Source organism: Wolffia australiana, chromosome 16 (assembly GCF_029677425.1).
Source record: "Wolffia australiana isolate 7733 chromosome 16, ASM2967742v1".
In the NCBI taxonomy this organism is placed as follows: Eukaryota; Viridiplantae; Streptophyta; class Magnoliopsida; order Alismatales; family Araceae; genus Wolffia; species Wolffia australiana.
This window is the reverse complement of record NC_135850.1, coordinates 5,324,053-5,389,677: the sequence shown is the minus strand read 5'-3', so window position 1 is coordinate 5,389,677 and position 65,625 is coordinate 5,324,053. Positions and strand designations below refer to the sequence as shown.

The 65,625-nt window shown below is 44.8% G+C and overlaps 2 protein-coding genes, 3 non-coding genes and 1 pseudogene across 5 annotated transcripts; 2 read left to right on the top strand and 4 right to left on the bottom strand.

Moving 5' to 3' along the window:
- Positions 1–18,220: 18,220 nt before the first annotated feature.
- Positions 18,221–18,329, bottom strand: LOC144714081 (small nucleolar RNA R71). Its single transcript, XR_013584237.1, has one exon. It is a non-coding gene; the product is annotated as a small nucleolar RNA R71 (small nucleolar RNA).
- Positions 18,330–31,711: 13,382 nt separating this feature from the next.
- Positions 31,712–31,785, bottom strand: TRNAW-CCA (transfer RNA tryptophan (anticodon CCA)). The gene has a single exon. It is a non-coding gene; the product is annotated as a tRNA-Trp (tRNA).
- A 171-nt stretch (positions 31,786–31,956) lies between these two features.
- Positions 31,957–32,030, bottom strand: TRNAP-UGG (transfer RNA proline (anticodon UGG)). Its single transcript has one exon. It is a non-coding gene; the product is annotated as a tRNA-Pro (tRNA).
- Positions 32,031–40,236: 8,206 nt separating this feature from the next.
- LOC144713978 (uncharacterized) lies at positions 40,237–41,532 on the bottom strand. Its single transcript, XM_078588715.1, has 3 exons — positions 41,416–41,532; positions 41,029–41,358; positions 40,237–40,980 (listed from the first exon to the last, which is right to left on the bottom strand). The coding sequence occupies exons 1-3, from the start codon at positions 41,530–41,532 to the stop codon at positions 40,237–40,239; spliced, it is 1,191 nt and encodes a 396-aa protein (XP_078444841.1).
- A 41-nt stretch (positions 41,533–41,573) lies between these two features.
- On the top strand, positions 41,574–42,675 carry LOC144713975 (putative RNA-dependent RNA polymerase 1 pseudogene; annotated as a pseudogene).
- Positions 42,676–42,751: 76 nt separating this feature from the next.
- On the top strand, positions 42,752–44,010 carry LOC144713974 (putative RNA-dependent RNA polymerase 1). The gene is made up of 3 exons (XM_078588713.1): positions 42,752–42,888; positions 43,385–43,535; positions 43,735–44,010. The coding sequence occupies exons 1-3, from the start codon at positions 42,752–42,754 to the stop codon at positions 44,008–44,010; spliced, it is 564 nt and encodes a 187-aa protein (XP_078444839.1).
- The last annotated feature ends 21,615 nt before the right edge of the window (positions 44,011–65,625 follow it).

The following is a 65,625-nucleotide window of genomic DNA, read 5'->3' as shown; positions in this document are numbered from 1 at the left end:
TAACCATAGAGAGAGTTTAAATAGCCTTAGAGAAGTTGGAAACTTGGGATTGGAACGTGGAAGACGTGGATCACATTCTTGATTTAGAATCGTCCTCGAACTCTTTGCCCTCCCTTGTTGATGATTGATGTTTAGAATTACTCGGCACGGATCACTGTCCAGAATCAGGGTTGATCGGGTTCAAGATCGTCCCATCTTGTTCATCTATTGTGCATCTCACCTGGGAGCCGACACAGGAAGAATCAAGGTTTCTTTTCTGTTCTTGGAAGGCCTCTACACGTTCAAGAAACAGATTCTTGAATCTGATGAAGAAATGCGAGAGGGTCACCCCTCCCTTAGAAGATCCACCCGTCGATCCATCCAACCAGGGACCAATCTACGCTCACGCGCGCACCCGCGGACTCACGCATCACGACGGCACGTGACCGCACCAGTACACCCTTCCGGACTGCTCTCAGCCAATTCCACGCACCCCTACGAGCACTTGCCTTCGCTTGCGTGCGTCAGGGCCTGTGCGCCCTCCACGTTCAACCTGAGGCGCATCCACCCTAACCCGTTGACGCTCGTCCATAGCCTGCACGAGACCGCGCCTCCAAGCTCCTCTCTCTCTCTCTCAGCCATCTCACGCGCGCCCACGAGCGCTAGCCTATTGCACATACTAATATTAATTTTACTTCATGAATAGGATTCTCGCTAAATACTTGATCTCATTCTAATATGGTGAATATTATGTTTATGCTCTAATCCAGCCTATTTTCCAGAATTATGAGGATGTTGCTAGAGCGGACATTGGGTCACCAGAAAACTTATTAAAAATTCCAAAAACCAATTTATATGAAATTGTATATTGTGCTTGTAACATAATTGAATATAGTTTAGTAGGAAACAGAAATAATTTCCCGCATGGGATGTCCAACTCGAAGATGTAATATGCAGTGACCCATATTCAAGAAATGGAATCCTCCAAAAATGTTGCATTCAATTTTTTATGATAATATTATTGTTTATGATAAAATTATATTATTATCTTCGCCGTTCACTTCCATTTATAATACCCGGATTACTCAAATCCCATGACAGGTGATATGATATAAGACTTGTTCCTGCTACCAAAACTGACCACTACCCATTCCTGATTAATTCATTATTTGTTTCAAAAATAATTGCCTTCACTAATTTTTTACAATTCATTTGTGTTAATGACATTTCTAATATATAACATTATTAGTTCGTAACATTCTTTAAGATAGTTTTTATAAATATGATTAACTTCCACATACATTTACCCAGCAAATATGCCTCTTGGAGAATCCACATTTATGTATAAGTAGTAAGGATCCTTAATTAATTTCCTGAGTTGTGCTCTGATGAGTCCAATTTTAAGGGTTTTATGTGATTGTTTTGATTTAGACTTAACCAACATTTTTATGAAAAGTTTACAATTAAGTACTCTATTAATATAGGGCAAGTAATGGGTTGATCCATAGAGAGGCAGAAATTTAAATTCAGAATTTTTCTCATGCTTGGAATGAAGGAAGTGAGTTTAAAGTGAGGTATATAATTTCTAAGATTTTTATGGATATTTACTCAATTTATATAAATTCCAATGATCAAAATTAAATGAGAATTTCAATAAAAATTACTAAAAAAAATTTACACTAACTTTTAAAAATTTAATAAACACTAGAAGTAGGAAATAAATATTTTTTTGAATTTTCTTGAATTTAATTAACACCAAAAATACTAGAAATATTAGAAACAAGAGTCAAATATTTTTTTGAATTTTTGTAGATGTTAAAAATACAGAATATTGATTATATTAATTTTAGGTATTCTCTGATTTTTTTTATTTTTTAAATATATAAAATAAGAATAATACCTTTTCCGGCTACCACGGACCGCCGCAGTAGCGGCGGCGGAGCAGTGGTGGTGGCTGTAGCGGCGGACCGGATGAGCCCACTATGTGGATAGAGGGCAGTGGAGCCAGTGGTCCTTGTGTGGTTGGTATAGGGCTGCCTTAGTGCATTAGCCCATTAAGGTCCAGCCCAATTCCGCTAAGTCAAGACTTAGCCAAATGGGCTAAGCCCTAGTTGGCTTGACCCAATAGGGTTAGGACTTAGTCAATTTGACTAAGTCCTCTACTCTCCACTTTTTGCCATAAATGATGGAATTCAAACATGATTTTCTTAGAAATTTGAAAGGAAGAGTGAAGGATGATCAAGAGAGAGACTTAGAGTGATAAATAAATGGTTTTAGAGAGAGAAAATTATTGAAATGAAGAGATAGAGAGAGAGAATGAAGAGAGAGTGTAGAAGAAGTTTGAGATGTAACTTGAAGGTGAAAATGAAGGATACTTTTGATGAAATTTCGTGAGGATGAACTAGAGATATGTATTAAGATCTATGGAGAGAATGAAATAATTATCAAGAGAGAAAGTAGTGAAAATGAAATGTTTAGAGTGAGAAAATGATGTATTTTACGGGCAAATGGATAAATGATGATTTGAAAATGGAAACCAAAGTTCCTAAAAACATCAATGCAAGCTTGGTGAGCCCTCAATGCTTCCTCTCAAGTGTGGATCCTTATATTTTGTCACGATCACGTATTTTTTACTGCAAAAAAGAGATGGGATTGAATGAAAACTTCAACAAACTTACATTAATCAGGTCGAACAACCATGAACCTGAAATATGTCTTGTCCTGATGGGCAGCCAATTGCTATAGCACGTCCAAAAGGAGGAGAAATGAGGGAGAAAAGAGTATTTATAAGTAGGAATAATTACTAAAATACCCCTTTGGGTATTTTTCTATTTTCTTTTCTTGCCATTTTGCCTCTTTTTCTCCATGGGTTGAGAGTTTCCCCTTGTAGTCTTCAACTTATTTCTTTGGAAGGCTTTTGAGAGCCCAATGGACAGGTCAGGTAGTGGCCCATCTTCCTCTGATTTCTCATATGAAGGCCCCAAACACCCTTTTTCTCCTTTTAAGGCCCCTTTTGACAATCGCTAAACTCTAAAAAATTCTCCAACTCTTGAGGAATTGTGTCTTCTCATTCCTGTGAATTTCTGCACATGTGAAACTATAGAATAGTCATCAGTGTTAAAACTGTTGACTTCAAGGAGTTTAGTAAAAAATAACCATAATGTGCAAAAATTAGAATTTATAACTCATGCATAAATATTTAATTGATTCAAATAATAACATGATAACTTCTGAATTAATAATACCACAATCATTTAAAAAATATATAAATATCCACTAATTTATCATGTTATCATACTCAAATTATTAAATGACTACTGATTGAAAATCAATAATATACTAATTCGAGATTCTCTAGAGATTGAGCATGCACTAAATTTACGAGATAGTAAGTTGCAAAAATGGAATTGGGAATTCTATTCTTAGATATATGTGAATCTTGATCCTTGTTAAGATTATCAATCTCTGTCATTGTAGAGGCCCATATTCAAAAGAATATATGTTAAATGTGAAATCATCATGGATGGGACAATAAGATGGCATGGGATGGATCTCACTTGCACCCTTATTCAGATACATTTTGCCTTTTTTAGATATTGTCCTCTTCTAGTATCCTCGTAGATGACGCATTAAGGAACTTTTAGATCACAAGTTCATCATCCATATCCCAGTGGACAGTATGTTAATATCAAACTGCTTAATTTTTGTGCAAGAGGGGTAGGATTTTATGGTAGAGGGCTATGTTCTAGTCTATAGTTCAAAAAATTAGAGCAACTACTTCAGTGAGCCCTTCAGTTTATTCAGACATCTTTAATATTAGTCTTTGGATGCCAATCACTTAAAATATAAGTGTAATTTATTGATGGATATTATGTAGCCATGAAGCCAAATAACACCACCATGTATGTTCAAGTTTAGTGAATAAAGTATTACATTCATTATTATTCTATTGTGATTTTTACAATGAAGTCCATGAATAAGTGCAATGACATAGTGACTTATAATCAGATCATAATATAGAGATTTTGATGACGCGCAACAGCACGCCAAGGCAGAGACATCTTCGAAGACGCTGTCATTGTCATTAGTGCCTCTGTCGGTTCGTGTTTAACCCAACCAGCACACCAAGGCGACCGTGAAGGCACACGACTTCAAATACCCCGGGTGAAAAGCAGGCTCGTATTTGTTCGAGTTTTTTTCAGTATAATTCCATTTTCTTGTATTCATCCTTCATTTCCTCCATTGTTATGTGTGTCTTTAAATTCACTTTGTAAGGGGTCCTCAGTCATCCGGACCCTTTTTTCCCCTACCCCTTTTCTTTGCGTTTTCTTTCCTATTTGGTTGTAATAGCCCCCACCCCCTTATATAAGGGTTTCTTAATGGACCCAATTCCCTCCCCCTTAATGTACCACATCAGGGCCCATCTCTATCTCCCTATTTACGGGAAGGGGTAGCGCCCTAATGAGTAAGACCTGTTTTTTTCTTCGTATTGTGATTTTTGTTGAGAAGTTCAGGTCTCACCCCTTGAAAAAAGGAGGAGAGTACGGGAGAGGGAGAAAGCGCGTAGTGGAAGGGCGTTCAGATACCTGCGTCAGGTAGAGGTAAGGAGCCGCTATTCTGCATTTTTCCCTTCATGTCAACGTCACCTCAAGCCATGCCTGAACGTGCGCACGGCGGTGCAACCGCCATTTACCGGTACGACCTCCGACCGCCACAGTCAATGGATTACTCACCAGGGAGACGATACAAGCATCCCCAGGGAGAGAAATAGGAACCGTCTTCTCCCTCTCCCCCCACCCTTTGTGGCTACCTCATCGTTCGCAGAATTCTTTCTGGTTGAGAAGGGTGTTTGATTACTTCACTACGAGATCCATCTCTGCAATTGCCCGTGTGCATCTGTTGGCCCAAGGGAGACCGCGAGTCCCGCGCCTATTGACCCAATCTGTCCCTATTGGTGACTAACCGTGAGAACCTCCAAGCACTCATTAGAAGCCCGTCGAGAACCTTGCCTTGGATAGGGTGGTGATTTCCTACAATCTGGCAATTAAATGTCATGCCAAATGGTGGAGTTCTCTACCCTTCCCATTATTATTGGCAATGTCTGAGACGTTGAGCGGCGCCGATCGTGCGCTACCGGCAGTCAACCTAGTGCCAGGATGGGATCAACGTCATTGCACTCGTACCACTGGTGGGGAACCATCACGACAACGCCAACACGGGGTGCGTTCATCCACACTGAGCTGCTTGTGCTGATGCTCGCAATCCCAGTTTCAGATATTCGGCTTAAGTTTGCTTGTATGTGTTACATGTTATTTCTTTCTATTTAATTTTGTCAAACGATCAGATTCGGCCATTATGTTTTGGGATTTGTGCATTATTTATTTCATCTTTGTAGTGTTCATCAAGGGGGGACATCATCTTGAGATGATTTCTTCCCCATTGTCCACCACTTCGCAGCCCTCCTTCCTATATAAGGGGATGGCATGCCCAAGTGAAGGCAAGATGTTGCTTTGAAAATTGAAAGTTACTTTTTTTAGAGTGTTGTTCTATCTAGAGAGATAAGAATAGTTCTGCTATTGTTTGAGATCGTGGTTTGCCTTCATCGCCTGCCCAGTCGTTCCACATCGAGACCACTCCGTGCACGATGCGCCATCGCCGACGTCCCTCTCCATACCAGGTTCTTGAATTCCGTCAAAGAATCCATATTTGAAAAAAAAAAGATCGCCCGTGCAAGAAGCGATTCTTAGAAACATCAGGTTCCAAGAACTTCTCCTTTTGAACGTCGCCATCAATCTCTCGATCGCCACCACATTGTATCCCCGGAAGTGCATCACCTTGGTCTGACAACCGTGGAGCGTGGCATCTATCTAACCCTTCCATCCGACTAGTGCCGCACCACACATACGACTTCTTGTACCTGCACCACTGTGCCGCTCCCCAAAGTTCTTGCTCCAACAACGTCGTGTCGCTCGCTTGAGTTCTTGCTTCAAAAGCCTCGTGCGGCACGTCTGGTTTTTGGCACCCTCACATCACGCCACACACCTTTTCTTGCACCATTATTGACCGCACATCAAAGCCGGAGGACCTCTCACCCTCTTCTCAGTGCTGAATGTGCCCACGACAAATCCCTTCAGCGTGTCTACTGTGCGTGCTCCGGTGCTGCACAAACCTGTCGAGTTCTTGGTCACACGCCTCTAAAAAATTGGTCTTCATCCAGACGTGATCAAGAGCTGCCTGCTCTGAGCCTTTTTTCCTCTACTAACATCAGGCCCCTAATTGATCAAACGGGATCAATCCGTCGAATAATGTTAGCACGTGCCTAGGAGCTGCCCACCATGCTTCGTCTCCAGCCATTGCCCGAGTTCTGCTCGGCTAAATCAGGTTCGTACTCGTCACCCCTACGTTACCAGTATTATTAGCTTCTTTAGTGTCGTCACCTACTATTTGTTCCTCTTCCATAATTGGAATATATACGTTGAGGATATTTACTTTGCGGTAGAAGATTAATCATTGGATATTGAATTTGTGGACATCTTTGGGTTGATTAACCCCTTGCGCCATATGTATGTAGTCGATTTAGCAGGTCATTAAGAGTTTGACTATGCTATCAATCCTATCAGAACATAAATGAGTTGTTCACCTGGTTAACCGCTGCCCTATATTTTCCTCAGAGTCACTTCTTAAATTTGCATTCCATACTATTTCAGAATTATTAAACCCCATATTTTTGTGCTGTAGTACGAGCCGTCGACCCTGACAACTTCGTATTACATCAATTGTTGGACGCTCCTATCTAATTGAGCTTGCATCCATCGAACCTAGTTGCTCCGTGGTGTGTCTCTATGTCCCTACTGCTGCTTCACTTCCTTGACTCTGCCCTCTCAAGACTCCATCAATCCCTCCTGCGACGGTGCCAGTCGAGCTACACCGGTGTCCTCTCAGACATGTTCCGCACTAGCTGCATTTGGCGAAGAACTTAACGACGAGTACATGCCAATGAGGTACGCCGTTCTCCCGCTCGCTAGTTACATTATCTTCTATAGTATATTTTTGAATTGCTTCCACCACGCTGGGGCTAGATAAGTGGGAAAGGATTGAGAGAAATCTATGAAACTTGATCTTCTTACCGCGACGGGTCTAACCCGTCCGTAATGTGCGAGCCTGTACGGATTGATTTCGCTTGGCACCCTAGACTCCGTCGTCCCTCCAACGAGGTTTGAGAGGCCACCGTCGCCATCACCTGGTGACCCCTTTGGAGCTCGGAGTTCAGCACACTTCATTGAGTCAAGGCCTGCAAGTACAACCACGTAGGACGCATCAGCTCATCATAGTTACATGCCCCTTTAGGGTTTAACGGTCGGACGACATCGTTGACGACGTCCGATACCACCATCTAGGTGTCTGAGCATTGGCTTGGTACCCACTAAGATGACATCCTAGACGACATCCACCATCAAATTGGTATGAGAGCTCGGTTATGCTCACTCACAAACATCTCCGTACTCGCATCGTCATCATTTGCATTGCATCATTTTGAAATCCATCTAGGTACTCGAGGACTATCTATGGCCAAAGAGACGCGATCAAACAAATGGGCACAACACGGAGGTTCAACCTCCCCGCAAGGATTCAATGCATCGCCCGACGAGAGAGGCAGCCCTACGGCCTCTCAGAACCCCATCCTCCAATGTCCCAAGGTAGGCCATCACCGCCTCCTTCACAGTTCGAACGGACCTCATCTGCCGATGAGGGTGCCTCCACATAGTCCACTTCACGTGGCCATACTCACGCCCACCGTGAACACCCGCGATCCCCTCATAGTTCTCCGCGGTCACTAGGCGTCTCATCACCTAGTGACAACAAGCAGCGAGCAACAACAATTCGTCGCGCACGCGGGATAGATCCCTTGGAAGAGACCACACCCCGAGCCGCCACACATGGGTGAGGAACAGGACGTAGCCGAGGAAGATCGCATCAACAGTATTGACACCCTAAGGACTCGTCTGAAGAGTAAGGAGTGTACCTCTGCTCCTTGATTTTCATTGCTGCACGTGTGGAGCAATTGCTCGCACGCCACGTGGTACCTCTAGTACCCACGATCGTACCAGCGCATGTGGCTCTAGAGCAAGCCCACCACCTGCCTTGGGTCGCGTGACACACATATTGTCCGAGGAGCCCATATGACCATGATGAGTATGTGGAGCACAACCGAAGGCAAGACAAGGAGCTTCCAGATCTCAACGCCCCACCAACACCCTACACGCGACCCACAGGACATCCATGCTTATGGATAGACAATACCCACGAGACAACTACGGCCGTGAGTACTAGTATGATTTACCGGTCCACCAAGACGAACACATCTGGCATCACGACTAAGGATACAAGGCCCACCTACCAGCCTGTCGTGACGAGCACCTACGACACCCCGACCAAGGATACATGATGGCGCGGCACTGTCCGACACCGCAGGGTCGTCACGCGAAGAGGCAGCACCATCATCGAGCCCGCCACCGACACATGTCCAGCCAACACGATGAGCCGCAGCACCGACGCACAACCCTGGGTTCAGATATACGGCGTGATGACACGCCACCTTTGGATCCTTTTACTTGTTTCTTTTTTTCTCATCATCGCTTTCCATCTTTATCGTTTTGTCATTGTATCGAGGGGAAGAACCCATATGAGGATATCTTCCCCTCCCACCTACCTTAGTGGGCCTTACAAGCCCCTTTATTTTCTTCCCTTTTCTTTTATTTTTCCCTTTGTTGTTTAAGGGCGGCCCATTTCACACTTCCTATATAATGGAGGGGTGGGCGCCCCCCCAAAGACACTCTTGATTTCATTGAAAAACTATAACGTATTTTGGAATTCCAAGAGTCACGTTTGTGGAGGAGAGGAAGAAGAAGTAGAGGAAGAAGAGAAAGAAGAAGAAGAAGAAGGAAGGAAAGGAGGAAGAAGGAGAAGAAGAGAGAAAGGAGAAAGAAGAATAGGAGAACACGCCGCCCCCCGCCAGTTTCGCCGCCACCGTCATCCATTCCCGTCACCTACGACCGGTCTCACCTCCGCCTGCCGGCCCCACCGTCGCTGCCGGCTTTGTCATGCCATCGTTCCGCCCGTCGCCTATCTCGCCTGCCTCACCGACCCTCAGCCTATCCCACCACCACGGGTAGGGCCACCCGCTGCTCACCGCCGCTGCCAAGTTGCAATGTCCCACGCCCGCACTACGGCTGCACCGCGCGCGACCCACGTCGTGATCAGCGCCAGCGTCGCACCCTAGGCTGCTTCTGCGCCAAGCCTGACTGCCACGCCTCATCCCGCCGCCCGCGTCGCCCCATCCCAGTGCCACACCCCACGCCACGCCACTACTCCGTCGCTCTGTGCCGCACCGCCTTGCACCCTCTGTGCTCCACACTGCATCCGCGACCAACCACCCGCTGCACTCGGTCAAGATGCCTCACGACCCTCCGTGCACCGCACGGTGCCCCGCGCCCCGTCACCCTGCGCCGTGCCATCCAACGCACTGAGCTGCACTCGTGCTCTGCGCAGCGCCCCACTCCCGTAGAGCGTAGCGTCCCGCACTTCGCCCGAGCGCCGTGCAGCCACCAGCGACGTCTGCACCGTCACCCCTAGCACGCCGCGCCTGCCTGTGCGCTGCGTCGCGCCTGTACCGGGCTCACCTGCGTGCCGCACCCGCCGCGCCATGCCTGCCCGCACGACGCCCCGCTGCGCACCCCGCCCGCCTGTGCCCGCACCACTCAGCATTGCGCTGAAGCCCTGCTCGGTGCCTTGTGAGTAGCCCTTCCGTCGCCCCGCATCAGTCAGCTGGTGGCGCCCTCATCCTACCAGTTATCTACGGAACTTGTGGACCGAAATATCCGTCACCAGCGAGACGAAGGTCCTCCCTACCCTGCTACCCTTTTGTCTCTTACTTTCTTCAGTGCATCTTCGATTTGCCTCCTTCGCGCTCGGGTTAGATATAGGTGAGAGTGAGACGGGTTGAGAAAACGACGAATTCAATGAGAGTCTTACCTGGCTGGTACTAGTCGGGCGAGCCCGACGATTGTGAGCATACTAGCAGGACATCCCCGTTCGGTGACGTACTCGCCCTCGATCCCCTCGGGCGAGGTCCGGGAGGTCCGTTTGACCTCACCCATAGCGACCCCGTAAATCTCTTGAATGGCAACACCGCATTTTGGCACTCGTGTGTACGACAGTAGGACCTCCTTCGCATTCACGTCATCATTCATACCTGTCATCTGCATTGCTCGGACAACGCTGAACATCGTCGTCCGATCGAGATCCTGACCTCGCACCGAGCCGCTCCCCTCGGTGTCGACTGGACGACGTCTGGCATCAATACAAGGCTGACCAACCAGCCCATGGAGACAAGCACGTCCGGCACTATGATCGCGGGTATGACGCCAACCTACCAACCTGCCGAGATGACCACATTCGCCCCTATGACCATAGGCACAAGGCTGACTTACTGGCCCATTGAGAGGACTACGCTCGGTCCCATCACCATTGGTACGAGGAACCTGATGAGGTTCCTCGATACCCACCACGCAAGATGCCAGACATCCGCGCACTACACGACGATCATCCCCGACACTGGGATGACCACGACTGCTACCCGACTCCACATTGGTGTAACATGACGATCATAATTGACGCGCCGTGTTATGTTTGGCGAGTGGACTCTTAATGTGATGAAATGACATGAAATAATGCATATGAATTAAGAAAATAATATCGAGTAATATGTCAGTTGTCGTATGATATGAGACGTAAATAAGCAGACGACACATGATGGGTTTTGTCACGCCTGAGCTCCCACTAATCCGGGGGTTCAGCTCTAGACTGATGAGGTAGGTAACGTCACCGTCTGTGAACATCCACCGCGTTGACAAGTTTGAGCTGATCAAGTACCGTCAAAGAAAATTAACTAATACAATATCGGTGGCCAACCTAAATTTTGTGACACACTCTCTTGGGCAACGAGCAATCAAAGGTAGATAGTGAAAGAAATAATTAGCACAATAAATTAGCGGGAATAGCAGATACAATCTATGACTTTGCGTCAAAATAGCACGTCCTGATTTGGAAGAGTAGATGTACTAGAGCAATAAGAGGGTGGGGAATTTCATTTCCTGGCAGATCTTATTAATCACCCTTTTTCCGTTGATTGACGGTGGATGTCACCGTTTGGACTGCCCTAAAGAAGCTAGTGGAGACAACGTGGAGCCTCAATATCCTGATCTAGTGTCTGGGTTCGAGATCGCTCGAAGGTCAACGTACCAAGATAAGAGTAACGACAACGCAATTGATCTGGGGCGTGGTCAATTGATGGAGTGATTCACGAGGCAAAGATGCATTTGTCGGAAGCACCGTAAAAGTGACTTATGAGCAGATTGTATCAGGAATCAATGATAATCAGGCAATACTTGTGACCTTCTCAGATTCTTCAGCAACAGAAATCTTCGAGGTTCGCTGTCTTATCTTCATGGCCGAATGCAGCAAATGAATCGCCCCGTGTTGGATGGTTGAGGTTGAAATTCGACGAAGGATGTTTGCGCAAGTTCTGATTCAATCGGCAAAGGAAATCTGGTCGCAAAACAATAAACTCACTACTGGTTGATCTGGGGGTCCATAGGGCTGGACGGTGGCCGTGACGGAAGACCGGGCGACTATGGATACAAAATGGACTTGTTGGACGTGCGGCAACTCATGATGTCACCGTATTAGAATTCCATAAACTTTGGGCATTGAGACGGCGAGGAGAAACAATCAATCAATGGGAATCAAGAGCACATTCAAACTGCATTTTCTTGATCCAGCGCGATAGGTAGCATCATTGATTAATTCCCAAATCAAACTGGGTAATATCAGGTCGCGAGCATTCAAGAATCTCCCAGTAAAGCTGATGCGATTGAGGATTGTGTTCAAGAAGCCCAATTTTGAGAAAGAATACAGGGAGACCACACAATAATCCAACGGATTTTTGCAGGGTCAATGGGTGGAAAGGAACTCAGCTCAAGCAATCTGACAAAGCTAGGCCAGAGAGCTTCAACAAGATATATAGAAACACTCTAGATCGATAGGAAGAAAACACAATTCTTCTTCTTCTTCTTCTTCTTCTTATTCTTCTTCTTCTTCCTTCGGGTAACAAGCACGATGTAGAAAAAAATAACTGCCAATAATCAAGAACGAGATCTGGAATTTTAAACAAGACAAGCCTTGGCCTCCACGTCCACTCCTCCCTCTTCTTTATAGAGGGGAAGTGGCAGTTATGGAGGCCCAATTGGGCCCCCTTTTTAAGGGGAAGGCCTATTGGAATATCCCCTTAAAAGGGATCTTTAGGGGGAGAAGAAATCCAACATGGATTTCCTCCCCCTAAAGATGACAATCAAATATAATTGAAATAAAAGCACGTACAAGGGGAGACTGGTCCTCACGCAAGAGGGTCCTCCGGATAATCCAAAGACGACGAGAGAAAGAAAGAACGTAAAGATACATGACAGAAAGCGATATGACGATGTCGCTTCTCAACCTTGGTAGTGGAACTGTAGATTCTTCACATCGGCTCGGGCCTCACGACGTGGGTGGCGACGGATCAGGGGCATGATCGACTGGATGGTCCTCCATCATACATCGACGACATGTCAGCCCCCGTCATGGAGACTACAAGGTGCCCGAACGACACCCCGATGACGACGAGCGCCGACACAAGGAGCATCCCGCCCAGATCGAAAAGAGAGTGGGGGCCGACATCAGTGTCTTCAAGGGGTCGAGGAAGCTGAAGGAGTTCATCGATTGGGAGTCAAACATGAACTCCTATTTCCCTTGGTACTGCATAGATGACAAATTGTGTGTCGAATATGCAGAGACAAGACTTGGCGGACAAGCCAAGATCTTATGGGAGAACGAGCAAGTCATCGTAGAGTGAAGAGAATGGCCCATCACATCAAGGATCAAAATGGCGCACAAGTTGAGGAGCAAGTACGTGCCTCGACAATACCAGATGTCACTATTTCTCACATGGCTTGACCTTAGGCGAGGTTGACTTTCCGTGACAGAATACATTGAGGCATTCGAAGAGTGTGGAATGTGATGTCACTTCGTGGAGGACTGCTAATCATCATTGGTCTATTTTCCCATGGGCTATGACCGACTTTGCGTAGCGAGGTGCTTAAGTGCAATCCTGCAGAGGTCGACAAAGCCTATCACGTAGTAGAGCATATGGAGCATCCGAGTGACCATACCACTCACACCGCGCCTTGAGTCACGCCCGCTCAAACTGCACAGCCCGCAACTGCTTGGGCTTCCCAGAACACCGGGGGGCAAGGAAATGCCCTTGCCACCTCAATGGGCTCTGTCCCAGCCCCTCGGGCCATCACAAATGACACATTGGCTCGTAGCACAACCGTAAATCAAGCACACGTTATGTGCTTCAAGTGCTAGGGGAAAGGGCACCAAGCTAGCCAGTGCCCATCATCAGCACTATTGATCGACGCAGGAGACGTTGATTCGGGCCAGTGGGATGATATGGAGCAGCCACACGATGACCCCTACCGTGTGGACGAGGAGATTGCGCAAAAGTATGAGAAGCCCAACGGACAAGTTGGGTACATACAGATTATAGAGTCCCGTGCGACTCTAGTACTTGCCACACGGTGTGCCAGTCGACTGTTGGCCAACATAGCCGTGACCAACCCGACACTAGTGGAACGCAGCCACCTCCTCATGCTGCCCCACCACCTCAGCCTGCACCTCTAGTGTAGAGACCCGAGCCAATGGCTGATGCATCCCTCCGCACCTCGATCTTCTACACCCATGTCAAAATCAACGACAATGTATCCAAGTTGATCATGGACAGTGGGAGTTGCATTTATGCAATCTCTGATACGATGGTCACCTGACTAGGGTTGTCGTCCATGCCACACCTGACTCCCTACGGTGTGTCGTGGATCAATGCCTCCTTTCTACCGGTGAAGCGTCAATGCCCTGTCATATTATAAGTGATATGTGACGTACTTCATATGAAAGTAAGAGGCATCATCCTAGGCTGTCCCGTGCTATATGATCACGACGTTACTCTAGTCGGAAGGACGAACACGTGTTCGTTCTTGTACCAAAGACGGAGGGTCACATGGTACCCATACACCAGAAACCGGCAAACAAGCCATCCCCGACCAACCTCGTAGGGTTAGTAGTTGTATGAGGCCCCTTTTTTGCCTGAGATTTGCACCATGAGAGAGACGACACACTGATGTGCCTCACCGTCACCCTCCACTTTCCTGTGGACACACTTGTAGCCCATCGACCACTTGAGGTTGAAGCCCTCGTATCGGCATTAGGCGATGTCTTCCTAGATGAGTTGCTCGGCGAACTACCACTAATGCATAACATCCAGCACGCGATTGATCTCGTGCCCAGCGCAACGTTAGCAAAGAGGCCCATTATCGATGGAGCCACAAAACTATGACAAAATTCTACAACAGGTCCAAGAGCTCCTCGCGAAGGGCCTCAGCCCATTTGCGGTCCCTACACCTTGGCTCTTAAGAAAGATGGCACGTCGTGTATGTGCTGCAATAGCCATGCCATCAACAAGATAACGGTCAAGTACCATATTCCCATTCCCCATACACAAGACCTCTTTGACATGATGACATGATTCACTATCTTTTCAAGGATAGACCTTCATATTGGGTACCATCAGGTTTGGATTCATCCCGGGAACAAATGGAAGATGGCCTTTAAGATAAATGTTGGGTTTTATGAGTGCAGAGTTTTCCCTTTCGGCCTCTCCAATGCGTTGAGTATCTTTCAGCGGCTCATGAATGAGGTACTCCGCTCGTTTATAAGGAAGTTCATTGTCGTTTATTTTCACGACATTCTCATATATAGCTGCACAAGAGATGAGCATCTCTACCATCTCTAACAGGTTTGCACTGTCCTTAGGCGTGAGCAGTTATACGCTCATCCAACAAAGTGTAGCTTCCTTACCCCAAAAATTGCTTTCCTCAGTTTCATCGTATCTGCCCACGGCATTGCGACGGACCCAAAAAAGGTCAAAGTCATTACGTCGTGGCCCCTGCCGGCTAACGTCCATGACGTACGGAGCTTTATCGAACTCGCCACATTCTATCGGCATTTTATACAGAACTTTAGTTCTGCCACGGCTCCTATCACTGACTGCCTCAAGGTGGAGCCGTTCTTGTGGACCCAAGCAGCAGGCCGAGCTTTCTAGTGCGTCAAGCTCATGATGACCTAGGCGCCCGTCCTCCACCTACCCAATTTTGGGAAGGTCTTCAAAATTACCTGCGACCCTTCGGATGTCGGAATCAGGGGTGTACTTAGCTAGGATGGACACCCTACCCATTTCTTCAGCAAAAAGCTAAACGACACTCGACTCTGTTGCTCAACTTATGATAAGGAGTTCTATGCAGTCATCCACACGCTAAAGTAGGGGCAACACTATCTCCTCTCGAAGGAGTTCATGTCCTTCTCGAACCATGAAGCGCTCAAGTACCTCCATCCCGAGCAGAATTGAGCAATGGACACTAAAGATGGGTCGAGTATCTACAAGACTTCACTTTCATCATGAAGCATAAGAAGGGGAAGGATAACCTCGTCATTGACGCACTTAGGTGGTGACCATACTTTCTTAATGTAATGAGGGTCAAGATCCTCGGGTTTGAGGCCATTCATGAAGGATACGCCACGTGCCCCAATTTGGGGCCCATCATCACAAAGATCCACCGAGGATAGTCCTATGAGCTATGGGATTATGTCATCACCGACAGTTTCTTGTTCTATTAAAGAAGGCTATGTGTGCCCTACATTTCACTCCGCGACTTTCATACACAGGAATGTCACACCGGAGGTCTCAGCAGTCACATCGGCCGTGACAAGACCACCGTCGCCGTAGAATATCAATTCTACTGGCCTAGTCTTAAGCGAGATGTTGGCAACATTATCGCCCAATGTCGCGTATGCGCCTTGGCCAACCAGGTGAAGAAGAGAGCGGGTTTATACACCCAGTTACCGGTGCCCAAGCATCCATGGGACGATGTCTGCATGGACTTCATCCTAGGGTTACCCCGTACCACACCATTACATGAATCCATTATGGTCGTTGTTGATAGGTTTTCAAAGATAGTGTACTTAGTACCTTGCGCGAAGGCATCGCACCCCCCGCATGTTGCACAATTATTCTTCTGAGATATTGTGCGCCTACTCAGCTTGCCTACTTCGATCGTCTCCAATCGAGATGTCTACTTCATGAGTTATATCTGGAAGACCTTATGGAGTTTCCTTGGGACAAAACTTAGGTTCTGGACGGCTTACCACCCTCAAACCAATGGTTATAGGGAGGTGGTTGATGACTCTCAAAAATGTCATCAAATAATTAAACTTTTTAGCTTTCATTCATCAAAATTATAATGTTAATTCATGCTAATATCATGCATATGCATCATTTTATGAAATTACTAACCCCACTTGATCCTTTGAATCAAGTGGAATATATTTAACATTTTATGGTTAGTAAACAGTCAGAGACAGGTTAAGAAGATCAAGGAAAGAGATGAGGATCACGAGGAGCGGGCGAAAATTCAAAGACGCAAAAATTACGAAAATGCCCTTGGGCATGACTTAAGAGAAACCTATAAATACCCTCTTGAGAGTTGATTTTAGGTTGTCCATAATTTCTCTCAAGGAAGCTAGGGCTTGGAGAGAAAGGATTTCTGCAGACCCTCCAAGGCTGATGAGCATTGGAGCTGGAAGAGAAGCAAGCTGAGGAGTAGCTGGAGCACGACGATCGTCGCTTGCCCTAAGGAGTGACACGAGGAGGCGTGAGCGTTTCAGTTTTAGTACAATCTTCTTCTCCCTTCTAAGACAATCAGAGTTGGGTTGAAGATCACAAGTTGTGTCTTCAGCATTTCCAATTTCTGTTGTTCCTTTGGTTACGCTTTATTTCGAATTTCATAGTTGATTGAATCGTTTCCCATTCTGTTCTAGCAAAACTTCCATTGTTCTCGCATCAGATCGTGAAATCCATCCCTACAGAACTTCCAAATTGCTAGCAACCCAGGCAACAGCCTAGGTTGCCAGCAATCCAAGCCACGGAACAACGCCACACGCAGTTGCGCAGCAAGCCGCGCGCAAAGCAGCGCCACGCAGCCAATAGTAGGCTCGCCACGCTGCAGCGCCGAGCAGAGTCGCCATGAGCAGCGCCAGGTGAGCAAGCTCGCCACGCGCCATACAGGCACAAACACCCGCTGGTGTTTGTGAAATTGCCCCAGTAAGGGCAAAATCCTCGAAGGAAAGCCTTACTGAAGATTTGCTGCACCGAGACTTTTAAACAAAGCTCTGTCGTTTGTACTGAAGATCGTTTACCAGAGTTTATAGTTGAGTATTGAGATCTAAAAGAACTGATTTGATAGAAAGAATTCTTCTGCTATTTTTTGTCGTCTCCCTGTGGATCGACCCTCACTCACCCTAAGCTGTGAGGTTATAAATTTCGTTGTATAAGCTCAATCCTCACACGTATTAACTGCTAAATAACCAGTAAAAAACACCCCAAAAATTGAGTTTATCAACTGGCGTCGTTGCCGGGGAGCACGGTATTACAGTAGGAAGTTTTTTTTTTAATTGTTAAGTAATCTTTTCTTGATTCTCCTTAAGCTGCAGGACTTAAAAATCCTCAGCTCATTGTTCTGCTAACATTTGTGCTGACAATATATGGTAGTTACACGCTCAGGAGCTGGTGAGAAGTGTGCAGAAAAAATTAGTAGAGACGCCACCCCGGATTCTATAGTCATAGAACCAGAAATTCAGCAGAGAAATATGGCTGAAGAGATACATCAGCAGAATGAAAGGAGAAGAACTATGTTGGATAGGTCTACACCGTCCGGAAGCTTACGACAAACCGATGTAAATCTGAACATCGGTGAAGGTATCTTGTTTCGATACGATAATGCATTGATCAATTCTCTACCTGAATTTAACGGATTACCTGCACAGAATCCCTTAGAATTCCTTGAGGATTTTCATATTAGATGCTCCTCTCAAAATGTTCCGGGAATATCTACAGAGATGTTAAAAATGAAATATTTTCCTCTAACTCTTAAAGATAAAGTGTTTGCATGGTATCGTAATCTAGGAATCACTTTTAATTCTTGGGAAGAGATGCAAGGAAAATTTCTGCAGAAATTTTACCCTCTCTCCAAAACGAATTTTTATAGAAGAGAAATTCACAATTTCCATCCTCATGACGGAGAAGCCTTTAGTGAGTCATGGGAGAGATTCAATGATTTGTTGAGGAAATGTCCTCACCATGGCATTGAGCAATGTCAACTAGCCCAAATATTTTATGAATCTCTCTCTGATTTTATGAAAACCAAAGTAAATTTCGCTACGGGTGGAACGTTTTATACCGCATATGAGGATGAAGTTTTCGATATTTTGGAGAGAGTTGCAGAAACTGACTTGCAGGAGATTGGGGCCAATCAGAATGGGAGAAACCTGCAGCCAAAAAGAGCAAGAGTTCTGCAGGTTAACGCCAAGGAGGGAGAGCTACAAGCGGGCCTAAGGGAGACTAACCAGAAATTGGAGGAGCTCACCTCCACCTTCAAGAATGTCTTTTAAGGTAACTCTCCTATCATTAAAGCTAAGATCTACTCTCTCTGCTTCAGCAGGGAACATGAAGATGGAGCCTGCCAAGCCATGGAAGAAGAGGTGAAGGCCTTCAACCAGCCGCAACAACCGTGGGCAGGGCAAAAGAGGCCAAATTTCCAAAACGGAGAGACCTTCCACCAAGGGAACAAGCGGGCAGCTCAACCTCCGTTCCAGCAGAGACAACCATTCCAGCACAGGCCTCCACAGTATTATCAGGTTCCATCTCAGAACCAACCTTATTTTTCTTCACTTACCCCCGTCATTTCAGATATGATAGAGAAGCAAAACCAAAAGTTGCGGGCGGAGATGGAGATGAAGATGCAAATGATGATGGAATTTCAAACAAAGCAAATGCTGGAGTCTCAAGAGCAGATGAGGAAGATGCTAGAAAGCTTCAGGCCTGCACAATCCGAACATCAAGGTATATCTCTAGACCTACCTTGCACATCTTATAAATTTTCCACGAAACCATTAATAAATCCATGCAACTTGCATCATGTGCAGCACTCCATTCCTGATGAGACGAATGGAGACGATCCTGAAGTTCTAGCAATCTCAAAATTGAGAAATGGAAAAGAACTTCAGGATCCCTATCAGAACTCTAGAGAGAATTCTAAGAAGGGGAATGAACCACGAGAGGAAGAAGGAAAGGATTCTCCCTACGTGGAGGAACCTCTACCTTCTACGAGTGGGCAACATGTTCCTTACCCTTCCGCTTTAAATAGAAAAAAACCGATCCTTGATTATGAAAACCGATTCCTGGAGAATTTTAAAAAAGCCACCATGACTGTAACTGTAGAAGATATGCTTAGGTGCGCACCCTCCCTAAAAAAGTACCTTAAGGACTCTTGCACCATTAGGAAGCCTAGGGAAGTAGTTAAATTATCTGAGAACGCCTCTAGCATCCTTAATGCCATCCCTATCAAAATGAGAGACCCCGGAGCCCCTTTCATCACATGTGAAATTGGAGGAAACACATTTTCTAAAGTTTTATTAGATACGGGAGCAAGCATAAGCATCATCCCAACGGCATTATATGAGGAGTGTGGGTTTGGAGAATTGGAGGAAATACACATGGATTTACTCCTAGCCGATGGAACCGTGAGGCAACCCGAAGGAAGGTTAACCGACGTCACGATCACTGTAGAGAATTGTGAAATACCTGTAAATTTTATAGTGACTGATGTGAAGATATCGGGAAACATTAGCTTAGCTCCTATTATCTTAGGAAGACCATTTCTAGTTACGAAAAACGATAATGGATTGGGAAAAGGGACGTGGAGTTTAAAATTGGAAAGGAGAGAGTTCAACTGGATATATCAAAAATGATGAAGTGTCCCTTAGGAAGCAATGAGGAGTTAAAATTGTGTGCAGAGGGTGACGGAGAGGATGTGATTAAGGAATACTTGTCACAAGTAGAGGGCAGAGAGCTAGAGGAAGAAGTCATAGACGCCCCTTCGGTAGAGGTAGGACCAGAATTGAAACCCTTACCCTCATCCCTCAAATATGCATATCTAGATAAGAAGGAAATCTTACCGGTAATCATTTCCTCATCACTCACTCCTGAACAAGAAAGTGACTTGCTCGATGTACTTAGGGAGCATAAAAATGCTATAGGTTGGACATTTGATGATATTAGGGGAATTCCATCTTCGATTTGTGAACACAGGATATTTTTAGAAGAGGAAGCAAGACCTTGTAGAGAGCATCAAAGGAGACTCAACCCTTACATGAGAGAATTTCTTGAGAAAGAAATTATAAACTGGTTGAATGCAGGAATTATTTATGCCATATCCGACAGTAGATGGGTGAGTCCCGTACACATGGTACCAAAGAAATCTGGAATTACAGTAGAAGTGAATGAAAAAGGGGAAGAGGTGCAGAAGAGATTGACCACTGGATGGAGGGTGTGCATTGATTATAGGAAATTAAACAAGGCGACAAAGAAATATCACTACCCACTGCCCTTTATAGATCAAATACTAGAAAAACTGTCAGGGCAGCAATATTTTTGTTTTCTTGATGGTTATTCAGGATACAACCAAGTAAACATCCATCCTGATGATCAAGAGAAGACAACATTTACGAGTCCCGTAGGGACATATGCCTTTAGGCAGATGCCTTTCGGGCTATGCAATGCCCCCGCCACATTTCAGCGATGTATGAATGCCCTCTTTTCTAATTTAGTAGGAGAATGTCTAGAAATCTTTATGCATGATTTTTCAGTTTTTGGATCTACCTTTGAAAACTGCTTACTAAGCCTCACCAAAGTATTAAAGAGGTGCATTGAGTCCAACCTTGTCCTAAGCTGGAAAAAATCCCATTTCATGGTGCAGGAGGGAGTAGTGCTGGGACACACGGTCAGCAACCGTGGATTGGAAGTGGACAAGGCCAAAATTGAGATCATCCAGGGCCTTCCACCTCCAACCAACCTAAAAACCCTTAGGGGTTTCCTCAGCCACGCGGGTTTCTATAGACGTTTTATCCTTGATTTTGCTAAAATTTCTAAACCTCTTACAAATCTTTTATCGTCTAAAAATAATGATTTTGAACTAACATTAGAGGCTAAGAACGCATTTGATAAATTGAAAGAAGCTTTAGTTAACGCACCTATCTTTCAAGGGCCCGATTGGACCCTTCCTTTTGAACTAATGTGTGATGCTTATGATTTTGCAGTAGGTGCAGTGTTAGGTCAGCGAATTGACAAGAAACCCGTGGTCATTTACTACGCCAGCAGAACTTTAGTGGATGCGCAGCTGAATTTCACTACTACCGAAAAAGAGCTGTTGGCAATTATTTTTGCTTTAGAAAAGTTTAGGTCTTATTTACTAGGTAGTAAAATAACTGTTTTTTCGGATCATGCAGCTATTAGATACTTGTTAACGAAGAAGGAGGCTAAACCGAGGTTGATTAGATGGGTACTTTTATTACAGGAATTTGATTTAGAGATTGAAGATAAGAAAGGGTGTGAAAATGTAGTAGCCGACCACCTCTCCCGAATCATAGGCGCCCCAACTGAATAAATTAATGATGCATTTCCTAATGAATTTGTCCTAACTGCACAAGGAACATTGGTTCCTTGTTACGCGCACATTGTCAATTTTTTGGTTTCAGGAAAAATTCCCACAGGATGGACGTCTCATGAGAGGAAGAAGCTGCTTAGGGATGCACGATTTTACTTTTGGGAAGATCCGGAGCTATTCCATCAAGGCCAAGATCAAATTTTGAGGCGATGTGTCCCCGAGAGGGAGCAAAGAAGCATTTTGGAATTCTCTCATTCCAAACCCGGAGGGGGACACTACTCGGCCAAGGTAACAGCTCATAAAGTTGTTGAATCAGGGTTCTTTTGGCCTACATTATTTCATGACGCCAAGAAATTTTATAATACTTGTTTAGCATGCCAAGCATCCATCAACATAAATAGGAAAGATAGAATGCCCTTACAACCCATACTAGAAGTATAAATATTTGATTTATGGGGAATCGATTTTATGGGACCCTTCCCTAGTTCTAATGGTTATGAATATATTTTGATGGCTGTCGATTATGTCTCCAAATGGGTAGAAGCCATTCCCTCCACAACCAATGACAGTAAGGTAGTGACTAATTTTATTGAGAAAAACATCTTTTATAGATATGGATGCCCACGAGCTATCATTAGTGATGGAGGTTCCCACTTTACAAACTACAACTTTAGGAACCTCCTCAAGAAGTTTGGTGTCCATCATCGAGTCACTACTCCTTATCACCCTCAAGCCAATGGCCAAGTGGAATTGTGCAATCGGGAGGTTAAGAAAATTTTGAGGAAAATAGTGCGTCCGGATGGGAAAGATTGGTCTAGGAAGCTAGACGAGGCATTATGGGCCTATAGGACCGCTTACAAAACTCCTCTCGGCATGTCTCCCTTTCGACTTATCTTTGGGAAGGCTTGTCACCTACCACTTGAGTTAGAACACAAGGCCCTTTGGGCTATTAGGAAACTCAACCTAGATTTGGATAGAGTTGGCAAGCATAGACTTCTTCAATTGAATGAGCTGGAAGAGTTAAGAAATGAGGCTTATGAGAATTCGAAGATTTATAAAGCCAAGATGAAGATGTTTCATGATAAGAACTTGAGGAGAAGAATTTTTGTAGAGAATCAAAAAGTATGGCTTTACAACTCTAGATTAAAACTCTTTCCAGGAAAATTGAAAACGCGATGTGATGGCCCCTTCCTTGTTCAGCAGGTTTTTGAGAATGGAGCGGTTACCATTTTTGATCCTACATCTCAAAGACAATTCACTGTGAATGGGCAACGGCTCAAACCCTACTTAGAAGAAGAGGATCTTAATAGCCCCATGAATATTATTTTAGAAAAGCCACCGCACGAGCGCGCATGATCTGATTAGTTTTTGCTTCCATTTTCTATTTTCTCTGTTTTGTTATTTTGTCCTGTTTTGTTTTTGTTTTCTTTGTTTTTGTTTCTGTCTTCGTGTGCAGCAACTCCTATCCAAGCTAGGTACACCGTCACTAGACAACACGAATACTGATCGCAGCCTTTCCTTCCATGGTTTGATCTCTCTTTCTCCTTTCTCTTAATTATGATTTGTCATGTAGGAACATGCCTTTTTATTGGGGGGGAGGGGAGTACAGTTGCTTGCATCATCCATTAAAATTTTTTCGTTTTGCATTCACAAACCATGGATATTTGATGATCCTAGGAGCTACTTGTCCAATGATATGCATGATAATTCGATTCTTTTCAAAAGGGTAGAAGAGCAAGAGTGGCCAGCTAGGAAATCCTAGGTGAAGTAAGCCTAGCTAGGTGCACTACGATCCATACTATTACAGCCATATATCTGACCATTATACGTATCTCACCTCACCAGCCACCTCGGGTTGAGTTAGCACTTACATGCACGAAAATTTTTAGCTGTAGTGGAGAGTAGGGTTAGTGTTAGCTCATCGGCAATATTATTATGACGTGAGTGAAGCTCCCTGAACCAAGAAGGATACAAAACTTCTTCGGGGGAATAAGCTGCCAGTCTACTAAGGACGGCACATGTGTAGTGGATAAGCGCCACCAAACTATAAAGTAAAAGCTGCACTGCGCATAAACGAGCAAAAGCTTGCATCATAGTACTAAAGTTGATTGTCATCAAAAATGACCAACAAGCAGCAAATGCCAAAGAAAATAAAGGTGGAAAAGTTGTCTCCCATGTGTTTGAGCCGATGCTACTATAGCCATAGTATTGAGCTAGCCTTAGCACCACTCTCTACGCCTCGTTCAGTAGTGCGCTTGGGGTGTTAACTCGATCTTACTCCATATACTATGTACTTACTATATGTACGCCGTAGATCAAGTGCACTTAGTTGAGGTAGAAGGCTGAGATAGATCCTAAATTTCTCCTGTGCTGGTCAAGTTCAATTGCTGAAAATACTCCTTGAAAAGAGCATGAATCAAAGCTATCGAAAGTCGAAAGTCAACTTGAGATCATCTTTTATTCTCACCTGCATTTCATTACTAAGGGACTAGTAATGATCTAAGTTGGGGGGTGTTTGATGACTCTCAAATATGTCATCAAATAATTAAACTTTTTAGCTTTCATTCATCAAAATTATAATGTTAATTCATGCTAATATCATGCATATGCATCATTTTATGAAATTACTAACCCCACTTGATCCTTTGAATCAAGGGGAATCAAGTGGAATTCAAAGACGCAAAAATTACAAAAATGCCCTTGGGCATGACTTAAGAGAAACCTATAAATACCCTCTTGAGAGTTGATTTTAGGTTGTCCATAATTTCTCTCAAGGAAGCTGGGCTTGGAGAGAAAGGATTTCTGCAGACCCTCCAAGGCTGATGAGCATTGGAGCTGGAAGAGAAGCAAGCTGAGGAGTAGCTGGAGCACGACGATCGTCGCCTTGCCCGGAAGGAGTGACACGAGGAGGCGTGAGCGTTTCAGTTTTAGTACAATCTTCTTCTCCCTTCTAAGACAATCAGAGTTGGGTTGAAGATCACAAGCTGTGTCTTCAGCATTTCCAATTTCTGTTATTCCTTTGGTTACGCTTGATTTCGAATTTCATAGTTGATTGAATCGTTTCCCATTCTGTTCTAGCAAAAATTCCATTGTTCTCGCATCAGATCGTGAAATCCATCCCTGCAGAACTTCCAAACTGCTAGTAACCCAGGCAACAGCCTAGGTTGCCAGCAATCCAAGCCGCGGGGAACAACGCCAAGACGCACGCAGCAGCGCCATGCAGGTAAGCGCGAAAGCAGGCTCGCCTGCGCAGGTTACAGCAGCGTGCACAAACACCCGCTGGGTGTTTGTGAAAGTGCTCCAAAGGGCAAAGGCAAATCCTCAGTAAGGAAAGCCTTACTGAAGATTTGCTGCACCGAGACTTTTAAACAAAGCTCTGTCGTTTGTATTGAAGATCGTTTACCAGAGTTTATAGTTGAGTATTGAGATCTAAAAGAACTGATTTGATAGAAAGAGTTCTTCTGCTGTTTTTTGCCGTCTCCCTGTGGATCGACCCTCACTCACCCTAAGCTGTGAGGTTATAAATTTCGTTGTATAAGCTCAATCCTCACACGTATTAACTGCTAAATAACCAGTAAAAAACACCCCAAAAATTGAGTTTATCAGTGGTCAATCAAAGCTTAGGTAACCTACTTTGGTCTCTAGTCGGCGAACACCTTGCAACATGGGATTTGATAATCCCCCATGCCAAGTTTGCTTATAGCTCCTCGGTGAACCAAACCAAGGGATTGAAACCCTTTGAGATCACCTAGGGCCAAGCTCCTTGTTGACCGCTCAACATAGCACCCATAGATCCTCATGTTAGAGTATGTGAGGACAGTGTTGCATTCGCCTAGCATGTATGCTCATTGCATAAAGCATATTCATGATAGAATCGCTAGCCAAAATGTACTGTACAAGCAGGTTGCCGACTTGCATCACCAATCCCGAGTGTTCGATGTGGGAGACCAGGTGATGGTGAGACTCAGGCCGGAGAGATATTCTCCTAGGACGGCTACCAAGCTGCACGCTCATAGTGTCGGCCCGTTCTTGATCCTTCAAAGAGTGGGTGATAACGCCTATGTTGTCTAAATCCCTCCTAAATGGGGGATCAGCTCAATGTTTAACGTGGCAAACCTGGCTTGTATTGAGCTCCTTCCCCCACTGTCCCGGCCTTTCTAGACCCCTTTAGTGGGAGTGAATTTTCCATTACAACTCCCCCAATTGTTTCGCCTAGTTGGCAGTTTAATGTATACTACAGGAGATAATTAATAATGCAGAGGATAAGGTATCGCCGAGGTTCATGGTGTAGTGGCAAGGACGGACAAGTGAGGACGACACATGGATTACAACGACAGAGTTATGACGCCTCAAGCCGGTACTTCTTAAGCCTTTGCCATTTACATCCCCAACCTCGTCTGAGCTGAGGTCTTCAGACTCGGGTAGGATTGATGGCATGCAGCAGCCAAAGTCCCCACAAACGTCTTTGGAGATGCCATTATCATCATCAGTGCCTCCACTGGTTCACGTTCATCCCAACCGGCACGCCAAGGCAACCGTGAAGGCTCCCGGGTTCAAATACCCTCGGTGAAAAGCACACTCGTATTTGTTCGTATTTTTTGGTATCATTCTATTTTATTGTCTTCGTTAGTCATATTGTCCATCGTTGCGTGTGTCTTTAAATTTGCTTTGTAAGGGGTCCTCAGTCATTTGTACCCTTTTTTCCCCTACCCCTTTTCTTTGTGTTTTCTTTCCTATTTGGTTGTAATAGGCCCCCTCTTGTATAAGGGCCCTTAATGAACCCAATTCCCTCTCCCCTAATGTACCACATTAGGGCCCATCTGTATCTCCCTATTTATGGGAAGGGGTAGCACCCTAATGAGCAAGACCTGTTTTTTTCTTCGTATTGTGATTTTTGTTGAGAAGTCCAGGTCTTACGCCTTATAAATAAGGAGAAGGAGAGTATGGGAGAGGGACAAAGCAGGGAGTGGAAGGGCATTCAGATACCTGCGTCGGGTAGAGGTCAGGAGTCGCTACTCTGCCCTTTTCTCTTTACGTCAACATCGCCTCAATCCAAGCCTGAACGTGCGCTCGATGGTTGCACCGCCGTTTACCTGCACGACCTCCGGCTGCCGAAATCAACGAATTACTCACCAGGGAGACGATACGAGCAACCCCTAGGAGGGAAACAAGAGCCGTCTTCTCCCTCACCCCGTCCCTTGTGGTTGCCTCATCGTTTGCATTGTTCTTGGTAGTTGAGAAGGGCATTTGATTGCTTTGATGTGAGATTTGTCTCTGCAATTACTAGTGTCCATCCGTTGGCCCAATGGAGACTGACAATCCCGCTCCAGCTGACCCGATCTGTCCCAATTTGTGACTAACCGTGAGGATCTCCAAGCGATCGTTAGAAGCTCATTGAGAACCTTGCCTTGGAGAGGGTGGTGGTTCCCTATGACCTGACAATTGAACGCCATGTCGAATGGTGGAGTTCTCCCTCCTTCCCGTTACTATTGGCAGCGCTTGAGACATTGACCAGCGTTGGTGGTGTGCCACTATGTGTGATGTAGGACAACTAGGGAGAAGGGTGACTGAGGAGATGGTTGACGGGTGGAGGGTGTTAGACGGGTTTGGGATGGAAGGATAAAACAGAATTCAGAATTTAAAACCAATGAAATACTGGTGGTGCAGTCCCGTTCCTCGTCGAGGGTGGGAGTACTGTCTTCAACCACAATAACAATGTTAAAGCACCAAATCCAATACATGAATTCACGTCACGAGGAAATCTCTCGATTGAGAGAAATTTAGGGAATTCCAAATCAGATCAAATCTGTCGGCAGTGGAGGATTCTCGCGGAATACTGGACAAAGAACACGTCGACACCAAAGAGTTCAGGCGTACCTTGGCACCGGAGTGCGTGAAGAGGTTTCGGGGAAGTCTGGTCATGACCAGACTGGGCAATCCGGGCATTGTATGGCCCACTGGACAAAAATATCTGGGCATTCCAGGCGTTCAACGGCCTTGGTATGGAGTAGTGACGTTGTCGGAGATTCAGGCGTACGTGAATACCCGCGCGAGCGAAGCGCACGTAGGGTGTGCGGAGCGCACGGAGCGCATGGAGCAGCGGGCATGGGCGCTTAGCGTGCGAAGAGCATGGAGGGCGTGCAGCGCACTCAGAGCGTGTGGAGCGCACGTGCCTCGAAGCATTGGACGGCGTCGACGATGAAACATTGGACGGCGTCAACGACGACACAAGCGTGGCGTGCGTGGGCGACCGTGTGCGCGGTGAGCAGTGGGGGCCGGCGCGTAGTGTACTCAGGCGGCCACAAGCACGGCGAGCGCTGGGGGCTGGTGCGCGACGTGGCCCGGTGGCCGCGAGCTCGGCGGGCTTTGGGGCCGGCGTGCGGCGTGTGTGGGTGGCTGTGAGCACGGCGGGCGCTGGGTTTGCACGCGGTGTGCGCGTGCCACCACGTACGCGGGGCGTCTAGCGGCCGGCGCATTCCGTGTGCGGCGGCGACATGTGCGGCGAGGGCTATCGGCAGGCGGGCGGCCGCGTGCGCCTCAAGGGCTGGCGGGAGAGAGAGAGTGGAAGAAAGAGAGAAGGAATAGGAGAGAGAAAGGAGGGTGGGCGGTAATCGACGGCGGTGATGAGGGCAGCAACGGCCGCGACAATCGGAGGAGAAGGGGAGGCTAGGGTTGGGGAAGTACTCCAAGAAGAGCAAGATAACTCAATTCTTCAAATAAACTTGCCTAATTGTTTCTTGAAACAATGGCCTATACATATAGGCCTTCGAGGAAAGAGAAAATACAACTTAACGACGAGAAATTAAAGCCGATAAATTAAAGACGAGAAACATGCTTCGTGTCACGTCAAGGCGCAGTTGTTGATCCGCCGTTAGCAATGTGTTATGATGCATGAAGGGGTGTGCGTGCGTGGAGACGTGCGTGATGCCGGTGGGTTGACTTCGTCCGATGATGGTGGCAGCGTATCCGTGGCAGTATTGACTTCGGTTGACAATGGTGACGCGTCCAATGTCGATGCGTTGGCCTCCTCACCATCAACGTGTCAGCCTGGTGCCGCTCTGATCCATTTGAGCCCGCATCTGCCAAGCCTGGTTGCTCCGTGTTGCATCTCTACATCGCTGCTGCTGCTTCACTCCCTCAACTCCGCCGTGTCAGGACTCTGTCAATCGCTCTTATGGCACAGCTGATAATCTCAGTTTTGGGGTGTTTTTACGGGGTATTTATCGGTCTAATCGTGTGAGGACTGAGCTTATCTAACACAATTTATAACCTCACAGCCTTAGGGCAAGTGGGGTGTCGATTCACAGGGAGCAGGTAAATTCAGAGTATTTTCTTTTTTTTTAATTCGAAGTATATTAAAACTCAGACTGCTAAGTTCAGTTCTATAATTCAGTTAAATCGTTATTAGTTAGTTTCTACAAGTAAACTTTATAGAATTTAACTGAGTAGGTCAGTCAGCAGAGAATTTATTTGCTGAAAGTGTATTTTTGCCCCTTGGGCCAAATAAGAAAGCACCCTGCGTGCAGGTAGGCCTGAACGCAGGCTCTTACTTGCGCGCAGGCTTGGACGTTGCCACCCAGCGCAAGCGAGCGCTGCTCCCGGCGTCTCAGCGCGCTGGTGAGCCTAGTGCAGCGCTGCTGCACGCGGGCGAGCTCTGCTCGCTGCGCTACTGCGCGCAGGCGAGCCTGCTCGCAGCGCTACTGCGTGCGAGCGAGCTCTGCTAGCTGTGCTGCTGTGCGCAGGCGAGCCTACTGCACGCAGCGCAGCTGCATGCGGCGTTGTTCCCCGCGGCTTGGATTGCTGGCAACCTAGGCTGTTGCCTGGGTTGCTAGCTGCTTGGAAGTTCTGCAGGGATGGATTTCACGATCTGATGTGGAGAACGATGGAATTTTTGCTAGAACAGAATGGAAAACGATTCAATCAACTATGAGATTCGAAATCAAGCATAACTAGAGAAACAACAGAAATTGGAAATGCTGAAGACACAGCTTGTGATCTTCAGCCCAACTCTTATTGTCTTAGAAGGGAGAAGAAGATTGCACTAAAACTGAAACGCTCACGCCTCCTTGTGTCACTCCTTCCGGGCAAGGCGACGATCGTCGTGCTCCAGCTACTCCTCAGCTTGCTTCTCTCCCAGCTCTAATGCTCATCAGCCTTGGAGGGTCTGCAGAAATCCTTTCTCTCCAAGCCCTAGCTTCCTTGAGAGAAATTCTGGACAACCTCAAAATGAACTCTCTAGAGAGTATTTATAGGTTTCTCTTAACTTATGCCCCGGGGGCATTTTCAGAATTTTCTTCTTCTTGAATTTTTGCCAACTCCTCTTGATTCTTGTCATCCTCCTTTCGTTGTCTTAACCTATTTCTGAACTTACTAACCAAAAAATGTCAAATATAATCCACTTGATTCTCTCTTCTGAATTTCGAATAGTACTCAAGATCCTCTGTTTTCGATTATCTAATAAATCATTTAATGAAAGTAGATTCTGTTAACATTAATTTCATAACTTACATTATCTCTTCCCGAACCAAACATGAACCTTTCAATTCATTTGGCTCTCACGCTTCATTTTTTAATTTATGGGACTTCCATATATTTAAATGTAATGAGCCTACCCTCTTTTTTATTTATGTTCGGATTGAAAGATATCAAAAATTCTCTTATCCAAGACCAGACTCTTTTTGGAGGACTCTTCTGACTAGACAAGAAATCTTTAATAGTCAGCAAAGTTGTTTTTTTATTCTATTGATTTTTTTTATTCTATTGAGATTATTTTGAATAATTATTAAATTAATTATAATGAGGTTTAGTTTTTTACTTTTATTGATTCAATCAATATCGCTGTCACTATTCAATCCAAAAATAAGTAGTCTATACATAGGTTGTCGATTCAGCATAGCATTAATTAGATAAAAAGGAGGTGACTTTTTATCTAAATGGTTCAATAAATTTTTTTTTATCGATATGAGTGTTCTATATCGGATAAATTATCAACTATGTATTTTTTTGAAACCATCTTAGTAATAACATAGTGGTAGAAAGAATACCATGTTTAGTATGCTTGGACTTCAAGCAGTTTAGCTTTAACCATGTTAATCGTCTCACATTATTGGTTGATAGAGAATCAAAGTCAATTTACCAATGAATCACGAAATGCTATGGTTCTTACATATGATTTCTGAATTTATTCAGAAGTAATTCGTCGAGATCATGCACAATCACATGGATATAGTAAGTCTCGCTTGGGCTGCTTTAATGGTAGTCTTTACATTTTCTCTTTCACTAGTAGTCTAGGGTAGGAGTGGACTTTAGAGGTACTTTTTATTGAGTCATAAAATTGTATCAGCTGTTTAATGTTTTACGACCTGTTTGTTTGAAATCAAGATGTCTATGCTTTCAAATTCTGCTACATAGACTCATAAAACATTTATCTAAGCTTCTATTTTTTTTTCCAAGATACAATAAAAAAAATTTACTTATATAGATAAGGTAAATGTTTTTTTTTTGGGTGTTTCATGCTTACTATAACTAGTTATTTCGGTTTTCTGTTGGCTGCTTCAACTATAACCTCAGCGCTTTTCATTGGTTTGAACAAAATACGTCTTATTTGAAGTTAACTGAGTCAAGAATAAAAAACAACGAATATTTCTATGAGATTTCAAGTATTCTAAGGTTCTTCTCCATGTCAATTGCTAAAAAGGGTAATTGAGATTCACGTATGATTCAGATTAATATTTAGGAATAACTTGTACCTCTCCTTTTTCCTTTACTTAAACAAAAAATAAATCGAAATGATTGAAGTTCTTCTATTTGGAATTGTGTTAGGTCTAATTCCTATTACTTTGGCAGGATTATTTGTAACGGCGTATTTACAATACAGACGGGGTGATCAACTGGACCTTTGATTGATTAAGTAAGATTTCAATCTTTTTTTTTGATTGACCTCCTCTTTGCAGGAGGTCAAATTGCAGTTGTAATTCAACTTTTGAAGGTAGTTTATTGTTATTCACTACAACAAAGAATATAGTCACGCTCTGTAGGATTTGAACCTACGACATCGGGTTTTGGAGACCCACGTTCTACCGAGCTGAACTAAGAGCGCTTTCTTATGATAGAAAATACAACTGTAGGGAAAAGAATTCCTTTTGTACGCTTAGCGTAAATCAAGAAAATAAATCTTGGATGCATAGAGTAGGATAATAATGAAAGATTATGTCTAATTTTAAGCGATCTCAATTAATCCCCCGTTACTGCCCATAGGAGGAGTAATAGGTAGGGATGACAGGATTTGAACCCGTGACATTTTGTACCCAAAACAAACGCGCTACCAAGCTGCGCTACATCCCTTTTTTCAATTGTTGTACAGTGTCATTGTACAAAAGCCCGGCCTTGTTTTCCACATTATTATTTTATTCTTTATCTATCATATCATAAAATTGTCTTGCCATTTCTTTTTTATTTTTTGTTTCATATACATATAATAAACTATATACATCTGAAATGATGTATAAGCACAAAAAGAATGACAATTTTGTGTTGATCTTGAGGAAGAGGGGATCTGTCTGTCGAATTGATAGGGCAAGCACCGACTACTCGCTCATTGCACATAGACATTTTAGTTAGAAACGTTGCATAACATAAAAATATTTAGCGATCCTTTAGTTACTTTCAGTATCTAATTATATATGTATTACACTAAAGAAGGAGAATTTTCAATGCAAGATCTAAAAACATATCTCTCTGTGGCACCTGTACTGAGTACTCTATGGTTTGCTATTTTAGCAGGCTTATTGATAGAAATTAATCGTTTATTCCCGGATGCTTTGTTATTCCCTTTTTTTTAATTCTAATTCGAATTATTGATATCAAAATCAATCAAGTAAATTATAGATATAAACAGGTCTCTGTGACTTATTTATATCACCGCCCGTTCTTTTGATTTATTTAGGATAGTAACAAAATCTAAAGACTAAAAGGTTACGGCAGCTGATTTGTTGTTTAAGATAGAATTTTCTTAGTAGAATTGAAATAGAAATATGGGTCTAAGAGATAGACAGGTTCCACAAAATAAAATACATAAATGAAGTCCTATTGATTAGACTACAAAAAATCAATATATAGTTAGAAAAAGTTGTATCAGTTAATAATTATATTACGTTATAATAAAAACTTTAGAAATGAAATTTGAGTAATTTCTATTGAATTTTTTCCTTTCTTCTTCTTCGGTTGATAAGAGAAGAGATGAGTCGGGCCTAAATCCAAATCAAAGGAGGTACATGGCCAAAGGTAAAGATGTCAGAGTCAGAGTTATTTTAGAATGTAACAGTTGTGGCAGAAATGAAAACGGTGCCACTAAGGAAGTTCCGGGTGTTTCTAGATATGTTACTCAAAAGAATCGACACAATACACCCGGTCGATTAGAGTTAAAAAAATTTTGTCGCTATTGTAACAAGCATACAATTCATGTGGAAGTCAAGAAATAGATAGATAGAATAGAGCCTGTGATCGAGTTTTTACATTCAATTCAAGTAACAAACAGGAAGACATTAATAAGATATATTATAAATATATATAAATATAGAATAGAACATTAAAATTAATATATAGAGAGAAATAAAGAATATAACATATATAAATATATAACTAAAACCCTATTTCAGTCGTATATAAAAGGTATGTATATGTATGAAGAAATATGATTTGAAAGATAAGGACTAAACTATGGATAAATCCAAGCACCCCTTTCATAAAACCAAGCGCTCTCTTCAGAGGCGTTTCTCCAATTGGATCGGGGATCGAATTGAATATAAAAACATGAGTTTAATTACTCGATTTATTAGTGAACAAGGCAAAATATTATCTAGACGAGTCAATAGATTAACCTTGAAACAACAACGATTAATTACTATTGCTATAAAACAAGCTCGTATTTTATCTTTGTTACCTTTTCTTAATAATGAGAAACAATTTGAGAGAACCGAGTCGATCCCTAGAGCTACTGGTCCTAGAACTCGAAATAAATAGGCATACTATACTCTTCAATTGGCTAAAAAAATTTCAATATTAACTCAACATTGAAGTTTTTGAAAAAGACTATAATTAGAATCCCTATTTAATTATTGTGTTGTAATAAAAAAAATGGAGAAGGAGACGAATAAATCAAATCCTTTTTGTTATTGAAACATGTCTGCTCATTTATACTACTTATCTTAATTTTTTGAGTCTGTGTTCCCGGAGTTTATTCTCCGGGGAATTTTTTTTTTCAACCATTCCTATATATGATTTAAAAATCTATTTTATTTAATGATTTTTTCGGAAATGAATTCCTAGGATTTTGGGCGGAATGGGAATTGCTATTCTTTCTACTTCTCAAGGTATAATGACAGATCGCGAAGCTCGCCTAAAAGGAGTTGGCGGAGAAATTTGGTGTTATATATGGTAAGACTTTTATAAGGTAACCTAATTTATAACTTCACAGTTCTAAAAAGAAAAAGAGAGGAAAAGCAACTTAATTTAATTACTCAATCACTTAAAAAGCGCTATTCTGGTTCAAAGGTTCTATACATCTGCTGTTTCTCAACGCATTTCTTTAGACAAAGACTCTGTTTTTTCCTCTTTCCGGATGGTAAATATTTCTCAGAACATGGAGTGTGAATCAAACCCATGTTTGAATTGAAACTGAGATACTGATGCGAGTTCTTCCCTTCTGAATCAGATAGATTCATATCTGAAAAAGGCTGACAAGAAGTTCTTTCAAAATTGACTATTTGTTCCTCTGAAGGGATTTACTTGTCGATATATTATATATGCTATCCGATCTTTTAGGTCCCTACTCACCTCGATGGTTAGGCCGTGATGTCCCTTGAAGCATATATGCGATGGATAAACTCCTATAACCATGCTATATTCGAATCAAGTGGGGTTAGTAATTTTATAAAATAATGCATATGCATGACAACTCACATGAATTAACTAAATATTCTTGATGCTTTGATACTTAAAAGTCTAAATATTTGATGACTTATTGAGAGTCATCAACAGCTAGTCGAGTTATGATGGGACCCTCTCTGGCACGTCCCTCGCTCTTCCCGGCCCGCGATCCGCACTGGTCGCATTCGATGAAGAACTTAACGACGAGTACATATTGATGAGGTACGTCATTCTCCCACGCACCAGTTACGTTATCTTCTGTAGAATATTTTTGAATTGCTTCCACCACCTTGGGGCTAGATATGTCATAGAGGATTGAGAAATAACTATGAAACTTGAGCGTCTTACTGGTATGGGTTGAGCCCGTCCGTTAGGTGTGAGCCCTTATGGATTGATTTCGTTCGGCACCGTAGACTCCGTCATCTCTCTGACAAGGTTTGAGAGGCCACCGTCGTCGTCACCCAGTGACCCCTTTGGAGCTCTGAGTTTGGCACACTTCATCGAGTCGGGGCCTACAACTACAACCACATAGGACTCATCATCTCATCGTAGTTACATAAACCTTTAGGGTTTATCCGTCAGACAACATCGTTGACGATGTCCGACAACACTATCTAGGTATCCGAGCATCGACTCGGTACCCACTGGGACAACGTCCTGCATTAGATATCTAGTCTCTAAACATTTATTCTAAATATTTATAATCGATGGATATTAGAGATGGACATTGAACTATATGGATAGAATAGCACTAAAAGATCTTACTTATATGGTAAGTATAGTTGATCATGTGGATATTAGTGTGGTGACACAGAGGACAGATAATGGGTGCTCTTTGAGAAAGGGTTCACTGACTTGATCCCACAAATCCCTGAATGATATTATACATATACATAAGTCACAGTTTTATAAATGATCCACTGATCTGAGACACCACGGATATCTCGTGAATGGACTACTACATTTGGACTATGACTTAGAAGCCTCTAAGCATGGATTTCAAAATAGTCATTGCTCGAATGTAGTAAGAGGCTGTCAATGATGATTGAGTAGTCAAGACGCGATCATTGATATAGGTTGACTCAAGGAAGATGATGCAGCAAATCATTGATATAGTTAATTAATGAGGTTCTCCAATAATTGTTATTGGGCCATTAAAGTTATTATATAGAATGATACCAAGGCCGAGAGGGTCAAATGCATAAGACCATAGGGCATTGGTGAATATATTTTACTTTATGGGGTTTTAAAAAAACTTAAGTAAAACATAAATATGGAAGGGGCACTCATTTTCAACACCCATGGCTGCCAGAATTGAGAGTATCTCAAAGAGAGGAGGTCAAGGGTGGAACAAGTTCCCCGTAAGGTACATGTGATGTATGATATTATAGATCAATTGTGAATCGATTACATGCTTCCACATCATGGAAACCATGTTTTCCATGGTTAAACCAAGGCAAAACCCAACATGCATTTCAAACTTTAAACACCATTAATCCTCATCAACCCAACCTCCCAGTACATAATTCTTCATAGTAGATCCCAAGATATAAGTGGAACATGGGCACCCTAGTGTATTTTGAAATAAACTAAAAGGAATATTCTAAAGTTCTACTCATGTTTTTATGATCTATTTAGTTTTTATTTGAGGTAAGTTCACTCCCTTCTCTAGAAAAATTAAGGGAACCATCTAAGTTTGGTTTATTTTTATGACTTCATATTACAAATACTCTCATCTCTTCATTCACTAAAAAACACATTATCTGACACATTAAGTGACTCATTATGGACTTTTACGTTTGATTTTTCATGTTCTCAGCGAATTGCTTTGTAGGTTAGGATTATGAGCCAATAGTTAGTAAAACATCCCTTTCAAACATGTAGACATTGGACTGAAAATATGTCTCATAGATTTGAGGTTGTCTAACAAACTTTATCCTTTCTTATGGTCACCCAATATTTATTTCCCCATTGTTGTACTTGGTGCGAGAAGCATCATTTTCGAATATAATGTGCAAAAGCATGATATCATTTACATAGAATGGAAGAAATGTTATGCAGTTATCATATTTAGATGTTTGAACCCATAAAGAATGAATCTAACAAGGTTTCAAGAACATTGTGTCATTGGAAAATACACAAAGTACACAAAAGCTCATCAAACCATCTATGCAGCTCATACGGCAGCTGTATTTGCAAATTCAAACAGTAATGCCGTTTATTTTTGTAACCAGAAAGTGAGAAGCATGCCATCTTTATGAACTATTGTTTTGACAACCAAAAAATCCAAAAAATGAAAAGCCTGACAGCATACCTTTCCCGATTCGCACGCAATGGGAGGTACTATCACAGGTGGCAAAGCTGCCGGCTAGGGAGGCGAGTCGGTATTCATTCTGATTCCTCTTCTTGAGAGTTGAGAGTTGAGACTGATTTTGCTTGATCGGCAGAGGAAGATGGGATGCAGGACGTTGAACATCTTGGGCTTCCCCTCACCAGCGACCGCGGGCTGGACCGACTATCCTATTCCAAGACCTGCGTCCTGGACCCGGTCGCATGGCTGGTCGGGCATTGCAAGAAGCTGCTCAAGACCCCGCTCTGGCAGATGCCGAGCCGGGCAGCGCTCCCGCCTGGGCTGGTCCACGTCCACGGTGCCCACATTGATGGGAGAGACTCTCTTACGGTGGAAGAAAAGAGAGCGAGGGAGGCATTGAGAGAAAAAAGAACAAAACGAAACTCTAAAGAGAAAATTAACAGCCAACCTCACTAACATAACATGGGACCCATCTTGCCACGTCCTGGACCCGGTCCGCGTGGCTGGTCTTGCCACGTTTTTGTCCGCATCTTACTCCACACCACAAAATAACTAAGCCCACCACTCCTACGACTTCTTCCTTTAGAACCCACGATCTCCATCTGCATCGGGATTATTCCAACAATCTCCCCCATAATCTTGATGCATCTTTGAAATAGAAATAATGCCAGGTCGAAAATGAAGTTCCACAAACTTGATCCTTCCCAAAGACTTCGTAAACAAATCTGCTAACTGATCTTCAGAACTAACATAATACAAGCTAACCCTCTTCTCTTCTAGACATGTTCTGATAAATTGGAACCTTGTTTCAGCGTGCATCAATCGGCCATGAAGTATCAGATTCTTGCTCAAGGCTATGGCAGATTTATTATCTACCATTAACTTCATCGTCTTCTCTTTCTTGTTCTTCAATTCTGCAACTAGACGTGCAAGCCATATTCCTTGGCATGCTGCTCCAGTGATAACAATGTACTCTACTTCACATGAAGATAGGGCTACTACTTTCTGTTTCTTCGAATACCAAGAAATTAAGTTTCCTCCAAGGTAAAATGCCATACCCAAAGTACTATTTCTATCATCCACATCTCTGGCATGATCAGAGTCACCATATCCGATCAGTTCACATTCTTCATCTTTTTTCTTATAGATGAGTCCCAGGTCCAAGGTGCCTTTTTTGTACCTCCGAATTCTCTTGATTCCAGTCATGTGCTCAGATGTAGGTTTCTCCATATGCCTGCTCAAAATCCCAACTAAATACATCAAGTCAGGTTTGGTATGAGTCAAATACCTCAAGTATCCAATTATGCTCCAGAATTCAGTAGAGCTAACTGGTAGAGAAGATGTGTTACAGCTGAACTTCTGTCTTGCTTCAAAAGGGGTTTGTACCGCATTGCTTTCTTTCATGCCGCCCTGCTCCAAAATCTTTAGAGCATAGGCTTTTTGACTAAGCCGTATCTCCCCGTGCTTCTGATATACTTCTATGCCCAGATATGAGCTGAGCAATCCAAGATCACTCATCTCAAATTTCTTCTTCATTTCTTCCTTGAATTTCTTGATATCGTCCTACTTTGATCCAATTACGATCTGATCATCGACATAAATGCTGATTAATAGTACACGGTCAGCAGTGTGCTTCATATAAACGACATGATCTTGTATGCTTCTAGTGAATCCAAGTGAGATGAAACTCGTATCTAGCTTCACATTCCATTCCCTAGACGCTTGTTTGAGCCCATATAACGCCTTCTTCAGCATCAACATGATATACTCTTTTCCTTTCTAACCAAAACCTTCCGGTTGTCTCACATAAACTTCTTCTAACTCGCCATTTAGAAAAGCTGATTTAAGATCCAGATGATGTAATTTCCACCCTTCTTGTGCTGCTAAGTCCACCAACACTCGTATCGTCTCCATTCTTGCAACAGGAGCAAAAACTTCGCTAAAATCAACACCGAGTTTTTGAACATACCCTTTAGCGACCAATCTTGCTTTGTAGCGTAGAATTTCTCCATTCAGACTCTTCTTCACCTTGTAAACCCATTTGAGACGTCTTATTTCTATCAATGGCTTCCATTTCTTCTATCATGGCCGTCTTCCATTCTTCTTCTTTCCATGCTTCAATATGATCTCGTGGCTCCTCTGAGATCAACATACACTCTTGTGGATCAAGATGAATCTGATCTAATTCCTCATAGACTTCATTCAGATCACTATATCTTAATGGAGTTTGGTTTGATGAGGATGAACCTTGATGTCCTGAGTGCTCTTCAGGTGTAGCTTCTTCACTACTTGATCCATGAGCATAAGAATCGGAATGGACTCGTTCCCCTTGGATGTCATCATCACTAAGTTCAGAAAAACAAGGAATTTTAAGCATACCTTCACTCTCTTCATTTTCTGGATCTTCCCACTTCCATTTTTCTTCTTCTTTGAATATCACGCCCCTGCTTACGTGAATCTTCTTCTCTAAAGGATCAAAACATCTGTATGCCTTCGAACCAGTTTCATAGCCAATCTGAATCATAGGCTTTGCTCTATCATCAAGCTTCTTCTGATTTCCACCCATCGTCTTAACATGAGCAATTGAGCAAAATACCCGCATATGACTTACATTTGGGTTCCTTCCCATCCATGCTTCGTAAGGAGTCTTTCCATCGAGGCTCTTCGTCGGTGATCAATTCAACGTGTAGACACACGTGTTGACAGCTTCTCCACAAAACTTTAATGGCATGTCCTTGCTCTTGAGCATGCTTCGGACGATAGACATGATGGTCTGATTCTTCATTTCAACCACACCGTTTTGCTGACGCGTGTAGGGGGTAGTAAGATGTCGCTTGATGCCATGCTGGTTGCAAAACTCCACAAACTCTTTAGAGAGAAATTCTCCTCTATCTCTTCTTAGACAACCCACCTTCAAGTTCTTCTCTGCTTCAACCACGACTTTAAACTTGGTAAAGATACGAAGAGCTTCTGATTTTTGTCTTAGTATCGATACCCAAGTTAGCCACGAAAAATCATCAATCAATAAAATAAAGTACCTTCCTCCTCTGATTGTTGCTAGTGAAATAGGGCCGCATATATCCGCATGCACTAGCTCAAGTGGACGAGTCGATCTGACGAGGAGATGGAAGGAAATGGCTATCTATGTTGCTTTCCAGCTACACACTCTCCACAAAGACTGTCTAGCATCTTCAAAGTTGGAATACCGTCGACTATCTGATTCTTTGAAAGTCCGCTCAATGGCTGGAAGTTTAGATGGCAGAGCCTCCGATGCCACCTCAAAGCTTCATTATGGTCTTCTTGTACTGATAATCACATCTTCTTTGTGCTTAACTTCAGCAGGTACATTCTTCCTTTTGTCTTCTTGACGTTGGCCAACACTCTTCCTTCACGATCATGGATGGTGAGTCCTCCATTCTCCATCACCATTTTACACCCATTCTTGTCTAGCTGACCAAAGGGGAGAATGCTAGTCCGTAATATAGGGACATAGATATCATTACCCAGTATTACGGATCCATTCGTCTTCGTCTCAAGGTGGATACTTCCTTTCCCATGGGTATCCACTCTAGAGTCATCTCCAAATCTGACCGTCCCGTCAGATATTTTTTGAAGATCATGGAATAGAGATTTCTTCCCCGTCATATGGTTGGTAGCACTGTTGTCGAGAAACCGGAGATTTTCGTTTGTCGATTCTTTGCCAACTCCTAGGAGTAATGTCTCCGTTTCTTCAATGAAGGCCATCAGTAACGTCGGTGGCTCCACTTCGGCTTGGGCTACATTGAGTGTCCGCTCTTTCTTTTCATTGCGACATTCTGATGTAAAATGCCCAAACTTCTGGCAGTTGTAGCTCTGAATTTTGGACTTATTGAAGGGTTTTCGCTCACCCTCATTGCTTTGATCACCAGTGCTCTTGCGTCCTCCTCTTCCACGTCCTCTAGCGCAACCTCTGCCTCGTCCTCTTGAGTGCTCGCCTCTTTTATTCTTCAAATATTCACCACAACCTTTGTTCTTCTCAATCGCTTGTGTAAGTAGAGCTTGCTCCTCTTCTTCAACCTGAGGATCTCAGATCTTTGCCTTATGTACTTTATATAACCCAATTGCCTCATCGATAGTCATCATCTCAAAATCACCGAACTGCTCCAATGTTGAAGTAATTGGATCAAATTTTGCTGGTGTAGATCTGAGTAGCTTCCCTATTACTGATGCTTCAGTAATATCCTCTCCAAGGCTTCTTAACTTCACCACTATATTGGAGATTTTACCGGAGAAGTCGTCACTGAACTCGTCCCTGCCCATCTTGAGATTTTCGAGGGCGCTCTTCAACCCTTGAATTCGAGCCTTCTGAACACGGTCAACACCCACATTTCTCTTCTTGAGCGCCTCCCAAATCTCCTTCACAGACTTCTTGACGTTGATTTGCACTTGGATCACCTCAGGAATCGCTCCGAGGAGGATTGAGAGAGCCTAACGATCCTTCTTCCTTGGCACGGTCTCTTCTTCAATCGCTTCCCATAATCCATGCGCTTCAAGCAACACCTCTGTTCCATCAGCCCACAAGGAGTAGTTGGTCTTCGTTAGAACAGGAAATAGCAATGGTGGTGCCATATCTCCTGCCCGCCCTAGGTGCTCCATTTCCTGCTCCGTTGATGGCCACTCCGCAGAAAAGCTTCCTCCAGCTTGAAACACCTCTTCACCTCTTCTTGGCATGGTGTGATCTCAACCGGAGAAAGAAAAAAAATGCCTCAAGATCCTCTCTACTCTGATACAAAATGATGGAAGAGACTGTCTTACGGTGGAAGAAGAGAGAGCGAGGGAGGTATTGAGAGAAAAAAGAACAAAAAGAAATTCTCGACTTATTGAATAAAAGAAGAAATGAGCGTACATTTATAGGGAAGAAATAAAAATAACTGCCAACCTTACTAACATAACGTGGGACATGTCTGGCGATGTTTTTGTCCGCATCTTACTCCAAACCACAAAATAACAAAGACCACCACTCGTACGACTTCTTCCTTTAGAACCCACGATCTCCATCTGCATCGGGATTATTCCAACACACATTACCCAAGGTCTACTTGTACAGACCCGACGTCAACGTCTCCAAATGTGTCATCCGCCACTTCGCCAACCGCCTAGAGGATTTCATGAGAGTCTCCTTTGTGGATGAGCAGGGCGAGAGACTGTGGTCCGTGGACCTGCAGCCGTGCCAAGGCGGGCAGATCCAGCTCTACCTCTGGCTGGTTCGGTGCTACAGAATGGGATTTTTTTGGGCGACAAGCAGTTCGAGTTCTTCGCGTTCTCGGTGAGCCAGCTCAAGGGTCGGTGTGGATGTTTGCGTCGATGGCAAAGCTGATGGTGGAGGGCGTGAGACACTAGATTGGTGACTTAAGCCGGATCAGGAACGTGGCCAAGTACGCGGCGTGGCTGGGGCAGTCTTTCGGGTCATCGACGGAGACGTTGTCCGTGCCCAAGCACGAGGTGGAGATGATCGCCAACGTGGGGAGCGCCGATGGGCTCGTCTTCTCCGACAGAATCGGTAGGATATCGACGGCTTTCGCTGTGCAGGTGGCGGACAAGTGTGAGCTCAACGAGGGGGTCTCATCAGCTTTCCAGATAAGGTACAAGGGGTTCATAGGGGTCGTCGCCGCCGACCCCGCCTGCACAGCAAAGCTCTCTCCGCGAAAGAGCATGGAGAAGTTTGAGTCGAGCAATGTGAAACTAGACTTGCTGGCATACAGCAAGCCGTAGCCTTGCTTTCTGAACTGGCAGCTGATCAACATCTTGTCGAGACTCGGATTGCGGGGTGAGGTCTTTGAGAGAAAGCATGCAGAGCCAGTGGAGAAGCTGGAAGAGATGCAGACGGACCTGGTCAGGGCTGGAGCTCCTCGACGCCATTAATCCCAGGGAGATGGCCGGGCTTCTAAAGAAGATGATGCTTTCCTGTGGGTACAGTCCGGGAGAGTAGCCCTTCTTGTCCATGATGCTCAGGGCTTTTAGGGCAGCCAAGCTCAATGAGCTGCGGACCAGGAGCAGAATTCTTCTCCCCTTGGGCCGGGCTATGATGGGCTGCCTTGATGAGACCAGAACTCTCTAGTACGAACAAGTCTTTGTCCAGATCTCTTCTTCTCCTTCTTCTTCTTCTTCTTCTTTTTCTTCTTCTTCTTTTTCTTCTTCTTCCTTTTCTTCTTCTTCTTCTTCTTCTTTTTCTACTCTTCAGAGCGGCGGCAGCGGTAGAACCATCGTTAGTAGAAGGTGGTGGTCGCGAAGAACCCTTGCCTCCATCCCGACAATGTCCGCATGCTTCAGGCCATAGACATGCCACGGCTGCAACACTTGGTCGATTGCGTCGTCTTCCCTCAAAAGGGCCACAGGTCTTATTCATCTTTCTTCCTTCTTTCCTTCCTTTTTACCCTTTTGTGTTAGTAACTTTGATTGATCTTTGCTTTGTTCACCAAAGACCGCATCCCAACGAGTGTTCCGGGAGCGATCTGGACGGAGATATTTACTTTGTCTGCTGGGATCCCGAGCTGATACCCCCCTGCCAGGTTGAATTCATCGACTATACTCCCTCTCCGCAGGTTTGTCTTGACCGCGACGTCACCATGGAGGTATTTCTACTCTCTCTCCCTCTCTCAAAAACACCATTCTAAACTTAGAACCCAAACAGAAGAAGAAACTTGCTGAGTTTTTGCAAAGGACGTGGAAGAATACTTTGCAAACTGCCTGGTAAATGATAGCATGGGGGTCATCGCTAACACACACACTGTGTTCACAGACAGAGAGCCTCAAAAGACGATGAGCCCCTAGTGCAGAGAACTGGCCAAGCTCTTCTCCATCGCCGTCAACTTTCCCAAGACGGGGGTGCCCGCGGTGGTCCTACCATCGCTGACAACGAAGGAGTTTCGAGACTTCATGGAGAAACTCGACAAGCCGACGTTCACATCAAAAAGCGTGATCGGCAAGCTCTTCAATGCAGTCATAGACCTCGATTCTGCGGTGGCACCAGAGTTCACCCACTTCCAGGCCGTCGAATCCTACGACATGGACATAGAGATCGATGTTGGGATTCAAACCCCCTTCTAGTGGAGAAGGCATTCAAGGAATAAACCAAGAACACTTCTACTCACTCACTCAACCACACTCATAGAGAGGAGGAAGAGAGAAACGAAATGCATGACTTGAAATTTCTCAAAGTGAGGTACGAAGAACACCAAAAGCTCTAGCCTTTTAGAGGCACAAGAGCCACACAACAAGCTACACTAAAATTGGAGAAAAAAACCCTACAAATGCTAACCACCACTAAAACAGATGTTCTGTCGAGGTGCCTGGTGAGAGCGCATCTTCAGTGCAGTTTTGAGTTTCTTGGCGCGCCCCATGGTGCACGCTCAGCATGTTCAGTGACAGTGCCGAGTCATGTGCCGAAGGTGCATCGTCTGGAGGACTACCGTGTGCTTTAGTGTGCAGTGGCGAAGTAGATGGCGCAGACGACTTCTCTACCGGGGCTCCTCCACACATGCTAACCTCCAGTCCACCTCCTTCTCCTTGCACTTCAAGCTCCTCTTGGCTCCCTCCTGGATTAGAAGGAGACGCTCCGTCATACTTCGCCAGACGTGATGGGGGTGCTCCGCCACTGTTCGCGGAGTTAAAGGTCGAGCTTTGGTGGTCTCCACCGGTGGTCGCGTTCCTTCTCCCACCACCATGGATGAAGGAGGAACATCTCCTTCAATCGAAGTGATGGGGGACCATTCAACTGATGCCGGGAGGGAACGATTCCAACCACGCCGGGCCGCTTGCACTGATGCTCACCATCCGGGGTTTAAGTACTCCACGTAAGCATTTTCTATTTTCGTATTTCATTTTGTTGTAGTTTTTGTTTTCGGATCTTACAGACTGGGCTGGTGTTTTTGGCCTCGTCGATGTTATGCTTTTTCGTTTTCGTGTAACCGTTCAGTAGAGGCCGAACCACGTCTCGCGATGGTTCTTCCTCTACACGACATCAGTTGGCACCTATCCTCACTATATAAGGGGATAACATGCCCAAGTGAAGACAGGCGTTATTGAAATTGAAAGTTGTCTTTTTCATTCTATCTTAGTGTTGGAGACGTAGAGTTAGATTGAAATTAGAGTGTAGAGAGAAGTGGCTATTCTCGCACCATGTTGGGACTACTCCGTGGATTAGAGCCCACGTTCTCACATCAAGACTACTCCGTGAATTCGTGCCCAACCGTCCTCGTCGAGACTACTCTAAGGCCGGGGTCAAAGATTCAAGACTCGTTCCCTCTTGGAACCTTGAGGCTTCCTCATCGAGACTACTCCGAGGTTGTCTTGAAGATTCAAGAAGTGCCAACGTTGGGGGAGTCATCGCCATTAGTTCCTCATCGAGACCACTCCGGGTACGTGCTGTCGACGCCTTCCTCCAAGATCCTACCAGTTTGCCAGCAAGAACCCGTCCTCAGATCAAGAAACCGTCATTACCTTGGGTTTGTGAGGTGGTTACTCTTTAGGAAATTCCCTTTCTTGGACGTTGTCGCACCTTCCGCTGCCGTCATCCATCTGACACCGCCCGCAGGCCTCTGCCCGCACGCCCTCCCAAACCGCTGCGTGCCGGCACCCTACCCGTGCGCCTGGTTCCGCCGCGCGCCGCCATGCTGCCCGCACACCCAACTCCGCTGTCGCACGCTGGCACCTGCACGCGTGCCCAATTCTGCCATCACGCGCAGGCATCTCGCACGTGCTCCCACCTCCACCGCCGCGCGCAGGCACCCTGCCCGCGCGCCTGGTTTGACCGCGTGCCGGTATCACGCCCGTGTGCCCAACTCTGCCGTTGCGCGCAGGCGCCCTGCCCACATGCCCATCTCTGCCGCCACTCGCCCGACTACGGCTGCGTGCAGACATCCCCCCCGCGCGCCCAACTCCCCCTCCCCCCCCCCCCACCCAGGCCACAACATGCGCGTGCGACTCTGCCACCGCCCCTTCTACCCGACGCCGCGCGCAGGCACCCTGCCCGTGCGCCCTGCTCGTTGACCCGCCTTTGTCGCCCACCATTCTAAACAAACTTACCGCGTCGTGGGCTGTCGTCGACCTAGTATCTACTCCTCTCTCAACCATTATTTCCCAGTATTATTACATGTTGCAATGCCGTCGTCCCCTATCGATTCCTCATCCTAGAATACCACGAAATTGCAATAGGATAGCCACTTGTCGAGTGATAGGATTTCTTGCGGTTAAGGCTTAATCGTCGAATTAGGCGTGGGACACCTCTAGGCCGTCAAATGCCCCTTGCTCGTAGATGTCGTAGTTGGTTTTGAGGGGTCATTGGGAGTCTAATCTGATCAATATCTTTCTTTGTGGACGCCATTGATCTTCCATCCTCATTCGTAGTCGTCTCCTATTTCTCACCAAGGGTTTCTAATTGACATCCATTCCATACAATTAATTACAAATTTCACTCATCTTTGCTCTTGTGACGTAATATGAGCTGTCTGATCCTGGCACGCTCATCGTATTACATCATACTGGTATCAGAGCCGGTCGTGTTAGCTTTTGCTTAACACGGTTAGTAGCATATCATTTGAAATTTTATTGAATTACGCACGTCATATCTCAAAATTCATTCGCATCTATACCACGTCATTTCATTGCATCCATCATTAGTTAAACCCTTAAAAATTTTATTGGTGGATTATTGACCATAGGATGGTTCACACGCGAACTCAGTGTCGGAATGCCGACATAGCTGAATGCGACGAAGATTATGATAATGATCTCATCATAGGGATCCTATACACGAGGATCCATTAGGCGGACAATTTCAGACAGACCCTTTGGAAAATGAGGAGGTAACTTTACCTCCTCCGTCACCTAGGGAGCCTGCTCCACGGGTTTCGATGCCTCTCGATGAAGTGGCGCCGCCAGCACCTCGGACATCCGAAGACCGGCATTCCATCACCACAGCATCTACCCATAGGGCCTCGGTGAACGAGCACTATACTGCCCCTTCGACCAGCGAGGTTCCCCAACGTCCCGGCAACGCCCCAATGCCAGAACTTCCCGCTCCGACGCGCTGACCACAGGATCCACCGACGCATCCACCCTGCTGCAGCAGACAGGAAGATTGGGAGAACGACCACGGAGAACGACGAAGAACTCTTCCACCACCGGAAGAGTATCACGCACCGAGATATTAAGATGACCGTTCCTATCCACTAGATAGGAACTACTATCCACCCGAGAACAGGAGTTCCCGGCACTATGACCCTCATGGGCATCCTCACGAGATGGCCCCTAATCCTAACCGAATCCCGGTGTCGTATGCTCCTCACTACCCATCCGCACCGAATGATCCACCGTACCCCACCACGACCCGTAGGCCGGAGGCAGCCACATATGGTGGTAACTCTGCTCACCCAACCTATTATGGGTTCGCGCCAGCACCCGCACCAGCCCGATAAGAGGATCCCCCGCACCACCTACGGCGGTGCAGAGATATGCCACAGGTTACCATCCCGCTCCACCTCCAGTATATCTACCGGAAGAGCCTATTCGACCAAGAAGGCAAACCCTTACCCGCCACATCAGGGATACGCCAAACCAGCGCCCCCCCCCAGCACCGCTGAGGCACTACCAGAACTATGGGCATCCAGACGAGTGTCCATACTATCCATAGGCAGCTCCCCAAGCTGCATACTATCCAGAGCACCGGGATCATGCGTACCTGCGTGATGCACCCCGTCGGCCGCTTGCTTGTCACAATGAGGACGAACACGAGCGACGGAGAGAGGCACACCGCACCATGATCCAGAAGAGTGTGCGAATTGAGGTACCTATCTTTGAAGGGTCATGGAACATGAAGGACTACACAGATTGGGAATCAGATTTGGAAAGCTATTTCCAATTGTACGATATGGACGACAATCTGTGTGTCCTATGCCGAAGCCCGCCTAGGAGGCCAAGCCAAAATTTTATGGAAAAACGAGAAGGAGGCAACATGACGACAAGGAGATCTTCCCTTTACGTGGGACGAGATGTCGTGGAAACTCAAGGATAAGTATATCCCAAAGCTGTACATTTCGCCCCTCTTGCTAAAATGGATGGACCTTAAGCAAAGAAAGCGCAAAGTCAGCAATTACATTGAGGACTTTGAGTATAGGATGAGATGCAAATTTGTGGAAAGTCCACAAATTCAGATCGCATTCTTTATCCACGGGCTCCGTCCAGATTAAGGAATACGAGTCCTAGAGCAGAACCCGATGACCGTAGACCTTGCTTACAGTCTCGTGGAAAGCAATGAGCTTAGCCACGATGACATCGCATCATCCCATCCCGCTGCTCCACTAGCGACTCCTACCACATCTGCTACCTCGATTACGTGAGCTTCATCGATTTGGAACTGAGGGAGCACAGTTCCACGCACGGTTGCCCCTTCGACGGCACCGGTCACTACTCCGGCACCCCCCACCTCATCAGCGATATCCACCGCTAGGACTCCGAATGCCCCTTGAGAGCCCATCCAATGTTTTAAGTGGAAGGGCCTCGGACATCGCCATACGATTATCCCACCCTCCTCCACGTGGATATACATGGGAATCCGATGGACGGGCAACCGGAGAATGAACTAGAGGTGGACGAGTATCCGGCCGAGTGCCCCGACAACGAGGATGTTGATGATCCACTTGGATGTATTCAGATCACACCAACCTCGACGCATCCGATTGTCACGTTGGAAATCCAACAAGAATCTACAGATCAACGGAACTCCAACAATGCCGGACAGACAGCACCTACACCCACGACCCCGACAGCAACCCCACGACCCCTTGACGTTGCTCAACGCACGCCCATCTTCTACACGTACGTCAAAATTGGCGGGCATACGTATAAGTTGATGGTCAATAGTGGAAGCTGCATCAATGGGACCTCTGAGGACACGGCCACACGCCTTGGGCTACCATTGATTCCACACCCTACCCCATACAATGTGTCCTGGATAGACGCATCTACTATTCCGGTGAAGATGCAATGCTATGTACCTCTGAAGATGAGTACGTACGATGAGAAGGTGTTGTGTGACGTGCTACCAATGAAGATTGGTAGTATTATTCTTGGTCGGCCATGGTTATATGACCATGACGTTCAGTCGGCGGGATGAGCAAACACTTGCTCCTTCGTGTACGGCGGACGACGCCTGATTTGGTACCCGTCGGTATGATTGCCATCCTTACCAACTCAGTCCACGTCGATCCCAACCCGCCCTACGCACACCGCCATTATCACAAATGGCTGTATCTTCTGGCGAGAGCTGGAGCAGGACCGTGGGCACACCCCCGTGTGCTATGCGATAACCCTATCCGACGGAATCACTAATTTAGGTGACAAGGCCCAAGCACCAGAGGTGATGCAACTCCTTGATGAGTACGCCGATGTGTTCCCTACGGAGCTACTAAATGAACTACCACACCTACGGAGCATCCAGCACGCTATTGATCTAGTTCTGGGAGCATCACTCCCGAACCTCCCACATTACCGGATGGACCCAGTTAAGTACGAGGGATTATACGGCCAAGAGAAAGATTTGTTGGCCAAGGGCTTAATCCGCAAAGCCTTAGCCCATGTGCCGTACCAGCACTGCTAGTGGCCAAGAAAGATGGAACTTGGCGCATGTGTTGTGATTCTTGGGCCATAAAAAAGATTACAGTCAAGTATTGTTTGACGAGATGGTTGGCGCATCTATCTTCTCTAAGATAGACTTACGAAGCGGCTACCATCAAGTGCGAATCAGACCGGAAGATGAGTGGAAGACGGCCTTCAAAATAAAAGATGGCCTTTTTGAGTGGAATGTAATGCCATTCGGACTATCGAATGCCCCTAGTACCTTTCAACGTTTGATATATGAGGTACTACGGCCCTACAATGGCAGGTTTGTCGTCGTGTACTTCGACGATATTTTAGTATACAGTAAGACGAGGGAGGAACACGCCCAGCACCTACGACAAGTGTGTATTGCATTGCGCCAAGAAAAACTCTATGCACACCCCAAGAAGTGCAGCTTCTTCCCCGATGAGGTCTCCTTGGTTTTATTTTATCCTTGCGTGGAGTCTCCGCAGACCCGGCCAAGGTCTAAGCTATTACAACTTGGCCTCGGTTAAAAGATATCCACAACGTCCGAAGCTTTATTGGCTTGGCGACATTCTATCGTAGGTTCATTCCCGGATTTAGTGGAGTAACAACACCGATTACGGACCTATTGAAGAAGGACAAGTTTGAATGGACCACTACCGCCGAAGCAGCTTTCGAGCTCCTTAAGAAGCTCATGATAGATGCACTGGTACTAAAATTACCGGACTTCAACAAAGTCTTCGAGGTCGCATGCGACACATCAGGGGTCGGGATTGGTGGAGTCCTTAGCCAAGAAGGACACCCGATCGAGTACTTCAGAGAGAAGCTGAATGATACTCGACGAAGATATGACAATTACGATCAAGAGTTCTATGCTCTCGTACAATCACTACGCCATTGGCGCCACTACCTCCTTCCTAAGGAGTTTGTATTATTTTCAGATCATAGTGCACTACGCCACCTACACGACCAACGGAAGGTCAGCGATGGACATGCCCGATGGATAGCCTACCTCCAGGATTTTACGTTTGTCATCCGACACAAGAAGGGAAAGGACAACGTCGTCGCAGACGCCTTGAGCCGACCACCCCTAGTCCTCAACCTGATGAAGACCCAAGTTCTTGGGTTCGAGCAGATTCATGATGGCTACGCCGAGTGCCCCGATTTCGCTAAAGTCCTCTCCTCCTTCTCTGATCAGGCCGCCCCAAAGTCTAGGGACTTCTATCTTACCGATGGATACCTATTCTACGGTAAGCGACTTTGTATTCCTTGGACTTCCCTCAAAGATTTTCTTATTTGGGAAACTCAGGCCGGTGGACTTAGCGGACATTTCGGGGTGAACAAGACAATACTCTCCTTAGAGCAATGATTCTATTGGCCATCGTTGAAGTGAGATGTAGGTAAATTTATTTCACGGTGTCTCATTTGCTCCCGCGCCAAGCTAACCAAGCAGAATACCGGGTTATACACTCGTCTACCGGTCCTGGATAGGCCATGGGAAGACATCAATATTGATTTTGTTTTGGGACTTCCCAAAACCGCACGACACCACGACTCCATCATGGTCGTGGTTGACAGATTTTCCAAAATGGCTCACTTTGTAGCCTGTTCCAAGACAGCCGATACTTCTAGGATAGCAAGACTCTTCTTCGACAATATTGTCAAGCTACACGGAGTACCCAAAATGATCGTCTTGGATTGAGACGTAAAATTTACTAGTTATTTCTGGAAGACATTTGTGGGTCCTCATGGGAACCTAACTAAAATTCTCATCGGCTTACCATCCACAAACCAATGGCCAGACTGAGGTTGTTAACCGCAGTCTTGGTAACTTACTGAGATCTATTGTTGGCGATAATATTGCCACGTGGGATCAAGTACTCCCTTGGGCAGAGTTTGCCTTCAACTATTCGGTGAATCGCACCACTAGGAAGGCCCCGTTCGAAATCATCTATGGTCAACTCGCACGTCGACCCCTTGACCTCCTGCCATTAGATTCACAACATAGGTTCTCAGATACTCCATTAGACATTGCTGAACAAATAAAGAACATGCATGACATCATTCATTCACACATTTCATCCCTAAACGAGCAATATAAGGCACTTGCCGATAGGGGCTGAAGGTCAATCTCTTTCTCTGAGGGAGAATTAGTCATGGTTAGATTGATGCCTGAGAGGTACTCTCCAAGGGTTGCTACTAAGCTCCATGCTCGTAGCGCCGGGCCTTTCCCGATAGCCCAAAAGATCAATGACAATGCTTACGTTATGAGCGTCCCGCCTACTTGGGGGATTAGTTCCACATTTAATGTTAGCGATCTAATCTGACACCAACCCTCGCCACCAATTGAAGAGCCTCACAGCCATTTGAACCTTCGTAGTACTGAGAGTGAGGGTGACCCGACTTCTCCTCCATTTCCTACCCTTGTACGACACAAAGAGATAGAAACGGTACTACAGGAGGTAATTCACGCTGAGGGGGAGTGAGTAGATTGCACATTTTTAGTCCATTGGCAAGGGTAGCCTTCGTCGGACGACATCTGGATAACCGAGGAGGGTCTACGATGACTTTGACCTGACTTGATCTGTCCTCTCAAGGACATCGTGGAGCTTCACTCGCCGGAGTCGAGTTCCTCCCACCACGGGAGGATGATGGGGGACCATCGAGCTAACGCCGGGACGGGATGAGTCCAACCACGCCAGGCCGCTCGCCCCGATGCTCACCGTCCGGGGTTTAAGTACTCCACATAAGCATTTTCTATTTTCGTATTTCATTTTGTTGTAATTTTTGTTTTCGGATCTTACAGACAGGGCTGGTGTTTTGGACCTCGTCCATGTTATATTTTTTCCTTTGCTTGTAACCGTTCAATAGAGGCCGGACCACGTCTCGCGATGGTTCCTCCTCTACATGACATCACTTGGCACCTATCCTCACTATATAAGGAGATAACATGCCTAAGTGAAGACATGCGTTGTTGAAATTGAAAGTTGTCTTTTTCGATCTATCTTAGTATTGGAGACGTAGAGTTAGATAGAAATTAGAGTGTAGAGAGAAGTGGCTATTCTCGCACCATGTTGGGACTACTCCGTGGATTAGAGCCCACGTTCTCACGTCAAGACTACTCCGTGAATTCGTGCCCAACCATCCTCGTCGAGACTACTCTGAGGCCGGAGTCAAAGATTGAAGACTCGTTCCCTCTTGGAACCTTGAGGCTTCCTCATCGAGACAACTCCGAGGTTGTCTTGAAGATTCAAGAAGTGCCAACGTTGGGGGAGTCGTCGCCAGTAGTTCCTCATCGAGACCACTCTGGGTACGTGCCGTCAACGCCTTCCTCCAAGATCCTACCAGGTTGCCAGCAAGAACCCATCCTCAGATCAAGATACCGCCATTACCTTGGGTTTGTGAGGTGGTTACTCTTCAGGAAATTCCCTTTCTTGGAGGCTGTTGCACCCTATGCTCCCGCCATCCGTCTGACACCGCGCACAGGCCTCTGCCCGCATGCCCTCCCCCACCGCTGCGCACCGGCACCCTGCCCGTGTGCATAGTTCCGCCGCGCGCTAGCATCCTGCCCGCACACCCAACTCCACTATCACGCGCCGGCGCCTGCCCACGCTCCCAACTCTGCCCTCACGCGCAGGCATCTCGCCCACACTCCTACCTCCGGTGACGCCCGCAGGCACCCTGCCCGCGCGCCCGACTTCGCCGTGCGCGGGCATCACGCCCGTGCGCCCAACTCCGCCATTGTGCGAAGGCGCCCCCGCCCACACGCCCAGCTCTACCGCCGCTTGCCCGGCCGCGGCCGCAAGCAGACATCCCGCCCGCACACCCAACTCCGCCCCCCCCCCCACCCCCACCCGCACGCAGGCCACAACCTGCGCATACGACTCTGCCACCGTCCATTCTACGCGACGCCGCGCGCAGGCACCCTGCCCGTGCGCCCTGCTCCTCGACCTGCCTTCGTCGCCCACCATTCTAAACAAACTTACCGCACCGCGGGCTGTCGTCAACCCAATATCTACTCCTCTCTCCTCCATTATTTCCCAGTATTATTACTTGTTGCAATGTCGTCATACCCTATTGATTCCTCTGCCTAGAATACCACAAAATTGCAATAGGATAGCCACTTGTCGAGTGATAGGATTTCTTGCGGTTAAGGATTAATCGTCGAATTAGGTGTGGGACACCTCTAGGCCGTCAAACGCCCATTGCTCGTAGATGACGTAGTTGATTTCGAGGGGTCATTGGGAGTCTAATCCGATCACTATCTTTCTTAGTGGACGTCGTTGATCTTCCATACTCATTCGTAGTCGTCTCCTATTGCTCAGCAAGGGTTTCTAATTGACATCCATTCCATATAATTAATTACGAAATTCACTCATCTTTGCTCCTGTGACATAATACAAGCCGTCCAATCTCGGCATGCTCATCTTACTACAACAGGAAGGCTTCGAGACCCACCTCCAAGAGGCGGCTATGTACAAGGAAGGGTACGACTTCATGCTCGGCAATCTCATCGAACACTTCGGAGTGAAGACGGAGGCGGAGATTCTCTTCGGCTGGACGGCCAAGTCTGTTAGGGACTTCAAGGCACGCAAGGACTACGACTTGATGCAGGACGGCGTCGGGGACATCGTTTGGTCGGCACTGAGTATGATGGCTCGATGGCGATAAAGGATGAAGTATCGGATAATGTCGGTCTCTTCGTCTGACAGTTACCCTAACAGGTATGTAACTACGTGATGCGGAGTGCCCTACGTGTCGTACGTGTAGGCTCCGACTCGAGGGAGGCACCGAACTCCGAGTTTGGATGGGAGTCATGGGATGACGATGACGGGGCCTCTCAAACCTCATCAGAGTGACGAGGCTGTCTACGGCCGAACGGAATCAATCCGTTGGGCTCGATGTAATGGACGTACTCGTTCATACCTATAAGACACTCAAAGATGTAGTTATCTCTCATTTGACCTCTCTCACCTACCTAGCCCGAGCTCGGTGGAGTTGGGACAAAAATACACTACAAGAAGTAAATAAACGAGCGACGGGGAGTACGGCGTACCTCGACGGCGTAGCTTATCGTGCAGTTGGTCATCGACATTCGGCAGTCGCAGCGGGTTTGATGACGGGTGTCGGAGAGTTCATGGTAGCTCGATGAACAATACGATGTCAGAGCTTGATGTAAAAAGGTCAGAGGAGCGAGGGCTGGATGGCTCGAGCGCACATTAAGGCTTAGCACATGCGTCCAGGAAATGGAACACAGCCAAGGCCAGTAATAGTGGCAAGCAGCAGTGAAAGGTGTCAAGCTAGGTGTTGGAAGCTAAGAGGGGGGGTAAATTAGCTTATCTACTTTTAATTTGCCTAAATTACTTTTAAGATTCCTTGGATTGTCGCTCACCTTCTTTGTTTCGAACACAAGATTTACTTGGTTCCTCGATCCGCTAGTGATCGAGTCAATCCAAGGCCCCCCCCTTCGAGTCCAAATTAGGACTCAGGATAACCTTACTAAGAATCCTCCCTTGTAAGGCACCCTAACCCAACTCACCGAGTTGCCTCCGTAGAGGAGTCTTCTGATGGTACGTCACGTCCTTCGGTGCATGAGCTTCACCCCCGAATCGCCTTCGGGTAGACCTCCACGAACTCTTCCTCGTACGTTCACTTCCCTCGTCACCGTCACGTCCTTGGTGCCACCAACGTCACCTCTCTGCCTTCTCGATCTTCAACACCTGTTCAGATTAGTGGAAGAAACGATATACCGCTCCCCGTGATTGATCAAAGGTCAATCACCGCTCTCAATGATGTATGAATGATCAAACACACTAAGATTCAAATGTGATATCAAGATCAATTCTGAAAACCTGTCTCATAAGTACTTTCAAGATCAAAAAATCAATTCCTCTTAATCACTTTCAAAAATAATATCAATCCCTTCACTATCCTTCAAAAAATCTCATAAAAATCACCAATAACTCAATGATTGTGGAGGAAACTATCACCCTATTCAGTAAATGAATGAATGATGAAAATGAAAAACTTCCCTTGAGAGTCCAGAAGCACAAGCACACTGATTGCAAGGGAAGAACTTCACAAGAGAGAGCACTTCCTTCTTCAAAGAGGAGCTCAAGAGAGATGGTTTTCAAAGTGGATGCCTCAACCGTTGCTCTGAAGGGGTATTTATAGGGCTAGAGGGGTAGATTGTAATTTTCTGAGAATTTCAAAAAAAATTCGAGCTCAAAAGGAGCTGTAATTAATTTTTTATGATCTTTCAAAGTTTTATAGAAAGTTTCCTTAATTAAAAAATTAATTATAGTAATTAGTGCTAATTAAAGTAGTTAGGTTTAATATAGGAATTCCAAAAGTCGGAAAAAATATGATTTTTATAAATGACAAATGAATTTTGGAAAGTCAACCATCGGACCCGACCTTTGGAATAAATCGAATTTCCTAATTTGATTTATCAGGTCCGAAGTGAGTTAAATATAGAACTTTTATTTCTATATTAAAGTGCACACATGGCGCACTGGTCAAGCGCCACGTTGCCAGGGCGGAGGTCGCGGGTTCAAATCCTGTCCGCCCCGTGTTTTTTTTTTTTATTTAAACTTTCTACTGCGGACCCGACCGCGGATTTAACTAGTTAATTCCGCCCGTCGGGTCCGCCACTAAGGTTAATGGGCTTCGCCCATTTAGGCCTTATTGGGCCCTTTATAACCCAAAAAAAAAGTGATTAAAAAACCATTTCTCATTCAATATAAATTCTTTTAATTTCTTTAATACTTTTTTGACATTTTAAAATATAAATCAATGTTTTAAAGACACTTTAAAACCTAAAATGCCCTTTATATTATTTAAAACATTTTAAAAACATTAAAAACATTTTCAGAATATTTTAAAAGCATTTTTAATTATACAGAAGATTTTAACAATTTCTTTAACAATTATATTAATATTTTAAAACAATTTTTTAAAAAAACATTCAAAAACCTTTAAAAACCTTTAACTTCAAAGAAATTATTAATTTATAAAGTCGTGATTACTATTTTAATTTAATGTATATTAAAACACAAAAACCTCAGCACTAGGCGTAGAGCTTCGACGGGCGACACCCACTTTCGTCTCAGTCAGGCAGTCGATTCACAAGGGTGGAAGCGTAAGATTCTGTAGGCTATTGAGTCTTCGGTCGTGGCAAGGGCAGAAGTTTGCACGATACGGCATAGGTCGGTTGACGCCCAAGGTACCAAAATCTCCCTGATCAGTCGGATAGTACCAGGGGTAAGACGGGCACCGATGACCCATCGACAAATCAACAATTGGGTTTTGGCTGTCGTGGATGTCTGCAGCCGGATCGCTGACCATCAGATCAGCAATTTGGGTCGTGCCGATAGAGAAGTCCGATTTATGCGCGGGGCAGCGTCTTCTCTCGGCGACGGCTCCAAAACGAGGGATATACAGCCAGATTGAGCGGTCAACCCGCTCCTCCAAGGCATAGGATATTTTGCCAGATTGAACGATCAACCCGCTCCTTCATGGGGTGCGTTGCACCAGCGCCCAGGCGGAGAAAATCTGCAGGGGGACCCCATAGGGCTGCCAATTTGAATGTCGTCACTTCTTGCTCTGCTTTGATCGCTCTTGGTGCACCAGACACAACACCTAGAACCACTCAACAACGATGGAATCCCACAAGGGCCGGTTGAATATGGGTCGGTCTGATTGCTAATCTCCACACCAGATGAGTTGGAATCGCGGCTTGAATAACCAGGTGGACGGGGCGGCGATCCTAGCGGTGGTCCTCTCATTGTGCCCCTTCCTTGTCTCTCTACTTCTCGATCCTTCTTGTGTTTTTTCTTCCCTCTCTCGTCGGAGGAAGAAGAGACCCAAAACAACAAAATGATGTGTTCTTCCTTGTTAATTTCTGGTCTGGTGAATTAGGGCACCCAACCTTCCCTTATAATGGGGGAAAGGATGGGCCCCTAATGGGCCATAAGAGTCCTTTGGGGAGCCCCTATAAGTGGGCTCCCCCCATTACAAATAAGAAAAGAAAACACATAAGAAAATGGTCAAGGGGGGAGGATCATAGGACGGCCCCTCCCCCTTGACGACAAAATGTGGACGAACAAAACATCACGGACGCGATAAAAGAAGACGAAAATGATACAAACGAGAATGGGAAAAGAGACAAAACACGATAGAGAAAGATAGGCGAAAGTGGGAAAGATAACCGGAGCAAGATCACCCAGTCTTCAATGTCACGGGCATGTGGCGCGGATGACGTCGATGGCGATCCTCGATGGCGATGCTCGATGGCGTGTGCCATCACGACTCGATATGCGTTGCCATGAAAGCGCTGAAGAAGGAAGTTAGGGAGTAGTTCTAGCACCGCAGCGTGGACGAGGAAGGCGACAGAGAAGAGTTTAACAATCTGGTCAAGGCGTCGGCCTGGTACCATGTCATGTACCATATCTACTTCTAGGGCTGCTTTAACGAGTGGTTGAAATGCCCGCACTTTCTCAGCTTCCCTTGATGCGTGTTTGAACAGCTGATTCTCATCAAGGAAAGGAAGAAGATGGACAGGCTGGTCACAGAAGTGTCATCTCACAATCTCCGATTACTGCTGATGGCGATCACGAAACTCCCTACATTTAGGACCTGTTTAGACTTAAACTAACGGACTTGTATTACCCCTTCTGAGTTACTCATCTTAGCTGACGTAAAATTTCCTTCGGTTGAATGATGTTGTCAGGTTATATATGACAGGGTGGATTAACTGTGTTGAACTCAACTGCTCCGCTGGCGGTGTTGAAGAATGCATAGAATGATTGGCATTAAAGGTTTTTGGGGTAAATCTCGGGCTAAGTTCATCATAGCCCGTTCAATCAGGAGCAACAATGATCAAACATGATGATTATTTGGTACCTTCTAACGGACTAAGTTTGAAGTCAAAATAAGACATCTTTTTCACGACAAAATTTAGTTTTTGTATTTACCTTGCTTCTAGGCGGTTATACCGTGCTCTCCATCCTTTTAAAACTGACTCAGCAAACATTTAAATGAGCGGAGAAAACTCAGAAATGAAGACAATTGGGGTCTAGCTCTGGCTGGGTGATGCCGAAAATGGGTGTCCCTACCTATTTTTATATTTTTACTTAAGATTTTTCATAAAATATATGAAGTAAAATATATCTACCAATTCCCCTATGAACTTGTGCATGTGATCCCTCTTTGCCTTTGTATCATTCTAGTTAATAACTTTAGTGACCTAATAAAATATTATTAGAAAACTTTGTTAATTACATATATCAATAAATATGCCAACTGTTTAATGGTCAAATTAACATAATTGATATGTAAAGTTTCCAGCTGGTTAGGTGTAAAGCTACACATTGTGGTCTGGAAGATACCGAGTAGCGTTCAAACTCTCATAGTTGCCTATGTATATATTATCCTTCATCAATGCGAGGTTCTCAAATGAACTAGGATATGGTTAATCGTGCAGCCCTAATGCGTAATTCGATTAGTTCTCACGTGTTACGGGGATCATTGGAGCACATCTTCTTCAATGTCCTCACTACCCTCAACAATGATTTATCTACATTTTCTTCTTTAATTCTATGTCTTCCAATACGTCAGGGAAGATCCTCTGTTAACCACTATTGCTTCTCTGTATTCCTTAATATATGTGAGAAAATCCCATGGTTAGAGATTCGTAAGTCCTAATCAAACATAATCATCCACCAACGAGATATCTGTGGTGTCTCGAGTCAATAGATCACCTATACAAAATGAGACATGAATCAACCTGACATACATGTAGATACCGTTCGATGGTCCCAATCTAGTTGGGGTATTTAGCAAATACCTAAACCTTACATAAAATTTTGTCCAGTTTTGGTCCATTCTTGTTTGGTCTCGGTCCAATACGTACCAGTCCTGGTCTAGTGTGGTTCTGGTAAAATATATGACTTAAGCACTAAGCTCAATAGAAATCTCTGAGTTGAGTTGGATTTAATATTTTTGAACTTTATGAAAAATATTTAATAATATACTTTGGGCTGCGATCCAACTTGACCCTTGGGCCTAAACTTGTTTGACAAACCAGTCCAGCCTTTTTCCAAAAAAGACATACCATTTGTCCTTGTTGTCTCCACACTAACGACCACAGCCTCAACGATACTTATAATGTAAGTACGATAGTGTTATTATATCAAGATAGTTTGATTTCCATCTTAATTATAAATAAACCATATTAAAATACTAGTGATTAATGTATTATGGTCTCTAATAATTCACTAGGCCATTGCGCAAATTCATGGACTTCATTATAAGCATCACATTGGAATAATAATGAATAAATATTACATTTAATGAAATTAAATAAAAAATATTGTGATGTGCTTGGATTGATGATCACATAATATGCATCATTTAAGACATTAAAAAAATCATGAAGGTTCCAAACTATTAGAAAAACAGGGTTACGTACACTACGAAGTCTCTACTTAATTACCATATCTGACACAGACCTTGAATTGCTCAACCCTATCTAATTCTTCAATATTTTAACTAAGCTAATGTCAAGAGGTGGAAGCCATAGGCATTGTGACAAATTATTGTGCACATATCAGGTTTCAACACTAACATTGAGGTTAGCAGTTATGTGTGGATATGATGCCATCTTCTACATAAGTATGTAATATTAACACTATAATTATCATATTATATATGGTTATCAACTAGGTTGGGAAAATTTCTATATTTTATGAAAAATAATTGAATAAACTATAGGGATATTTGCATAGTTTTCTTAATAAGATGATACATGATTTGGCCGTCTAAAATCCAGGTAATTGAATGGAATTTAAATTAGATTTCTCCTAATATTAAAATTCTAGGTAATGAAAGCTGACCAGTTGTGCCATATAACCCAATTAGGCTATTTTATAAGTAGGATACATAAATACAAGATCAGCTTATGTAATGACAACCACCCCATTGTACTTACTCCTAGCCAAACACAAGACCTTTTTTTTCAGATTGCAAGGACCAGCAATCTAAGAACTCTTACATGCTTTAAGAAGCAAAGCCAAAAAAAGCCTTGGGACAACATGCATATAGACTTGTGTTTATTGGGTCGTTGAGTTGAGTTATGTGATAATAGGTTAGAAAAATAGAAGAAACTTAGGGACTCAATGACTTTGGCATCATTCTTCAATATTTTGACGAAGGGTCCCAAATTTACAACTAGTGAAGGACATTATCTGATTGAATTTTACTGAACCAAACCCCACTATTGGGCAGTACTTTTAGGGCTAACCAATTATTTTTATTCCAGGTTTTGTTTGTGCGTCAAACCAAATCAGAGACCGTCCCTCTGCCTTTCGAGCGCTCCTTCACCCTCTATCCCCCCCCCCCACAACAACTCTCCCCCCCTCTAACCCTAATGAAAATATTGATGGACATATATGTGACTAACAAGCCAATCACACATTCCACATCGTGTTCCATGTTCATTAATAGAACATGTTCATTATATTGTGCTTGTGATGCTTATAATGAAGTCCATGAATATGTGATTGGACTTAGTGAATTATAATGATATTGTCGTACGAAGATCACTAGTATTTAATAATGTGTTCTAAAATTCCTGTTTAGCGGATACACGATAAGGACATCTAAGTATTCGGATAGAATATCACTATCTAGCCTTACTCATATGATGGGTATGGCCGTGTCGTAGCCATTAGTGTGGAGAATCTAAGGATAGATAGTGGGTTCTTCTTAGTGTAAAGATTCACTAACTTGATCCATACAATTTTCTAAATGGTATTATACCGAATGGTTGGACCTGAGAAACAAAAGGCGTCATGTAGACGGACAATTTTACTTTGACTACCGCCGACGAGTCTCTAATCATGGGATTCTAAATGGTATTTTTTTGGGTACATCAAGAATGTGTGGTCAATACAGGATCGTCTACCCTCGGTGTAAGAAGTGATAACTCATGGAAGGTGATGCGATGAAGTCCTTTGCTAAGGCTGTGAAATATCGAAGCAGAGTTCTTCGATGATTTTCAAATGCATAAGTACTAACTTGGATGACTGATTAGGGTTTGACAGTTGACCACACCCTAAATCATCTAAGGAGCGTCAAGTGGATGAGGGATTATATGTACACAGTAACAGATGATGAACATGTTCCATGAGTGAGTCGATACACACTCTTCTGTATCTTCAAGAGCACAAAATGTAGCTTGGCACCCAATGTGTTGGAGACACTCAACCTATCAATTGGGTTAGTAAATCATTTCGAAGTTAATTAATCTATATGATGATATAGTTAATTATGGTTGAAGGCTAATAAAGGTTATTCGGCCATCGGAGTCATTAATTATACTAATACATGGGCCTAGAGGCTCACACACAAATATTCTGTTGGACATCAGAAGAAATTCTTAAGTTTTCATGGTCTTATGAAAAACAACTAAGTATAAATAGGGGAAGGGCCTGAACGAAATTCACCCAGGCCAGAATTGTTCAACGACCTTTCCTCTCTTCTCCTCTCTCTCCATACCCCCTCTCTATTTCTGATACGGTTGGGACGATGTAACCACGACAACGGAGATTGAACAAGGCTCCTCAATGAGAAGGAGGAGATTCGACAAACCGAGGACCGTGTGGATATATCTAGAGGCTGCACACTTGAGCAACTGGACTCGTCTCACTCTGGCATCCATGAAATCACAGATGCAACCTGTGCAATGGTACTTCCTTTAATGATTTTAATAATGTCGTTATGATTCTGTTATGTGTCTTCCACTACATGGAATTCTCATCTTTATCCATGTCGAGGACTTTAGAACCCAACAATTATGTGCTTGTACAGCCAATCGTGCACTCCATGTCCCATTCCATATTCGTTAATAGAAAATATCATTAGGGCGCATGTGTGATGGTTTTAACGAAGACCCTAAACACATGATATGACTTGGTGAATTATGATGAGATCGTATTATGATGAATTAAGCATGTTTCCTATATATTCTTAGTAAAGGAATACAAGAGAAGGACATGAAAGTGCTTGTATAGAATAACACTATGTAGCCTCATTCATAAGATGAGTATGGATGGGGGCCTTCTATAGGCCACAACAAGTGCAGGGTCATCCATAATGAAAATGATGACGGGCATTACCATCGGCTTCATGCGAAGAGTAATTCTCTAACGGAATCTAACTACGTAATGCGAAGAAATGCTAGATGAGAGTACGTGCAAGTCTGACTTTTGGGTTTCCCTGAGTTTCAAGCTCTAGGGCAGGCGAGCGATGACGATGACGGTGACCATCTGACCCTCGTCGAAGCGACAACGGTGACTATGACGCCGAATGGAATAATTCCACAGGGGCTCGCATGTAACGGATGGGCTCAACTTGTACCTAGGACTTTGCTCAAATTGTAGTTTTCTCAATATTTTTTATCTCACCTAATCCAACCGGAGCGCGATGGAGTGCAGTCAGAAGTATACTGGAATACATAATTTAACAGACGAGCAAGGAACAGTGTACCTCATTGGTGGCAGCCTCGTTGTTCGCGTCTTCGTTGGGCACGCGTCGTTGTAGGCAGACAGGCAGAGCATGCTAGAGATGGCACTGGTGTGCTCAACTGGTGACGGGAATATGCGACACTAGAGTGGAAGTTAGAGAGCGGAAGCAAGGAAGAGAGAGAGACATTCACCGGGGAAGTGGCTTTAAACATTTGGCTGGGTACGGTGGAATGACCTGGCAATGACCCGACACGACCGGAGTCCAACAATATTTGCATGCAGCAATAAGGAGTGCAAGTAGTGCAGGTCGTTGTGGATTGACGGATCAGCATACGGCACTCGTGATGGTTGAGTCAACCTATGTGGCGATCATGTAGTGTAGGAGCGAGGAAGACGGTTGCAAACCCAGCCACACAAGGCACCAGCCTATAGTTGGGCCAGCATCGTCGTTTGTGTCGTCTGATCGATCATCGGTCTGGTCAATAGGCTGGTATCGTAGACAGCATCAGATGCAGGAGCTGATTCACCGAGATCCTTGCGAGCCATGGGCCCGAGTTCAATTGGCTCGAGTGACCACGTAGGTCTGGAGGTGTGTCACTTAACAAACTCCGTAGAGTGTTGATCTTTGCAAGATTGTGATTGCCGGGTATCGAGAGCAATCGTCTGAACAAACAAAATTGTGGTGAGGGCCACAACCGACAAAAAGATTCACCGCGTGCCGATGGAGCACCGGCGATGGAGGGATCTGTCCGAGCAGCGTGGAATCAAAACGGCGGGCTGAAGCATCTCCTAGATGCTATTAGGCGATGCCATAATCGATTTGAGGTGGTGGGAGAAATCTGACAGAAAGCAGCTGCGTCATAGTTTCAGTGCCAACCACAGGCGACGAATCGATTTGCCGTGACTATGGATGGGATTCTCATTAACGCATTGATTTGATGGCTCGTTTTGCGAACCATTCAATATGAGAAGGGTGGTGTGGACTTGTTTAGCACGTTTGGAGAAATTCACCCTGGATATATAACTGACGACGTGTCAAGCATGTGGACAACTAGTGGAAGCATCTGATGGTTGACAGCGGCGTCACAGCTATAGCGTGCAACGTCCAAGCAGCAATCTCCTTCCCTACCTCTTCTCTCCTCCTCCTTCCTCTTCCTGTTCACCTTCTTCTTCCTTCTTATGTGAGATCTGAAAAAAGCGGTAACTGCAACAAATAACTTCTAGATCTAAGAAAGAACGTGGGGCTGATCATGGCCTTATAGAAGGCCATGATGGACCCCCTACAAGGAGTCCATTAGGGAGGCCATTTGATGAACCCCCCTTAAAACAATGCGAAAATAAACGATGCGGACGGATACGCAAATGGAAAAACATAACGATACGGACGTGTCACGACGAGTACAATGTACTCATCATGAAAAACACGAAACATGAAATTGAACAAACAAAAAATAGAAAATTAAAACATGAGCATGTGCGCAGACATGCATTACCTGGGATATTTAAACCTAGGCATCTTCACAGATGCTTTGGCATGCCAATCGGGCCGGACACGGACTGATGGTGATGTTGTTGACGAAGGGGATGGCTGCGGTGACGTTCCGTCGATGTTGTTGGGGTGCGCTCCATCAAATATTCATTAGATGATGTTCCGTCGATGTCGTTCCATCGATGTTGTTATGATTCTGTTATGTGTCTTCCGCTCCGTGGAATTCTCATCTTCATCCATGTCAAAGACTATACAACCCAACAAATATATTTGCTCAGACAGCCAATCGTACATTCCATGTCACATTCTATGTTCGTTAATATAAAATATTCATTAGAGCGCATGTATGATGGTTATAACGAAGACCCTAAACACATGATATGAATTAGTGAGTTATGGTGGGGTCCTATTATGATGAATTAGGCATGTTTTCTATATATTATTAGTAAAGGAAAACAAGAGAAGGATAGGAAAGTGTTTGTATAGAATAACACTATCTAGCCTAATTCATAAGATGAGTATGGACGTGCGCCTTCTGAAGGCCACAACAAGTGTAGGGTCATCCATAATGACAGTACCCATGAAAGACAACTCATAACACTATGAAAAACAACTATGATAAGATAAAACAGATGATCAGCAGCTTGATAGGCCAAATATTCTGCAGATTACAGGGCATGTAGATTCTAGTAGAAGATAGTTGTGTGGCTCAAGAATATCCTGATCAGAAAAAACAAAAGATCTAGGCCTCTTATAAATTGGAGTATAGATAGTTTGTAGACTATGGTAAAATAAATCTATTAGAGGATTCAGTAAGAGAAGCATCTGTTAGTGGATCTTGAAAGAGAAAATGTGTTAGAAGATTGCATTGTAGAAGACTCTTTCTTAGGATTGAACACAAAGAATTATTTTGAAGCTCTAGGTACCTTTCTGCAAATCCTGTCAGCTTTGGGAATGATCACCTTACTGGGACACAAGTTGCAAATGGGCCCAAAAAATGGGCTTCTAGGATGTATCATTCTCTCACTCTCTTCCTCTCTCTCTCTCCTTCTCTCTCCTCTATCTCTC

Bases quoted from the DNA above. Each gene is read 5' to 3' on its own strand.
- LOC144713974 (XM_078588713.1), top strand. From the start codon at position 42,752: ATGCAGAGCCAGTGGAGAAGCTGGAAGAGATGCAGACGGACCTGGTCA. The intron at 42,889-43,384 runs GTAGCCCTTCTT...TGTTCACCAAAG, and splicing joins TGTGGGTACAGTCCGGGAGA to ACCGCATCCCAACGAGTGTT. The intron at 43,536-43,734 runs GTATTTCTACTC...ATGAGCCCCTAG, and splicing joins ACCGCGACGTCACCATGGAG to TGCAGAGAACTGGCCAAGCT.
- LOC144713978 (XM_078588715.1), bottom strand. From the start codon at position 41,532: ATGGCACCACCATTGCTATTTCCTGTTCTAACGAAGACCAACTACTCC. The intron at 41,359-41,415 runs GTGCCAAGGAAG...GCGATTCCTGAG, and splicing joins AAGCGATTGAAGAAGAGACC to GTGATCCAAGTGCAAATCAA. The intron at 40,981-41,028 runs GCAATTGGGTTA...TGAGATCCTCAG, and splicing joins AGATGATGACTATCGATGAG to GTTGAAGAAGAGGAGCAAGC.